At 35.9% G+C, this 72,089-nt stretch overlaps 4 protein-coding genes and 1 non-coding gene across 7 annotated transcripts; 2 read left to right on the forward strand and 3 right to left on the reverse strand.

Moving 5' to 3' along the window:
* Positions 1-2,687: 2,687 nt before the first annotated feature.
* On the forward strand, positions 2,688-7,493 carry LOC143613787 (uncharacterized). 2 transcript variants are annotated; one of them, XM_077087405.1, is made up of 5 exons: positions 2,688-2,863; positions 2,960-3,278; positions 3,366-3,424; positions 3,746-3,773; positions 7,438-7,493. In XM_077087405.1, the coding sequence occupies exons 1-5, from the start codon at positions 2,758-2,760 to the stop codon at positions 7,451-7,453; spliced, it is 528 nt and encodes a 175-aa protein (XP_076943520.1). In that variant the 5' UTR covers positions 2,688-2,757; the 3' UTR covers positions 7,454-7,493. The 2 variants fall into 2 exon arrangements, with proteins under 2 accessions (XP_076943520.1, XP_076943521.1); XM_077087406.1 differs by having other exon boundaries at positions 3,746-3,776; positions 7,431-7,465.
* On the reverse strand, positions 4,042-6,001 carry LOC143613789 (putative inactive receptor kinase At4g23740). Its single transcript, XM_077087407.1, has 2 exons — positions 4,774-6,001; positions 4,042-4,614 (listed from the first exon to the last, which is right to left on the reverse strand). Exons 1-2 carry the CDS (start codon positions 5,944-5,946, stop codon positions 4,042-4,044), a joined length of 1,746 nt encoding a protein of 581 aa, XP_076943522.1. The 5' UTR covers positions 5,947-6,001.
* Positions 7,494-7,636: 143 nt separating the features above from the next.
* Positions 7,637-11,286, reverse strand: LOC143613786 (putative inactive receptor kinase At4g23740). 2 transcript variants are annotated; one of them, XM_077087404.1, is made up of 3 exons: positions 11,214-11,286; positions 9,415-10,670; positions 7,637-8,409 (listed from the first exon to the last, which is right to left on the reverse strand). In XM_077087404.1, the coding sequence occupies exons 2-3, from the start codon at positions 10,631-10,633 to the stop codon at positions 7,838-7,840; spliced, it is 1,791 nt and encodes a 596-aa protein (XP_076943519.1). In that variant the 5' UTR covers positions 10,634-10,670; positions 11,214-11,286; the 3' UTR covers positions 7,637-7,837. The 2 variants fall into 2 exon arrangements, with proteins under 2 accessions (XP_076943519.1, XP_076943518.1); XM_077087403.1 differs by lacking the exon at positions 11,214-11,286 and having other exon boundaries at positions 9,415-10,809.
* Positions 11,287-26,307: 15,021 nt separating this feature from the next.
* TRNAM-CAU (transfer RNA methionine (anticodon CAU)) lies at positions 26,308-26,379 on the forward strand. Its single transcript has one exon. It is a non-coding gene; the product is annotated as a tRNA-Met (tRNA).
* A 768-nt stretch (positions 26,380-27,147) lies between these two features.
* On the reverse strand, positions 27,148-32,633 carry LOC143613785 (plastidial pyruvate kinase 2-like). The gene is made up of 13 exons (XM_077087402.1): positions 32,563-32,633; positions 32,210-32,445; positions 31,505-31,798; positions 31,272-31,437; positions 31,033-31,167; positions 30,832-30,942; positions 30,656-30,744; positions 29,600-29,662; positions 29,310-29,485; positions 28,212-28,314; positions 27,967-28,115; positions 27,769-27,877; positions 27,148-27,434 (listed from the first exon to the last, which is right to left on the reverse strand). Exons 2-13 carry the CDS (start codon positions 32,411-32,413, stop codon positions 27,327-27,329), a joined length of 1,707 nt encoding a protein of 568 aa, XP_076943517.1. The 5' UTR covers positions 32,414-32,445; positions 32,563-32,633; the 3' UTR covers positions 27,148-27,326.
* Positions 32,634-72,089: the final 39,456 nt, after the last annotated feature.

Below are 72,089 nucleotides of genomic sequence, written 5' to 3' on the forward strand. Positions count from 1 at the left end.
TCATTCCCAAGATATATATTTACATTCAAATTTTTGTTGGTTGTTTTCGTTGACGGGAAATTCTTTTAGGATTTCCTAAGTTTTGTTTTTACCTTTTAAGCGTTTAACATAATCAGTTAACGGTTACATCTTTCCATTTCGTTTTATTGTTATTATTTTATTACTTTTTAAATGTCTAGTCGGGTGAAAAATCTGTGGGACGCCATGGACACGCCAACTATTCATTTTTACAATTAGTTATATTTACGATATTTGGTTGGAGCATTATCACGCGTGGTGATACACGAGATACTTCAACTACTCATACATACATTTGTCATTCGTTATTTAGTTTGGTCGGTTAAAACGGAACGCAACACTCATGGGCCAACAAAATACCAAGGACAAGCTCATGGGAAACCCAATACATCGAGAAACTTACGTTATTTATTATTTTTTTATGTATTTTATTTTATTTGAAACAAGTTACGATTTGACTCAATTACTTAATTATTCATTTACATGGAAAGAAGACTTATTGATTCAATTCATTCACATGCTCACAAATATTTTCATTATCGTGTGATGTGATGTTCAAACACGTTTTGAAGAGAACTTAGGATTGCAAGATAGAGAAAAATAAACAAGACTCTTAATCTTTGATATTTATGTTTGTTGACTTATTTGATTATGAGATGTTGTATTGAATATTTTGGTTTTATTTGAATTTAAATTAATAGATGTTGTCACATTTAATATTGCATGATAGTACCTTGAGAGCTGTGAGCAATCAGCTCACGCCCAGGCATTTCCGCCGTAGGTTGGGGTGTGACATAAATAATATATATTTATATCATATTATGGAAGGATTTTTACTCCTTAAGTATTGTTCATCCATAAGAATTAGTTATTTAATATATTTAGCTTAACCAAGAAGCAATGAATCTCATCGCGGCATGTGGTGATAACTCATCAACGGAATTCACATTGCAATAACTTAGCCCATGCAAACGACATGTGGCGACACATGTCAACACATGGCGAAATATGGTGGTTCCAGATTTTGGCTATAAAAAGGGGACTCCATATACGTTTTCAAATCATTCCAAACTCAAATCCCACACACTTTATATAAACTTGGTATGCATTCCCTTATCTTATAAAGCGTTCCCGAACACTACAGCGACCCGACAATCCCTGTGCCTCGATGTTCATGCCATCCCAAGCCGATGAATCCCAAGACAAGTTCTTAAAGTGTGTGCCATATTCCCGAACGACGTCCCGACGCCTGATCGGAAGTTGTAGACAAGTTTCAGAACCTAAGCAGAAGTATTGTACAATTAACTTCCGATACCCGACATGCCATAGGTCGAGGTTTTGTCAAAATCACTAAGCAATGTAGCTCCTTTACGGTCCAACATCAGAATAAAAAAAAGAGGTCATCGAAATCACTGAAACAGAACCGAGAGGTGCATACGTAAACTTTTATTAAACGGATTTACTCCTATGGGACAAACCAGTTATTTGTCTCAGAAAGAAAACATTGACAAACGTGAATACGTTTAACTGTTAAACAAATTTATTTTACTTAGAAAAGTTAGACATGTTATTTGTCCTAGAGTTGAAAAGACAAAAATATTGTTTATCTTAAAGAGTTTGAAAACATTTATAAAACGTTATAACACATAATAGAAAATAAAGCACTCAGACTAGATACACATGTGTTTGGATCAATTCGTAACTAACAAGTAACAGTCATTCCATACGTCAGTCTCAAACGATATCTCTAATGGGCACATCTCCTGGGTATTTAAATCCTGTGGTTTTATAAGAGAATATTTTATTTTAAAAAACTTCCGCTAAAAACGCAACTATGATATATTTACAAAACCGGTACCAACTATTGGTCGTACGTCTAGGCCCCCGAGGCCGGGTGTGACATGAAGAGTTTGATGATACCAAGAGACGAGTATCCGGTGTTAGTGTATTTATAGGCGTAGGGTTTGGATTGAGGGCCTAAATTGAGAAGGCAGATGCGGACTCCTTGATGCAGATTTTCATTTTGGAAATCGTGTTTGATGATTGTGTCTGTTGAAGAGTGTGAAATTGAGATTTGATTTCTTATTTAATTTTGTGTTTTGAGACGTAAACTGAGTGGGAGTGGGTCGGGGAGCTGTGTTCCCGAGTCTCATTTAATGAGGGGAGGGGAAGGAAATGAGGAAAAAATGTTAAAATATCATGTTCCAAAGATTTTTTAAGGAGAGAATGAGAGGGGAAAGAGGGAAAATACTATAAAATTTAAACATATATTCATCCTTTCAAATTGGAGATATTATGAGAGAAAATCTTATCAATTCATAAATTACCCTCAAAACTAATTTTATTTTAGTTTTACTTAAAAGGTATAATAGTAAAACTATAACTTTCTTTTCTTTTCCTCTCAACTCGGGAACACATGAAATATATAAATTCCTTTATTTTCGTTTCCTTCTCATTTAACTCGGGAACACAAAAAAAAAAGTTTTTCGTCTCATTTCTTTTCTCTCCTAATTTCCTTCCCCTCCCCTCGCCTCGTTAAATGAGACTCTGGAACACAGTGTAGCGATCAGTAAAAAAACTAGCAGTGTTATGGTATGTTAAAGTTGAGAGCCACAAAAGAAAATTAGGTGAAAATCGGGGGAGTGAAAGAAACAAGTAGTGAATGTAGGAAGTATTCAAATCCACAAAGAAAGCTGCAAGTTTGAGTGTGTCTCCGTCGGGTGGAATACGTGAGCGAGCATGTCTGCAGTAGATCTGGTGACAGAAGAAGATAAGGATCCGTTCAAAGGCGATTATCTTGATGTTCCTTCCAAACCCTACCTCCTCAAACTTCTCCACAGACAAGGTAAATTGGTTAATTGAAACTGATAGGTTCATTTACAGCCCTAATTATTCAGAACAACATCATATCTTTGAATCATATAATAATCAATCCTAACAGGTGACAGGGGAGTCCTCTTTGCAGACAATGTTTACAAGTTTACAGCTTCAGGAAAGATGAAGAAGCAAAGTCTGCTCATTACTCATTTTGCTATTTACATTATCGATCCCGAGATATACGCGCTTAAAAGGCGGATTCCTCTTGCTGCAATAGAGAAGCTTTCTTTGAGTCACCTAACTGATCATTTTCTTGCGGTTATTGTTCCCACCGAATATGATCTTTTGCTGGCTAGTACTAGGAAGACTCAGATTGTAACTGTTTTGGTGGACTCTATCAAGACTACTTCCAACTATGAATTGGAGTTTAACTTATCTAACAGGTCGTCTAAACCTTTACTTTTATTTTATTCATTCATATACGGCCGTGTAACTAGTATTTGCATATTCAACTGTTGATGTTTTTGCAGTTTTGAGTACCATGCTGCCGCTGATGTAGTAAAAGAAATTCATTTTGAGCAAGTTGAAGGTAAACAAACCTATGTTATGTGACACTCTTATAGGGGAAAATTGGCAATTTGGGTTCCGGGTTCATAATAGTCACTTAATTCTTTTGCGAATAATTAATGGATAACTAATTCGTGAAGTATGCTTAAAAACAAGTTTTGACCTGGTTGACTCGCTATTAAAATCGTCACCTCCGATTCGATGACTTTTGATGGTCGCATGTTTTGAAAATACAATTTGACGTGTGTGATCTGTTTCATTTTAGTCACGTGGACGACATGTTTGAATCGTTGTTAAATCCGTCACCTCTAATATGAGCGTATATCTTTTACACGCATTTCAGGTGGAACGAAAACAAGAATTGTAAACAAGTAAAGACTGCCCAGAGCTTTGTGATGCACATTTATTTGTTGTTATTTTTGCATCTTTATGTTTATTTAAATTTGCATACATTTATTATCATCTTCTCATCTTTATTATTTCCTGTAATTGCATTTAGACTTTGATCTTATGAATGAAATTATCTTAGGGGAATTGTTACCTTTTAAATCATTAGTAGTAAAAGTCAGACAGCCCCTAGATTTTAACTAAAAACTTTAACTGATTCTTTCTAGTTTTGCTACCACAGGATATATGTCGTTAGAGCCATTGTTCGACTGTCCTAATGCCCTCAACCAATTTGACCACCTCTGCCATTTTAGACCTCCACTCGGGCGACTTTACCACACATAGCATTGCTATCTGCAACATTTCCACCATCTCCCCTTCTATATTCGGGCACCTCAAAAGTTCAACATCAAAAACCTCAGTAGTCCACTCCTCTCGAACCACTAAGCTAACCCAACTAACCAAGTCGACAATCTCATTGCCACATGTTGCATGAATCGGTGACTTCCCGGTTAGAAGCTCAAGAAGTAGAACACCAAACGAGTACACATCTGATGCTTGGTAGACTTTTTTAGTCCTGGCTATTTCTGGTGCGTTGTATCCCCCAATCCTTGTTGGTTGTGACACCATCACTGCTGCCAGGCCTACATCACCAACACAACCGTACTGTTGGTGGTTTAGGAATGTGTTGGATGCTTTGATGTTTCCGTGGACTAGCTTTCCATCAGCTTGTGTGTGGATATGAGCTATACCTCTTGCGGCTCCAATGGCTATCCTCAACCGGCTATCCCAATCTAAGGGGCTCCTATTCACTCCTCTATTAGCTGCAAAATAACAACCATCAATTCGAAAAGGGTAGTTGGGTAACAGGTTCAGCTTGACATGGGTCATGTCAGGTTAGATTGGCCAAAATTCTTAAATTATTTTATTATTTTATAACTAATGAATGTGTTAAGTCATGACTACCAAAACAGCATACCATGCATGCAATAATGAAGCAGCACTTCCTTGACTGAGGTAATCATACGCCAACTTTTCATCTTTGGAGTAATAATACGCCCTTAACGGAACCACATTCTCATGTATCGTCCTCCCAACAATCTCCATTTGTTGCTCAAACTCGCGTCTAGCCACCTTAAACCTCTTCACCACAACTGCATGTGAATCATCCAACGTTGCTTTAAAACTTGTACCAAAAGTACCCTTATCAAGCACCTCTGCAGAAGCCTGAAGCAGATCCTCCAAATCAAATGCAAGATCACTTCCCTCAAAGAAAACAAGTCTTCGATCCCCATTAAAACTCTCACTTTGACCATCATTGACTTTCTTTTCCTCATTATCTTCTGTCTGCAAGTGCCAAATCACCATCAGCAGTGCAACTAATCCAAATGAAAACACGCAACCACCGATCACAACACCTAATCCAATTTTACTGAGTTTTCCCTTTTTTGATGCTCTTCGAATACGAGAAACAGACGGAACTGATATTGCAGTATCAAGAATATTTCCCAAAAAATCAGAGCTAGGAAACCTCCCTAAAGATTGAGGCACGCTTCCCGTGAGATTATTATTAGACAAGTCAAGAACTTGCAAACTCGCAACATTAAAATCCGGTATCTCGCCAGAAAATAAGTTGTTTGCAAGACTCAAAGCGGTTAAGTGAGTCAAATTTGAGATGGAAGGCGGTATGCTCCCATTAAAACCATTGTTCGACAGATTAAGAAGCGCTAGATTGTTCCAAACAGACAAGTTCAAAGGCAATGGACCCCAGAAGTTATTACACTGGAGATATAAAGCGGTTAAGTTTGATAGGCTAGTGAAATCAGAAGGAAAAGGGCCTGATAAACTGTTGGACCTCAAACTTAATAGTTTAAGATTCGATAATCGGCCAAGAGTGTTTGGAGGTATAGGGCCATCAAGGCTAGCAGCAGGCAAACGAAGAGCAATGATCGATGAGCGGTTTTGGTCACATGTTACACCTGTCCAGTTAGTACAAGCGGAAGTATTCATATCCCAGTTGATCATGCGAGAATGGGGAATGTTCCGGATGAAATCGAGTAAAACTTTCTTATCTTCTGTAGGTTCAGCTGTAACCAGAGAGAAAACAACCCCAACCAAGACCAGTATAATGAAAATTGACCTAGTCTTCATGTTCATCACCTCCAATATCTCCCAAAATCTACATGAAATAATATTGAGTAAATAAACATAAAGATAACATAATATGCATATCCGTTAAAACACATAAACCTAGTTAAATTTTCACTTTTATGAACATAAACTAACTTCAACTGAAAAACTCAAATATACATTGAACGTTAATGTGCTAAAATATTCAAGAACGAATTAGTATAACTCACCAAAACGAAAGCACGCACGGAACTATTATTGAATAACTCTCTCTCAATATTATGACCAACTCGGTTGAATCTAATTTGGTTTATATAGACCAACCCTAACTTGGTAGTTAAGACATTACCTTTTTTTTAATTACAATCTAATTAGGAAACATTGTAATTAAGAAACATAATTAACAATGGCATACTTATCAATATTAGTCCATGATTTGGAGTTCAATATTACCAAAATTAAAAATATAAAATAATAACCTAAAAAGTAAGTAGTCCTAATCAACAATCTAGATTTTAAATCAGTTGAATTAGATCTCTTCATCAATTAATAATAGAACATGTCGTATTATCTCAGTTTATTATAACTAGGATTTTTGCCGAATTTGCTTTTACCTATGCAATGTCGAATTGGACTCAAACTGAGAAATCAAACAATCGGGAGTAGGCTCTAAACGAACTGAACGTATGTTGTGAACTGTACGGAGGGAAGTTCGTTTAATAAGTGAATGAACATGACATGTTCGATCTAATGTGTTTGTAAATGTTCAATAATGTGTTCATTTACATCCGTTTATGTTCGTTAATGTTTGTTTATGTTTGTTAGCTAAATGTATTTAATACTTTTTAGTGACTTTTCTAATCTTATCATATAGATTTAAACAAAATTGGCAAACCGATGTGAAACTTTTATTCTACATATCTTTTTCTCTAATTTTCATGTATGTTCTTTAGAGAGGACGAAATTGGCAATTTGGGTACCGGGTCAAATCAGTTATGGGTCCTTACGGTGTCTTCTTTTTGTAAAAGGGACACCATTTTGGATCGGGTAGGCCCACGAACACTTTTTTGTTATTTTCTCAAAAGTTATGGTTAATTCGTTAAGTATTAAGGGGCTGTTTGGTTCATTCAGATCTGAATGAGTCTAGATCTGAATGAGCATCTGTCACATTCAGCAACAACAGTAAGTCTGAATGATTCAGACATAATTTTAGCCATTCAGATGTTTTTCTGTTTGAAACCAAACAGTCTGAATAAATTAGATGTAAACATCTGAATGGTTCCATTCAGATGTAAACAAGCAGCCCCTAAGTGTGCTTAAAAACAACTTTTGACCAGGTTAACTCGGTATTAAAACTCACCTCTAATATTCGGTGACTTTTGATGGTTACATGTTTTAAAAATACAATTTCGTTGACTTTTGACATGTGTAATGTGTTTCATATTTAGTCACGTATTTGACATGTTCTCTCATATTTCAGTTGGAACCAAAACAAGAATTGTAAAGCAAGTAAAGACTGCCCAAAGCTCTGTGATGCACATTTATTTGTTGTTATTTTTGCCTCTTTATGTTTATTGTTGTAGTTGCATACATTTATTATCGTCAGTCACTTGTAATATAAAAAATATAAGTTTCACATCTTTATTATCTCTTTCAATTGTTTGAAAATGAATTCATTACAATCATATATGACAATATTCACCTTTAATACTATTACAATTCTTATATAGCTGAGGCAGAACATGCAGTCAAATATGAAAAATAGTGAACAAGTCAAATAGTATATAAAAGTCAAACAGCAAACCAGTCAAAGTGAAAAGAACACTTGGAAAACAGCCCCTATATTTCTTATTAACTAAAAACTTTAGTGTAACAGTAACTGATTCTTTCTAATATTGCTACCACAAGATATATGTCACTAGAGCATGTGTTCACCGGTCCGAATATTCTCAACCGATTTGACCACCTCCACCATCTTGGGCCTCTGCTCTGGCGACTTACCCACACATTGCATTGCTATCTGCAACATTTCCACCATCTCCTCTTCTATATTCGGGTACCTCAAAAGCTCACTATCAAAAACCTCAGCAGTCCACTCCTCTTGAACCACCGAGCTAACCCATCTAACCAAGTGGACAATCTCATTGCCGCATGTAGCATGAGTCGGTGACTTCCCGGTTAGTAGCTCAAGAAGTAGAACCCCAAACGAGTACACATCTGATGCTTGGTAGACTTTTTTAGTGTCGGCTATTTCTGGTGCACTGTATCCGCCACTACTTGTTAGCGGTGACACCATCACTGCCGCCAGACCTACATCACCTACACAACCGTACTGTTGGTGGTTTAGAAATGCGTTGGATGCTTTGATGTTTCCGTGGACTAGCTTTCCATTAGCTTGTGTGTGGATATGAGCTATCCCTCTTGCAGCTCCTATGGCAATCCTCAACCGGCTATCCCAATCTAATGGGCTCCTATTTGCTCCTCTATTTGCTGCAAAATAACAACTCGTCAATTTAAAAAGGGTAGTGGGCAACAGGTTAAGCTTGAAACGGGACATGTCAGCTTAGATTGGCCTAAAATATTGGGTCCTGCAGCCTGCAGGGGCCTTAACAAGCCAAACCAGTTTGTGAGCTACTCGAGATCGGCTCATTAAAATCTCGAATCAAGCCGCGCTTAAACGAGCTTGAGCCTTAAAATAAGCCCGGGCCCGCACTTTACATATCGAGCCTGAGCTATCTCGCAAGCATAAATGAACCTCTTATATAATTTATATCTAATGTATTTAAATAATAATATTAATTATATACAAAATAATGATTAAAATAAATAGATAATATACATTATGTTTTATTAAAAATTATAATTTAAAAAAAAACACACTAGAAAACAGTAAAAAAGGCATATCAATTAAGTAATAAATAATAAAGGAGCTGAGCTCGGGATTGGAAAAACAACTCACGAGCCAAGCTCCAGCTTTAGAAAAAGAGCTCGAAACAAGCCAAACTCTCGTAAGTCAAAACGAGCTCAGCTTAAGCCTAGTCGAACTCGGGCTCGGCTCATTTACACCCCTAGGTCCTGCCATTGATAAACCACCCCAAAAGAGTATACCAGCTAGCCTGTTACATCATACGAGCTGTATGACCTTTTTCACCATATCATTCAGGCGGTATGATGTCATATACTCATATGGGCCGTATTACATGGCGAAAGAGGTCATACGACCCGTATGGCTTTGTCAGTGTCACATTGTTTATTTCCTTGCCAGTCAAAAACATCATACGGGGGCCACATATGTTTTGACCTTCAAACGACCAGTGGGCCTTTTCCAGCCTATCATACGGGCATACGACTGGCTTGTATTCTTTTTGGCCTATCGTGCGGCCCGGATGACCATACAAGCCATATGAAACGCGTGTCTGGAGAGTCTGTGATGGCCTGTTTCTTAAATTATTATATAACTAATAAATGATAATCGTGACTACAAAAACAACATACCATGCAACAATGAAGCAACACTTCCTTGACTAAAGTAATCACACACCAGCAACTTTTCATCTTTGGAGTAATAAAACGCCCTTAACGGAACCACATTCTCGTGTATCGTCCTCCCAACAATCTCCATTTGCTGCTCAAACTCGCGTCTAGCCACATTTACCACACCCTGTAACCTCTTCACCGCAACCGCATGTGAATCCTCCAATGCTGCTTTATAAGTTGTACCAAAAGTACCCTTATCAAGCACCTCTGCAGAAGCCCTATACAGATCCTCCAAATCAAATGCAAGATCACTTCCCTCAAAGAAAACAAGCCTTCCATCCCCATTAACATTCCTACTTTGACCACCATTGACTTTCTTTTCCTTATTGCCTGTCTGCAAATCCTTTTTCTTACCTTCCTTCTTCAAGTGCCAAATCATCATTACCAATGCAATTAATCCCAACAAAAACACACAACCACCGATCACAATGCCAAATCCAGTTTTACTGAGTTTTGGCTCCTTTGATGCCGCTCGAATAGGAGAAACAGATGGAAGTGATAAATTTGCAGTGTCAAGAGCATTTCCCAAAAAAGCAGAGCTAGGAAACCTCACTAAAGATCGAGGCACGCTTCCTGTGAGATTATTATTAGACAAATCAAGAACCTGCAAACTCGCAGTATTAAAATCCGGTATTTCACCAGAAAGTGAATTGTTTGCAAGGCTAAAAGCGGTTAAGTGAGTCAAATTTGAGATGGAAGGTGATATGCTCCCGTTAAAACCATTATTCGATAGATTAAGAACGGCTAGATTGTTCCAAACATATAAGTTCAAAGGTAATGGACCAAAGAAGCTATTAGATTGGAGATGTAAAGCGGTTAAGTTTGTTAGACTGGTGAAATCAGAAGGAAAAAGGCCTGATAAATTGTTGGATCTCAAACTTAATATCTGAAGATTCGATAATCGGCTAAGGGTGTTTGGAGGTATAGGGCCATCAAGGCTTAAAGCAGGCAAACGAAGAGCAATGATCGACGAACGGTTATGATCACATGTTACACCTGTCCAGTTAGTACAAGCTGAAGTATTCATATCCCAGTTGATCGCATGCGAATGTGGAATCTTCCGGATGAAATCGAACAAAACTTTCTTATCTTCTGTAGGTTCAGTTGTAACCAGAGAGAAAACAACCCCAAACAAGACGAGTATGGTGAAAATCGACGTATTCGTCATGCTCATCATCTCAATTTTCTCACAAATTCTACAAAACCTTCCACATCTACATGAAATATAGCAAAAGTAATAAGTAAGTAAACATAAGACCACAGGATCGATCAATGTATGATAGAATGATGTTTTATTTGACACTAATTAGCATAAAGTTAAAATTCAAGAACGAATTGATATAACTCACCAAAACGATAACACACACGGAATGAATACTGAACAATTCTCAATGTACGTTATACAATAATGTCTTAACCATAACTCGGTTTTACATAGAGTAACCCTAACTTGGTAGACAAGACATTACCAATTATACCTATATTAAAATTAGGAAACATAACAAACTATAACAGACTTGTCAATACCGGTCCATCAAGTTCACCAACATAAATGCATATCCGTTAAACCTAATTAAATATGAGTTTAACGAACTTAAACCTAATGAAAGCTAGCTTCAATTGCAAAATCAAACACACAGACTGAACGTTATCGTGTAAATATAATAATAATAATAATAATAATAATAATAATAATAATAAAAGGCTAATTTGGCATGAAACTGAAAAAGGAAAAGAATAAAAAGTAATGATCTCACCAGATTAGGAAAAGATTTGAAGTCGTTAACTCTGTATTATTATTATGTTCATCAAAACCTGCAATTGAAGAACCAACAATGCACTAGCAACTGTATGTAACAGAGTGTGTGTGTGTGTGTGTGTGTGAAAGAGAGAAAGAGAGAGAGGTTACTTAGAGAATAATAATAATAATAATAATAATAATAATAATAATAATAATAATAATTTGTTTGTGTTGCAGAGATGGCGGGATGATGCAGCACATGGAGATGGAGTGTGAACCAAGGGAAGGATTCAATTCACTCCCTCTTTAATCAAAGTTAACTTCAAAATAGTTTTGCCTTGTATAAATAAATGCATAATAATTCATTTATAACATAAAAGGTAACCGAAGATTATTTGTTTATTTATTATTTGTTTCTTTTACTAAAATACTAATTTACTTTTCGGTGTCCCATTAAAGTATATACAATATTTATTTCTTTATTTATTTATGTTACTAGAATAGCATTTTACTTTTGATTATGTAGATTTGTTTTGTGTCCTTTTCTAAGAAATATTGTGGAATATATATAGTTAGGGATTTCTTTACTTATTAAAGCATTCTCAACCCATTCTCTAAAGTTGTTAAACCCATATAATTTAGGGTAAATTTTAAAAAAACCACCAAAATCACCTCTTCAATCAATTCCCTATTATATGGATAAGTTATATGGCAACTAAAGTAAAAATCTAAATATAGGGACTCACTTTTGATCCATACCACATAATATATCACCTATCTCCCAATCACCATTTACTATATAACAAGACAAAAGAGAAAAAATAATAAAGAATTAATTTATGGATATGAATAAGGAATAGAATGAGGAAGAATTTTAAAGAATGATAGATAAATATATGGAATATTGTTTTCTAGCTAAATTATAAGAAAAAATATATAGAATGGGCTATGAATGCTCTTACATGCTTGATGTTGAAGGATGACATCATTAATTTGTTTATGTGGAAAATATAGACATTGTTGAATTTCTTCATTAAAATTAAAAGTGTAATTGGATTTGGTTTTCTAGCCCAATGCCATGAGGGTAACATTGGGATTCTTAAAGTCTCATGTTTGAAATCAGACTCAAACTGGTTTTGAAACAGTGATGAGTTTTCTTTTTGATGGTGTTTCTGAGTGAATTAGGTTTGAAGCGTTAAAATCATTATGAACAATTGACATCTCGTCTCATGAAAAATTACTTGGATATTATGGGTAATTTCAAATACTGTTAAAAAAATAAAATAGCCTGAGAGTATAATATTTTATAAACATACCATATAGGGATTTGCTAAACATAATCTTAAATTAAAGGTTACGTGTATCAGTCATATTTTACTTTGTAGGTTTTATTATTGCGCTACTTTTCTTTTACATCATTTATTATATAAATGTTGGCTCGTTTTACTCAAAATATTTTTTTTTTGAACATTGAATTTCATTCACAAGGACGGAACCTCAAAACAAGGACTGCTCTAAAATCCAACCGATTAAAACATGTACAAAGGAAACAAAAACCAATCCTTCCATCTAAGATATTTATATCTAACCTTATGTTTAAACCACAAAAAAAGAAACGGACTTTATACAAGCCACCACGTCGACAACTTTAGCCTCCTTGCCTCTAAACATCATGTTATTCCTTTCTTTCCAAGAAAACCAACATGTAACGAAAATGATGCCGAGCACCACTGTTTTACCTTTCTTACCTCGCGACGCCTTTTTGTGCATCTCCAAAACATCACGAAACTCCGAGGCAGCAAGCGGCTCAAGCTTAAGCCAATTAACCACATGGGACCAAACACCATTAGAGAAACCACACTCCATGAAAATGTGTTTCGTCGATTCCAGTTTCAAGTCACAAAGCCTGCACCTATCATTCTCTAACCGAATACTTCTCCTCGCAAGCGCCTTGAATTCTGTCCATCTCAGCACGCCAAGCCAAAACATTACATTTTAGCGGAACCCACGAAACCCATTTAAAGGCAAAACAGTTCTCATAACCTCTTGATTCTCGCATTAACTGTTTCACGTTTTTGACACTAAAAGACCCATCACTGCTGGCTGACCAAAACCACCTGTCCGGTCCAGGCCCAAATACAACCTGTTCCAAACTAGAAGACAATATACACCACTCCTCCATTTCTTGCATAGAATAAGTTTGATCTAGAGGAATGGGATTCCACCCAATGTCGCTCCCAACATCTGATACTGTGCTCCACTTATTAATAGCTCTTTTAAAAAGAAGAGGACATCTATCTTTGATGGACACCTCATAAAGCCAAACATCAGTCCAAACCGATAGAGGCACATTCCCAAGCTTCCCTTTGATAACATCATGAAAGCGTTGTTCTCCAAATTTTAACTTCTCCACATTTTTAACAATATTTGCCTAGCAACCTCCAAATCTAGACAAAGAAGGGAGAAAATTCCATCTGGCACGGGCTGCGTGACAAGCCAAATTACCTCTTTCCATAAACCAGTAATATCATTTCTAAATCGCCACGCCTATTTCGCCAATAAGGCCTCATTAGCATCTTTCAAACGAGAAATTCCCAAGCCCCCTTTGGTCTTGGGATTAGATACCATATCCCAAGAAACCCAATGAACTTTCCGGACCGAATCCGAACCTGACCAAAGGACCCTTTTCATAATCCCTTCCAATTTCTCAATGACACCAACCGGCGCTTTATACATGGAGAAATAATAAACAGGCAAGCTCTCAAAAACTGCCTTGATCAAAGTTACTCCCCCGCCTATAGAAAGGACATTTGCCTTCCAAAGAGCCAAACGAGCCTCAAAGACATCAACAATCTTACGCCAACTGCTTATTTTATTCATATTCGCTCCCACTAAAATACTCAAATATTCAAACGGAGACGACCCCGACTTGAATCCCGTCATAGAAGCCATCTCTGCCAATTCATTTCCACTCGTACCGAGCCCAAAAAGGTTGGACTTATGAATATTATCCTTAAGGCCAGAACACGCATGAAAAAACCTCAAAATCCTCGCCATATTAGCCACAATGAGACGAGACCATTCACCCAAAATTAGGGCGTCATCAGCATAAAATAAGTGTGAAACGACTAGACCATCCTTTGCCAAAGATAACCCTTTGAATTCTCCTTCTTCAATGGACTTAAAGATCATGCACGAAAGCGCCTCCATAACAATCAAAAATAAAAAAGGAGATAGAGGATCCCCTTGGCGCAGCCCCTTTTCACTTTGGAATTCAAAAGTAGGCGAACCATTAACAAGAATGGTCGATCTTGCCGAATGTAAGACACCCAATATCCAGTTACACCACCTCTCAGGAAAGCCTATCTACTGCATAATAGAGATCAAAAAACCCCAATTTACATTGTCGTATGCTTTCTCAAAATCTACCTTCAACAAAAAAGCGTTTTTATCCTTCCTCTTGACCCAAGACATAATCTCATTAATTAATAAGGGTTCGTCTAAGATAAAGCGCCCGCTCAAAAAGCCCGACTGAGTATCAGAAATAATTGAATCCATAACCTTCTTCAAACGAGCCGCTAAGACCTTTGAGATCACTTTACTAATAATGCCAACCAAAGTGATAGGTCTGCAATCTTTTAGGCTGACCAGATTCTTACATTTTGGGATGAGAGTAATAAAGGCAGAACTACAACCTCTATTAATCACACCTGTATCAAAAAATTCTGTGAAAATACTAGAGAAATCCTCTTCAAAAAAACTCCAAAACCTGCGAATAAAATTAAAATTAAACCCATCGGGACCATGAGCTTTATCTGCACCACAAGCGAACACCACCTCCTTTATTTCCTCCTTAGAGAAAGGTTGAATAAGGTCGTCTACAAGGTCCAAAGAAATCCTTTTAATGTTATCACAACGAAGAGTATGTCTAACACGAAGAGCCTCCAAAAAATGCTCCTTGAAGAACTTGAGAATCTCCCGTTTGACAAAACTAGGATTAGAAACCCAAACACCATCCACCAAAATCCCCTTAATAACGTTAACATCCTTCCTACCATTAATCACACCATGAAAATAAGTTGTGTTGTCATCCCCCTGCATAGCCCAACGAATACGAGACCGATATTTCAAATCTTTCAATCTATGTAGTTCCAACTCTTCCAACTTTTTTTTACACTCAGCCCAGACCCAATCCTCTTCCTCAACCAGATCACTATGTTCCATAGTAGCTTCAAGACTCTCTAACTCCACCTTCAAAGTGCAAAACTCTTCTCCTTCAGCGACATCCTGTCTAACCTCCAATTCCGAACTAAATTCCTGAGAAACCGAAACTTGTTAGATAAAGCAACATCACGAGGACCCACTGACTGATAACGATCTAAATCATGCACCAACATCTCTTCACATCTGTCCCTATCCAGCCAAGAATTGAACCACCGAAAAGGTCTCGCACCTGTAACACCACGTCTCAAACCCTATAAGTTTTAGCCTAAAAATACTAACTTTTATAAGTATAGGGACCAAAATTGTAAATTCTAAAAATCTTCTCCCATCGCGATACGCGACGGGGTAAAACTTAGCCCATCGCATAGCGCGATGGCCTTGCACACAAACCCATAAATGGGCGGTGTAGCGATACGCTACGGCTCAATAAGTAAGGTCATCGCGTATCGCGATGACCCTACTGAGTCAGCTGGACACGTGTCCAACAACGTGGCACAATATGACAGGCCACGTGTCACCACCAGATAAGGCGGCGTTAAATTACGGCGCCGCGGTACGCGACGTGGTTGAGGAACCCATCGCGTACCGCGAGGAGGTCCAGAATCAGCCTATAAAAGAGGGTGACGGGTATGAGGCTTTCTCATCCGAAACACACCTCCATTTACACACACTTAACCTCAAAAGGCCTGCCCCATTTTTGTGTCAAGTCTACGTGAAGTTTTCTCGTAGTTTTTGCAAGGAACGAAGTTATAAGTAAGCTAGCAATCATACAATCGAGTAGATCAAGATCCTACCTTTTTCTTATTATCAATCTAAGTATTCGCATTAAGGTAGGGGTTATGTTTAAGTTACTTGAATTATAGCTTAGACTATCAATCGAGGCTATAACCTTTAACCTTGATCGTATTTTACAAACATTCACAATCAAGTTTTCATAAACATTATTTCATGATGAAGTAATGTTAAACAAAAGATATATTTTGACGGGCATGTAGTAATTGTAAGGGGGATATCACTAGTAGTAAGTTTCTTGCATAAGGAAAAGTAATTCGTACAAATCCCAATCAACCGAGGGACCCATTTACTTACCTGGAGAAACTTACCAACGTGTTAGAACCTATTAAGCCAATGCATGCTATATCAAACGTCACATAAAACTAAGTGTTTCCATTCACAATCAAAGATAAACGATTTCAAGGTTAAGCTTAGCAATCATAGCTTAATCAAGAAACACCATTCAAAACATTCATATAAACCTATTTATGTATAGGTTAAATATCATTCACAATCAATCAGTCAAGGTTGTCAACACCGACAGAACAGGTGAATACGTTAACCTTTTAAATCAGTCAAAACATATTTATACTCAATGAGACGAACGGGTGTTTGTCTTAACGAGTCAATCAATGTTTACATGAGATCAAACGATCTCTAAAACGTTATAATACAAAGTAGAGAATAAAATCAACTCAGACCGAATACGCATGTGTATGGATCCAAACATAACTGTTAAAGCTCAATCAATAAATCAAAGGCGAGGTAGCCGCGAGCTTAAATGGTCATGACCAGTTCTCTGTTCAGGGCCGTGTGGCTCGGAGAATTCCGTTGTGTGTGTAGGGCAGTGGTACATATACCGGAAGTAGAAATGCTTCCGCTGAGTTTGTCGAGAAAACTATATTTGTATTATAAATGTCATTCAAAATGTTTTATTGAGTCATATGTGTTCACCAGCATATAGCTGACGTATTTTTCCAACCCATTGCAGGTAATTAAGCTTTAGTATCAATAACAAGGATTGGAGTCTTATGAAGATGGAAACAAATGACGATATGGCTCCGTTTTTGATATAAAATCCTTGTAATATTGAACTTATGTTTTTGTAAACTGATACTTGGGTATTTAATTCCCAAGTAAATTTTCATTGTAAATTAATATTATATTCAAACCTAAAGTCTTCCGATAAAATTAACCCATAAACTCTTATACATTTACAAAACAGGTACCAACTTGTGGTCACACGCCTAGGCCCTAAGTTGGGGTGTGACAGCACCAAAATTTTTATTAACCAAATACAAAATAATCGGGCAGTGATCCGAAAGGTTCCTAGGAAGTGCTCGACAACACGCCTCAGGCCATCTGTTAAAAAAATCTCCACACAAGAAATCTATCCAGTTTGCTCATTTTACATTTATTCCCCAAGCATGTCAAAAAAGTGAATCTTTTACCCTTCATCCCATACTCCCTGATACAAGCTTCATCAATAAAAGAATTAAAATTCGAAACACTCGACTGATTGAATTTCAGATGTCTTCTTTCATCTTCATTTCAACAGCATTAAAGTCACCACAAAGGCACCAAAGTCTTCCCTACCCCTCATAACAGAAAGTAAAGCACTCCGAATACGTTTATCCACCGTTTTTTGAGGCGCATAAATATTAAGAAAATTTAACTTAGTGCATCTTTAAGGTGGCCAAACACAAGCAAGTAGTTCTGATCTTTAACAGAGCCATTTTTCAAAAAAACACTAGGGTCCCACACCATCAACAAACCCCCAGATCTGCCTAATGAGTCCACACCTTCCCATTCAAATTTCTTTATACCCCATAATCGATCAGGTTTAAAATTATTAACATCACTACACAAAGTCTCCTGCAACGCAATAACAGACACACCATTTTCCTCCTTTAGGCTGAACAGTTATGTTTGGATCCAGACATATGTGTAATCGGTCTGAGTTGATTTCATTTTCTACTTTGTATTATAACATTTTATAGATCACGTAATCTAATGTAAACATTGACTGACTCGTTAAGACAAACACCCGTTCATCTTATTGAGTATAAATATGTTTTGACTGATTGTAAAGGTTAACGTATTCACCTGTACCGTCGGTGTGCGTTTGAAACCTTGACTGTGAATGATTGATTGATTCATGATTAACCTATAATAAAATAGGTTTATATAAATACCCGGATCGTCTCTTGATCCGGCTATAGACCTTTAATCTGGTTTTGATAGATTTAAACCTTGATTGATCATTTGTTTGATAAAATATTGAGGCCTATAGTCTTTCTGTTGATCTACCAAATCATATGTTGAGTTTCTTCTTTATGAAGAAACATCTATAATATGTTTCTTCTTTAAGAAGAAACATTCATTATGTAAAATCTTATGTTTCTTAATCATGAAAAAACTATATTTTGACTATATCCTCATGAATGTAAATTTGGTGTTTCTTAATTGTAAAGAAACATTACTATAATCCTTTGTATGCTTAAAGCTTATGTAAACATAATTATGATCAAGGTTTGGGCTATACCCCTGACCATGGTCTAAGCCATATAATATAATAGCATAATGACTTAGGTAGAACCCCTACCTTACATGGTTATTTCGAAGCTTATGTACCTAAGCTTGTACGAGCAGCACTTCTACTCTATGTCGCGTACTAGTGTTTAAATCGTCAGAACTTTGAGGCTTAGCCCGAACTTCGAGGTTGGCACATAAAACGAGGCGACACATGTTGGTCGTCATGTCGTGCACGTACTTCGAGATAGAATGTCGGGCTATTTACGGGTGGCATGCACTTCAAGGTATCATCGGTATATGGCACGAAAATCGAGGTAGAGTGAGAAAATAATTCTAGAGAGAGAAAGTTTGGTGTGAGAAATGAATGAGCCGTGACCCCTATATTTATAGGCAGAACTTGCAACCCATCGCGATACGTGATGGGTCTTGGTAATCCAGTCGCGTATCGCGGCACCGTATATTATCCGCCGCCATACTACATGCTGACACATGTCCTGCTGAGTCATCAAGGTCCATCGCGATACGCGATAACCTTTGTTCCGGGCTCATCAAAGTGCGCTATCAAAGCACCACATTGCGCCCATCGCGCAACGCCCTGCGCCCGAGCTCTCGCGCGTGTGCGTCGGGTGCTTCGCACCCTCTGCTAGGACCACTGGGTGCATGCTAGGCATAAAAGAATATTACTACGGAATTTTATCTCTTTATAAAGAGCTTCTAAATGTTTCTCACTTTCTATGTGGGATGAGTTTTAACTTTCGTATATACCCATGTGGAATGCTTCCACTTTCTTCCATCTTTTCATGTGGGATGAAATTTCCTTATTCCATATCCTTAACATAAGATGACTTTATTTAAGGAATATTTTTATTTCCTTATCAAATGATTTTATTTTCTTTATTTAAATTTTCTCATTACTTACTTTTTAGAATAATTTTGATCCTTCAACTTTACTAAGTTGTCAAATTTTGACCGAAATTTTGGGGATGTTACAAAGAGAATCACACTTAAAACCTCAAACCCAAATTCAACAAACCATGCACCACTTCAAGCCGGTAACATCCCGTCAAACCTAATGCACAAACCAAAGCCAACACTAGTACCTTTCCCAACCTATCGCATGGATAATGCCGGTGAACTCTGAATCATCGTTCGAAGGTGAAGCGGGGAGAAGAGAGTGCCCCCCACAATGACAGCCCATTCTAACATCTCCGAATGCCATTGGATGAGTTGAATGACGACCACCATGGAGAACCAATTTCGTCCTTGATGACAAGGACGATTTGAAAGGGTGAGGAATTGATATGTACTTGAGGAATCAAATCGTAATATATTAATTAAAGTTTAGGGTGTGTTGGGATAGCTTGTTTAAACGAAAAATGACTTCCTGTTAAAAGGACTTATAAACTTATGATTTTTTTTTAAATAAGTTTTTAAAAAAATGTTTGGATTAACTTATGTATTGGGGAAAACTAAAATGACTAAAAGTGACACTCTTTTTTAAATGGAGTGTAACGAGTTTTGAGGGTTAGATGGGTGTAATAGGTAAATCAAACCCATTAAGTTAATAAGTTACAGATTCCTAACTTTTAAAAACCCCTTTATTTTGCCTACTCCATAATTTAAAATCCATAAGGCTTTATGGTTTGTTAAACACCTTATACACCATATTAACTTTTCAAAAAACTTATAAGTTATAAGTTGATGAAAATTAGGAATCCTAAACACCCCCTTTAATATATTATTTAAGTTTATCTATTATTTAGTTTCCTTATTATATTCTAACTTTGTTTTCTTATTGTTTATCTTTTTCTATTTTTATGTTTTGGTTTTTCTATATATTGTACTCTTTATTTAAGAAAAAGAATAAGAAAATTGTTTCAACTTTGGTTTCTCTTATATCTATTGTTCTTGGGCCCTAACCACTCTACGAGTCTTTTGGAGATTGATCATCTCGAATCAGTCTCTAACAATTTGGTGCTTTCATTCATCGTCCTCATGCCTCCTTCATCGCCTAAAGACTCGTTCATGACACTGGTTAACAAATCGATCGGCTATTGAGCCAGCAAGAATCAAGCGCCGCCCTTGCCAAGTTTCACTTAAATTCCCTCGCCGCCACTATGAACCAAATCACCACTAACCTTATTGTCGCTCTCACCAAAAATTTCTACACCTCCTCAATGACCGACCCAAAACCAATTCTTACAACCCTAATCCTGGGACCACCAACATCACCTGTAACAGCTTTTGAGTCCGCACCAACCCCGAAACCCACACCAATGCCCAAACCCTTTGTTTCCATCCCAACAGTTGGGCCGAAAATGACAGGAAATGCGCTACTAAAGACTGAATTCGATCACCATAGCAACGAAAAGCACATCACCACCATCACCTCCAATTTTTGTCCCATGTGCAAAACACTCACTTCCCTACATGGGTTCTAAACCTTACTGTGGGATTATGAACTAAACCATTTTTGTCAAAGTTTCTTACAAGCCTTTAATAGTAAGAAATTCAACACCTAGTTTCTCTGCAAAGCAAAATCAAGCTATTAAGATGAAGACCACATATCTCGCGAAGAGACGAGAATGGCAGCCACCGTGGTGATCGGTTGTCACGTCCCATTCTTGAGGACAAGAACATTGGCGGAGAATTAATATGATTCTAATTATTATTCAAGTTTAAAATATTAATTAAATTTATCTGTTATTTAGTTTTCTTATTATAGAATAACTATGTTTTCATATTGTTTATCTTTTCATATTTTTATGTCTTTGTTATTCCTATGAATTGTAATTTTCATTTGAGAAAAATAATCAGAAATTGTATCAAGTTTGGTTTCTCTTCTTCTTTCTTGTTCTTAGAGCCTAACCCACTCTACGGGTGTATTGAGAGATTGACCATCTTGAATTGATCTCTATCAATACATGATTCGGATGCACATGTGTATGTAATAAGTTCAAGTTATGAAATTTCCAAGAATCAAGATCAATACAAAATTCGGCTTCACATGCGTGGTTGTAAGTTTCTAGCCATAAAATATCGGAGGTTCATCTAGCATGCATGAAACTTGGGGAACAAACTAATAGCAAGTTTTTAAGCTTCATATGGTATGATTTGGATGAGTATGGAGCAAGAAAATGTATTTTAAACATGTGAGAAAACGATTTGATTTGATTTGATTTAATTTCCATATTTTGTTTTCTTATGTTATGTTTCCTAGTTCTAGTATTATGAGGTTCCATTAGTATTTATATCTTTTTATTACATGCATGTTTAAAGAAAAGATATTATATTTCAGAATTTCGAAGTTGTACTCCGTCGTGTGTTCGTCCTTACGCTTTTTGTAGTTAAGAGCTTTAACAACATTTCTGATGTTATTCTTTATAACTTGTTGCGGTTCCTATTATCTAATTTTCAAGAACCCACTTTGATTTACGCAATGTTGTTTGTTGTGTTTGTTCAAATTTGTGGGTTGATTGATGATAAAACAGTGAGTGATACTCGGGATATTATTTAATTAGTTATTTCACTGCAAACTAGTTAAAATCCATCTAAGGCCATAGGGTATACTCTAACCCATCTTAATTCCACGTAAGCTCCACATCATCATTTTTTTCTCTTTCACTCTATGTCATCCAAAGGAAATGGTTTAACCCATTTAACATATAATTAATATAACAAATCAATTAGTAATTAATACATAATTAATACATATTGTTCCTTTTAACCCGTTAAAAGCATAACCCATAGACCTTTCTAACACATTTAACACTAGTGGGGAGTGGTTTAATCCATTTTTAAAGTGCCTTGTCACTTTAACCTATGTAGAAGTTAGAGTATACCCCATGGCCTAAGGTATTAGCTTGATCACACCATTGCCAATCATGTCGAGTTGTCATGTTAAACCGATGTAACTGAACCGTGTTTTAGTTTGGTCAAAACATCTACCTAACCAAAAAACTGTTTTAAACTGTACAAGACCATCGGGGGCCGGCCTTCTTACCATATGTACTGTGAATTTCTGATTTCTCATCCCTTCTCTAATATTATCCTACTAGCTTTAGAGCCCGTGTACAGTGGCGGATCTAGGAAATATTTCCAGTGGGTTCATTGTTTTTAGATGCGTCAATTTCATTGGACCAGACATACAAAAATTCGGTTCGGTTTGTCGGTTTGGGTCTGGTAAGGTTCGCTACATAGTAAATATACTATACAATAATAAAAATATCGTCGTTAGAAGTTAAAAAACACATAATACATATACGATGATCTTTACGAAAAAAAACTATATGTAGTTAGTCACTACGAATTTTCATCTTTTGAAGATGTTGCATTAGATATTAGACCAAAACTTTTAGGGTTTACTTGAAGATAATGATTTAAGGTTTGACGGTTCACTTTGAAAATATCTCTTAATATTCATAATCAGGGCCGGCCCAACGTGCCCTCAAGCGAACTAAAAAAATCTTTTTTTTATATACCCTTCTCATCTATCTGAGTTTGGACCAACAATAATAAACTAAAAAAGTTTATAAATGACAGAGTTTGGTTTGACATTGAATAACTAGTAAAATTATAACAAGATTTGTACATTCGGTTTTGGTTAGAAATATATTGAACTTTCTTTAGTATTTTTTTTGCCTTTTAGAGTAACCAAATATGTAAGTTCGGTTTTGGGTTAACATTGAACTTTTTTTATGTTTTTTTATGCCTTTTTGCGTAACCAAATATGTAAGTTCGGTTTCGGTTTGACATTGAACTATCAGTAAAAACATAACAAATAATTTAGCAATTATTCAAATAGCAATAGAGTTGTAATTTACTGAAACTTGCAATGTTCTAAAGCAATATTGATGTTCTAGTGTTATTCAATAGCAACGGTGTTGTAATTTACTGAAATTTGCAGTGTTCTAAAACAATTTACTGAAATATGTAATTAATCGAAGTCACAAAACTAGTCAAAATAAGTAATCAACGTTGAAGAGAAAAGACTTGAAACCCAAATAAGAAAATATAAGATTGCTCAATGCCTCGGTCACATAAAGGGAAACAACTGAAGCCTTTTCAACCTCAAAATTGGCCATGAGCTGTATAATGTATGGCAAATGTAGACAACAGAAGTTACAGAGCCAAGTAATCAGTTTAAAAAAAACCACTAAGGGGGAATAGCAAAATAATCAAATAAAAAAAAAGCATAAAGGGGGAATCAAGCCCAGGTTTCTGCAGTTTAAAGGGTAAGTGTTTACCACAAGAACTATCTTTCATTTTGTGTATGGGTTCATTCACAATTTATATATGGGTTCACTCTCATATTTTATAAAGGCGATACATATAAAATCCGAAACTCAATGGGTTCCCGTGAACCCGCACCCATACATGTAGATCCGCCCCTGCGCGTGTAACACACGGGATAATCTAAATAATTAAGTTACAAATAAAACAATACATAATGTATATGCTTGTATATACATAAATTGATTTTATTTATATCACAAAATAATTTTTTCCAAAAAAAAAAATTAACTTAATAAAAAAAATAATGCACGTGCAAAAACATACACAACACTCCGTCTATTGAAAATTTATTCGCAGTATCATGTATGTATAATTGAAAGAAATTTGGTTATGAACCAATTTCAAAGAATACTTCTCTTATAATAATAGTTTTGAGCTACACCATGAAAATATTTTGATAAGTTTGAGAGACTTCACGACTTTGCCAACTGACAAAAAAAAATAACAGTTCTAATCACTATTCAAGAAAAAATCAATGCTGACACAAATGTTTCTAATTTAATAAAAGTTAAAAGTATTGATAGGCCTGTAGGTGGCATGTCAGAAGTGGTTGTCATTTTTTCTTAAATTTTAATAGTCATGTGAAAAATACTCAATGTGCAAAATCCCGAATTTTTTGACTATTTCCAAAAATATAATTAAAAATAATTTCAAAACTTAATCACATTTGAAATTCTAACTTTCATTTGTTTTACATTTTCAAGTCCAAACTTTGAACCCATAAAAATTCTGACGATATATCAAATTGCATTCTCAAAATTTTAAAAATATTAAGATTACCCATTTTTACGCATAACAAATTTGAGCCAAATAAAATCCCGAATTTTTTGACAATTTCCAAAAATATAATTAAAAATAAATTCGAAACTTAATCACATTTGAAATTCTAACTTTCATTTGTTTTACATTTTCAAGTCCAAACTTTGAACCCGTAAAAAGTCTGACGATAAATCAAATTGCATTCTCAAAATTTTAAAAATATTAAGATTACCCATTTTTACGCGTAACAAATTTGAGCCAAATGTTAATTTGTACCAAACGATCTATTTATCAACATTTAACCCGTAACAATCAAATTTAAGTTTCACCGAAAACTCGAAGCAATCCTTGATAAAAAAATCCAAGAAACTAAATATGATATGTATTATATTTTAAAGTGATTGGTATATACTATACTTACAATTTAACACATATATGTATAGTTTACTAAATTAACCGAAAATTAAATAGATAGATTTATGTCATATATTTATAATTTATAAATTTATATGACAATATAATAAAAACAATAAATAAATGGTTTTATTTTTAAAAAATGGATCAACTTTTAAGCATATATTTATAATTTAATGATTAAAAAATTACTTTGTAAATTGAAAGCATATTAGTGTTTTTTTATTTACAATCTTCAACATAATACATAGTATAATATGTTAATGATAACATTTAAAATTACATTTTTTTCAATATTTAATAAATATGGTTTGTTGTAAATTTTTGGATTTCACCAAGTATGTTGTGAAATATATTCTAACAATATACATTAATATAATATATAAATATTTATTTATATAAAAATGTATAGATATAATATAAATATTGTTTAAAGAAAAGTGAATAATTTAATTAGATATAATATAAATGGATTCTAAAAAGAAAGTGAATAATTATTGATTTATGTCATATATTAGTTTTGGAAGGAAAAAAATTGTGAGGATTAACCACAAACTGACACATGTCACATTTATTTTACTTTATTAGAATAGGTAGATTACTTTCAATTCCTTATGTGTAATCATTCACAAAATCAATAGAAACCAATCACATTATATTCTTATTGGTTGTGAAATATCTATTCACAACAAAACACTTAACATGGGGTAACTCGTATACAGCCAGTTTATGAGGAAACGAACTATCTTGTAAAATCTACTGATGATCAAAAACTAGTCCACAACATCCAATACTAAAACCACTCAGACTGATAATATTTGGCCCACTGAAATAGTCAACTTCTAGGTTTGAACATCTAAGTGACAAAGGTTTAAGATGGTTCAAATGGTGAGTACACATTTTTATCAAGGTTGATGTCACAAACAAAACGAGTACTAACACAATCTAATCGATGAAATTAAGCTCATATCTCCTTTCCAACTTCCAAGATACAACTAGTTTAAACATTGTTTAGACATGGCACAAAAAATATAATCTAACAACCTTAGAAAACTGAGTTGCATACCGTATCGGAATATTAAACACGTCTTTGCAATTTAAATCATCGAATCAAAGTGGCGCAGTGGAAGCGTGGTGGGCCCATAACCCACAGGTCCCAGGATCGAAACCTGGCTTTGATAAAAAAGTGGCTTTCGTAAATTATTTTCTTTCCTTCAAAAAAAATCCAATGGGCAAGATTTGATCAACCAGTAAAGCAGAACCCAAAGTCCAAAACATTAAAATAACTATTGATTATCATATAGTTGCGTGCAAGACTACCCGTTCAACACATTAAAATCACTGGCATGTACCTTTTCTTGTGATTATATGACAGTTTTATGTTGGCGTGAACTTTCAACATATGAAGAGCCCTATCCCATCAGTGTCTCCTGTTAAATTGTTTGCTTGACCAGCCATTGTCGATACATTCGCATATATATATTTCTTGAAGGCAGTACAACATTCAACTCGTTTACACAACTTTTAGTAGAGTGATTTCCTAGGAGTCTTTATGATCCGGTTCCACGGGGATAGAGAATAAATTAATCCAAACCAGTGACCATTTAATGATAAAAAATGGTAGAAAAGAACCAGTCAAGTTAGTTAACTTGGTTAGTAACCGTCCTTACAATTAACAAAGGTACCTTAAAAAATCCCAGCAATAATAGTTATTGGTAGTCTTTGTAGGACGGTTTGGGACCCAAATTTATACTTGTTTTTCAAGTTAAACCAACTTGGTTTGATTTGATGTTAACTGTGAACACAGACTTACCATAAAATCAGACTTGCCCATTCTACTCTTAATCGCATTTTATCATTAACCTGTACTAATTGCACGATCTTAAAACCGTGCAGTCTCTTTTATCTGGTGAACACTTATTTTGGGACAGAGGTAATACAAGTCTTGGAACACGCCCTATTCAAACATCAGAATTTGTTATTTGGTACATATTGCCTACATAATCAATCATTCAACATAACTCGGATTCTTGGCATAATACAGGACAAAAAAATAAATATAAAAATTGAAATGGCTGAAAAACCATATCATGTTCAACCATAAGTCTTGTTCACTCAGTTTTCGGCTTTACACCTTCCTGACCTGAATATTATGTGTTGACTGGAACCGCCAGATCGGCTGCCTGCCGCTTTGAACAAGAGCTACCTCATCACCTTCTTTCACCATCCCTTGTATCTGCAGATGCCAAAAAAAAGTATACAATAAACTTAAAAAGGAATATATTGTATGATGGTTACTGTGCTGTTCTTTTCTAATTATTATCAATATAAAAAGGGAGTATTTCACCCGATAATAACCAAGTTGCTTGCGTGTTCCATTAAATTTACTCACTTTTTTTAAGAATCTGATGCAATTTTAAACTTTAATATCAACGATTCAACGGGTCAATTTCGTTTGTGTTTTTTATCTCTAATGAGTAGAAAGTCACCAAGTGTATCTTTTATGCCTACAACAAACTAATTATATAATAATAATGCAAATAAATAGTATACAATATTAAAGATCTCACCTTCAAGGTACCAAGAGCCTTTTCAAAGGTTTCATCAGCATCATCAGAGAACTCCATATAAATGGGACAAACTCCTTGATACAAAGCTAACTTCTGTTGCACACGTTTCCTGCATCGTAAGTATGATCAAATGTTATTGAAATAACACTTTATCCAAGAAAAATAATACATTTAGTTCAAACAGATTCACGGGCTTACGAATTTGTGAAGGCAAATATGGTGCCAGTGGGTCGATAATGACTCAATAAAATAGCCATGAAACCGGTTCTAGTAAACACCACAAGTGAGGTTCCAAGAGTGTTGGACATTGATGTGGCATGATATGCAAACATTTCACTCATATGGTTCTGCAGAAAACATGATTATAAGCATATGTTCGAAAGTTAAAAATTTAATAAAGATTAAATAATATCTGAAAATAGGATACACAGCTATACACTCACCTTAAAGGCCTGACCAAGATTAGCGGGTGTGACACTACCCGTTATGCTTGCTTCGGTTCGCAATGACACCGTGTGCATTACTTTAACAGCTTTTAAAGGAAACCTGCATCCGTAAGAGATTAAGTCAGGACCTTTTTGTAACCGTTCAAAACGGGTACTTTTGCATATTAGTGTGTCAAACTAGGATAAGTATATTAAATTTTTGTAAACAGTAGTTTACTTTTTTGAATAAAGTGATTTGAGAAGTTTTATTACTAAAAACACACTTTCCGCGCGTCTTTAAGCCTGCAAACGAGCATGTCGTTCATTTAACTTAACCGAACAAACGAGCAAACACGAACAATTAGACAACAAGGGTTTCTTGTTCGTTAAAAAATGAGTATGTTTGTGTTTGTTTATGTCCGCTCGTTAATAATATAAACAAACGGCTCACAAACGTAAATGAACATAGCTGAATATGGAGAAACGAACATAACTAACAAAAAAAAAATAAAAATAAAACATGAACATAAATATGTTGAGCCTAAATAAAACCAGACCAAATTGTAATGGACCAAAAAAAAATATAGATTACTATGTAAATAAATGGCGTAAACGACTAAATGAGCGAAGATAAACAAACATAAATGAATGAATGTACACGAGCATTCTCGAATATAATGAACGAACGAGACATCTGTTCCTGTTCGTTCGTTTAACTACATGAACAAAAAAAATGTTTATGCATGTTCACTTATTAAATAAATGAAAATAAACAAACATTCCCGAACATAAATGTAACGAACGAGACATGTGTTCACGTTTGCTCGTTTTAACTAAATGAAGAAAAAAACATCAGGTTCATGTCTGTTCGTTAATTAAATAAACGAACTTCTTGTCGAACGCTTCAAAAACTGTTCACACTAAACATTCGGTTCGTGCTTACAGACCTACACGTATTTAGATGTATTGGACTCATTTCCCTAATTATTTTGTGTATCACCCATTTGACCCATTATAGATTAATAATTAAATATAACCCAACCAAAACTAACTTGTGTACATTTTATCTTGATAAATTAAGGCGATAAAAAATGTTGAGAAAAGTCAAAGTCTTACTTTCCATGAGCTGTTTCTCCAGAGAGCATGACTGCATCAGCGCCCTCTCTAACAGCAATAGCAATGTCAGATACTTCAGCTCGGGTTGGTGTTGGATGAACTATCATGCTTTCAAGCATGTTTGTTGCAACTATAACTGCTTTTCCCATACTTCTGCATGTTCTAATTATCTCTTCCTGGTCACACCAATTACAGTCAGAATAGTTGACCAATATTAGTTAATGAAAGACTTGATAATTAATAATACTCTTCTTTGACAAATATATCAATCAAAAAGAAAAAAAAATTACCTGCAACAGTGGAACCTCTTCAATAGGCAGCTCTGCACCAAGATCTCCTCTTGCAACCATTGCCTGATATAAGTAAAGTGAGGTAGCAACATTAGTGGGGCCCATTCGTGTGCACTCGTTTAGTTAACTAAATTGATCAACAGTCTTGAATGCAGTAATAACCAAGGTTGACCAAAGACTTGATTGCAGCTAAGTATGTAAATGAACTGAACGAACACAAACAGGGCTTATTCGTGTTCGTTCGTTTAATTTTAACCGAACAAACAAACGGACACTTAAACGGATGGACTTTCTTGTTCATGTTCATTCATTAAGGAAACGAATGTGTTCATGTCTGTTTGTTAATATTCTAAATGGACGCTTCACGAACACAAATGAGCACAAATGAACATGTACAAACACAAACGATAAATGAACGGATTCCTACTAAAAGTAAATGTATTTCCAAATTAAAGTATAAAATACCATGATCATTAAATCCTACATTTAAGTGTAAACAAAGATATATAATAAAGGTCTTAAATATGAAATTCAAATTGATTTTAAATTAAGTTTAGTGATAAATAAACTTGAATGAATATTTAAACGAACGAACATAAGTAAACGGGTATGAATGAAAGTAATGAATGAATAAAAATGAACATACATAAACGAATGAACTTAAAGAACGTTCACGAACGTAAATGAACAAGCAGGACATGGGTTCAAGTTTGTTTGTTCGTTAAATTAGATGAATAAAAATTGTTTCCCGCAGAATGGTTCACTGAATGTTGGGTTTGTTTACACGTCTAATTGCAGAAACTTTAGCTCAAAAATCACTTCCACAATAGAATACAAAATAAATAGAATATAATTGAAGGATTTGAATTGTCTTGCAATTTTGAAATACAAAACGTCACACATTATCCATGTCATAGTCTTCAAAAACCAAAAACTTCAGGCATTGATATCAAATTGTAACCAAATATATAAACTTTTCATTATCAGCACAAACCTAAGGTGATATGAGTCAGCAAAACATGAAATGTAGTAAAAATGGTACAGAAACAAACTTACCCCATCAGATGCTGTGATAATTGAATGTAAGTTCGGTATAGAGTCTGCACTTTCGATTTTTGGAATTACTTGGATATTTGCACCACAGCCTGCAAAAAGAGTAACAAGATTGCAATGAAGTTCAAATTGATAGACATATATACGTGATTCCTAAATCTTGGAATTAATATTCTTACTTTTAAGGTAATTCTTTAACTCATGGATGACTTCTGCATCTTTAACAAAGGAGACAGCATAAAAATCAACTTCATTGTCTACTCCAAATTTGATATCATCCCAATCCTTTTCTGTTGCAGAATAATATTCATGATTAATCATTATGCCCATTTAAAATCCAAAATTTAGTGATAATAAAGATTATGATTGTTGAGTCGAACCAGTGATAGATGGCAAAGTTGCACTTTTTCCTCTGACATTCAAGTGGCGTCTCGATTTGAGCTCACCACCATCTACAACTTCACATTTAACTGAATCTTCAGTCTTGGATTTCACCAACAATGACATCATACCACCTAAAGGGGCACAATAGTTTGCAAGACATTACAATTTCTGTTATTAAGAGTATTACTAGTATGAACTATAAAAGGTTATTGTAAGTTATTAAGTTATAACATACCATCAACTAGAAGCATGTCACCGGCTTCCACATCATTCACAAAATCATCATAGTTAACACTTACACAGTCTGATGTACCAACCCCTCTATTAATGGTGAAAGTGAATTCTTGGCCACTTTCTAAGTTAACCGGCTGAGGCAAGTCCCCACTCCTGACTTCAGGCCCCTGTCAAACAACACAAATTACAAACATTAACAATTTCTTTTGAAACATTACAAAACCATGAACGTACCTTTGTGTCCAGCATAATTGCAATAACATTATCTTTAGATTGAGCATTGTACTCCTTAACAAGGTCAATCACTTTCTGATGAGACGCGTGATCTCCATGTGACATGTTTAACCTTGCTACATTCATCCCAGTCTCAGCCAGTTTCCATATCATTTCCTTGGTGTTTGTGGATGGACCTATAGTGCAAACAATTTTCGTCTTACGCTTCACCAACGGCCTCGACCACATGCCTACCAATCTGTCACTATGCTGCAACACTTCGGGTGATTCATAATTCGGTACAGCAATCTGAATCTGATCAATCAACCAAAATCAGCAATCGGTTAACAATTAGTACAACCAACCGAATCGTATCTGTAGCCAGAAAAACCAAACCGAATAAAAACCGGTTTAACTGGATAACCAAAGCGAATAAATCGGTTAAATTTGGGTCAGTTAGACCCATTTCCTATTTGGATTGGTTCAGTTTTGAGTTAAAGAGGCAAAAAAGAATTCAAAACTGAATAACCGATATCTGAACGGAATAAATCAGGTGAATTTGATTCGGTTACACACATTTCTAATTCATATTTGTTTGGTTTTCAGTTAGGGCAAAAAACAATTAGAAACCGAATAAACCTAACCGATTAAGACGCCTATCATAAACCAGTAACTACAACAAATACAGAACAAACAAACAAATTAAAAAAAAAAAAAGAAGAAAACCTTTGGTAGGTCTTCGGGTGTAACCGGAACGACTTCAAGCTCCTGTCTCCGTGCGGTTACACGAAAAGCGTTGCGTCTAACACGTTCATTATCACCAGTCACAAGTTTAGAATTAGAAGCGAAGCCGCTGGGTTTGATCTTCTCAATTTGCTTTTTCAGCGAAAACGAGCTGTGCGTCAACCTTGAAGCAGCCACTTGCGCCATTGATATGATACTTTTCAAAATACAAAATCAACCTGAAATTAAAAACAATAACAATAACAATAACAAGGTGAGGTGATGCTTATTATTATTATTATTATTATTATGTAATTGGAGGTTGAGATAATAAATAATAATAATAATAATAATACAGTTATTATTATATATAGTTTGAAGGCGATGATGATGATATTGGAGGAGGCTGCAACTTCGGTTGTATCGAAAAGGAAACTTCACTCACAGAGTCGATGGAGGAGGGTTCCATTTAATATTTTATGATTTCAAATTATTATTTTTATTTAATATTTATTTTGTTGTGATACAAATAAATAATCAATTATTTAAAGAAAATTAGATATTAATAATCCTAACTATCAACTATTGGCTAATAATAATCCAAACTAACAATGTGACCGATGATAATCCCAGCTATCAGTTTTGTTACCAATAACAATCCCAGTTAAATAAAACAATTAACTCCGTTAATTATTGATGACATGGCTCGTGACGTGGCATGTGACTGTTAAACAGGGTGGTTATTATTCAAACTAGGGATGAGCTCGATACCGAAAATACCGATTATAAAAATGGTGTGGTAAGTAAGAATGATTATAAAAATGGTTATAGCTGTAACCTAACACTATGAAAAAGATATTTATCATTTTTTATTTATTTTTAAAAAGTCACGTGTTTTGATCGAGTGTGTTTTGGTGGAAATATAATCTAAAACTAGGTTATTGATCTATGTTCGACACTAACAAAAACATAAGCGTTTCTCTACTCTTCACGCTTGATAAAGCTACATAAACTTGGCCATGTTTAAAAACCATGTCTTTCAATTATATGCCAACTTGACTTTTGTTTATGGTAGTTGCAAAACAAACTACAACAGGAAACTGTCTTCTCATCAACTTAATCAGAAGTTTCTTATCTAAAGGCATTAGACTACGTAGTAGATTATTAATGTATGCACATCATTGACTTGCTTTACTAAATAGAGGTGATTATGTAAGGACCCGAGGGTTGCAAATCACTTGTTTTGGCCCCGAGCTTGTTGTTTGTAGTCCCAGAGTCCTGCTTGTATAAACTAATGAATGGGTAAAACTTTAATATGAAGCATAAAAGCATACAAACCACTTAGGCAATGGTTCAAAATTGAAAGCATAATGAAAGTGAACCATTCGTTAGGGATTAAAGAAATTCAGTTGTGTTGGGTTTTAATAAGATTATCAAAGTTATAAAACCTTATTTATATGAAAAACGCAGCAGATAAAATAGTTTTAAATCTTGTTATTTAGGTGAATATAAAAACCGATTTTACATGCAAAACCCAAAACGCGGATCCATATACGAAACTATATGCTATCAAAACAACCATAGGGTGTTTTAGCATATTACATTCAAGTTGCTAAGAAAGATGAAAATGATAAAGATATGAATAACTAGTCTTTAAGATAGAAGATCCTCAAGCTTGTATACCCTCAAACCACCAACAAACACCCTTGTAATGCTAGGATTTACACTTAAAAACTCCTTTTGCTTCTCCTTTCCTTGGCCGAAATATTAGAGAGAATAATAGAGTGTTTTGTTTACTTGTGTGTGAGAAAGAAGCTTCAAGGGTTGCAACCAATGCACCACCTATTCAACCAATGAAACCTTGTGCTTGCTCTTGATATAAATAAAACATTTAAGAAATGGGAGAGAGGGGGGAAAGGGGGGCCGACCACTTTGGCTCCCTCTCAAACATTTCAAACTCAATCTTTTATTTTTTACTTATATTATGTATTATAACATAACATGGTTCAAGTAGCATGCAAAATGCAATAAGCCTTACATATTGTTATTTAACCAACTTAAATAACATTATAAAATATCTTCTCTCAAAGTATAAATTATCCATATAATTTATTTACTTCACAAGTACAAATATTTAAAACCCCAATTTCCAAATATTCTAAGTGTTAATATTTGTTTGTTAGATCATATCTTAAAATAAATATCGTGATGTTTGTCCAGCTTGTTATTGGGTATGACCCAACTTGTATCATAACGTACTAGCCACATCAACTGTAATATGTGTCTTGGGCAGACCGAGTCCAACAATCTCCCACTTGCACAAGATATATAGAAGATTGATGCAAGTAGAAAATGCCGCCTAACAACGGTTTACTACCCCTAATACGTATGGCAAAATGTCATTCAATAACATAATCCCCTTCAAGTCCCTTACATGTAAATGATTTAGGTGAATCAATCATTTATCCTTTTGTCACAGATGTCACGTCACATCCAGATACACGGAGTGATCATTCTTTGTTGACTTAACTTAGCAGGCCTTAGACATTTTACTCTCAACGAATAAGAGAGAAAAATCCCCTCTTGACTACATACGTCTCTCACAATCACCTTGTACCACACCTGAAATTAGCCTTATGTACTGTGATGTTTCAAAGCAACGAAGAACTAAGTCAAAGCATAATATTTGGTGAATATCAAGACCCAATATGTATCTCAGGTTGGAGGATACTATGATATTCGCCTTTGTTCAAATTTACTTATGATCAATCACAAAGATTCCATGTAGTAACATTTGAGAACGGGTCAGTCCAATACTTATATCCTATAAATATCTATGAACCTTGGTAGCAACTCCTTGCTCTATATTCATTCCTCATGAATATCCACCAATACAAGTGCATAATGGTCTTACCTTCATATTTGTTCCCACAAATATGACCGACCACAGATATTTAAAATAATTAACTTATTTATGGATTTAAACATGCTAAAATGGAACATAACTCTAAATGTCATATTGATAAATCATAATCATATGAATGAGTCAAAATAACAATTGTTCTGATATCCAAATACAAAAACAGATCAAATCCAAGCATTAGAATATCTAAGTCCTAATGCGCAAGTATGAGCTTCATGCTTTGGCCTTTCTAGGAGCTTCGTGAGTGGATCCGCAATGTTTTGATCGGTGTGAACTTTGCGAATACATATATTTCCCTTTTCAACTTCATCCCTTATATAGTTGAATCTCCGCTTAATGTGCCTTGTCTTTTGATATGCACGAGGTTCCTTGATTTGAGGAATCGCACCCTCGTTGTCACAAAAGATCTCTAGAGGGTCCTGAATGGTACGAACCACCCCTAGGTTGGCAATGAACTTCTTTATTCACGGAGCTTCTTGAGCTTCCAATGAGGTGGTGATGTATTTCGATTTTGTGGTGGATAATGCTACCACATCTTGTTTTGAGCTCTTCCAAGAGACTGCCCCACCATTTATAACGAAAACATATCTCGATTGTGATAAAGAATCGATTGGTTTCGAAACTTGCATCCGTGTAACCTTTTACAACGAGTTCCTCTTCACCAGAATCGTATATTAGAAACATATCCTTAGTCCTTCTAAGGTATTTCAATATACTCTTAACCGCCATCCAATGGCTACTTCCCGGATTTTATTGGTATTTACTTGTCATGCTTAAAGCGCATGACACATCCGATCTAGTGCATATCATTGCATACATGATGGATCCTATAGTCGATGCGTATGGGATTCCTTTCGTTTTCTCTTGCTCATCCTTTGAGCTTGGACATTGAGATGCACTCTTTATCGTTCCTCTTTGAATAGGTACCAAACCTGTCTTAGAGTCTCCAACTTGAACTTTTTCAAGATTTGGTCAATGTATGCACTTTGATTTAAACCTATCAACCGCCTTGATCTATCCATATAGATCTTTATTTCCAAAATATAGGCGGCTTCACCAAGATCTTTGACGGAAAAACAACTCTCAAACCAGGCTTTTGCACCTTCCATGGTTAGAATGTCATTTCCAAATAGTAGTATGCCATCAACATACAATACTAAGAAAGTAATATGCTCCCACTAGCTTTCTTATACACACAAGCCTCATCAGCTTTCTTGATGAATCCAAATTTCTTAACCTCTTCATCAAAATGGTGATTCCAACTTCTAGATGTTTGTTTCAATCCATAGATTGATTTCTTTAACTTGCATACTTTATTAGGATGTTGTGGATCAACAAAACATTCGGACTGAATCATATAGAAATCTTCTTCAATATGTCCATTTAGAAAAGCGGTTTTGACATCCATTTGCCAAATCTCATAATCATGTTAGTGCACGGTTTTGTTATCTCGAGTCTTTGTAATTATAGTTTGTAATTTATTAATATTTTAATGTTAAGGGCATTTATGTAACTTATGTTAGTTCGTTAAAGTATAGGCTAATTCGTTAAGGATGTTTAACGAATTAGCCAGTTCGTTACACGTAAAGCCCATTCGTTAAGGATGTTTAACGAATGGACTGTTAGTTCGTTATGTATGTTCCCATTCATCATGGAATGTTGACGAATAGGGGCATAACAAATCAGAGATTCGTTATGCTTCTTTTTGAGTCATGTAAGTTAACGAACTGGATCCAATTAGTTACGGGATGTGTAACGAATTGGTATCCATCGTATATATATAGGGTGTTTCATACCCTGTTAATTTAAGTTTTGAATTATCATATCGAACCTCTGCCCAAATCTTCTCTCACTCAATTCTTCATTTAATATATTACTAATATACATAATATAATCACTAATATATATACATATATATATATATATAATGAATTAATAGCATATCATAAACTAGATCCGTTTAAGGTATTAGATCTATTCTGGTAATCAATATCTTTTAGATCTGAGGTAATTACAAGTGACACATATTAACGGATTACTCATTTGTTTGCCACGTGTTACGAATGAGATAACGAATTGGCTAATTCGTTAATTCAAGTTAACGAATCAGCTGATTCGTTGTCTTGGGAAATGTGCCAATTCGTCGTATATTAAGAACAGTAATGAATGATTCAATTCATTCGTTCACTATTTTCCCTTCGTCTTTAAGCAAACTTTTGCAAAAATTTTCCAGAAACCTAGAACATCACTAAACTCTCTTTTGATCATCATTCAAGCTTCACAAGGTATTAAGGATCAAAACGCAATGAGTTTCGTCGATTAAGATGACCATTTCAGGGGTCTATTAATCGATTTTACTTCAGGTTTAACTTATAAAACGAAAACCTTTAAAACCTAAGTTATACTCAGATTTAATCACATTAGATAGATTGGGTTAAATATCGATGTGTTTCCGATTTGTTTTGTGCTTATTACAGATCATTGTATCGTCTTACATGGTTCAATTGAATATGAATTTCATGTTTGACTTTCAAGTTCATCTCAATTTTGACCTTGACTTCTAATTAGTCAAGATTATAACTTATTGGTGACGATTCGTTTTTTAGTAACGAATTGAAACTTATTCATGTTCAATTCGTCACTGATGACATCACGAATCAATTCCTTAGTGATATTAATAACGAATTACTTCACATTCGTTCTTTAATTCGTCATTCCTTCAAAGGTAATTCTTTATGTCTAGTTCGTGTCTCTCATTGATAACGAATTTGGAAACTTGTTATAACGAAGTATCTAATTCGTTATAACGAATCTGTAAGATTAACGAATCATGCATAGAATTATTTTGAAATTTCAAAATTAAATTATATTAATTGTTTTTCGTTTTACTAAATCTCGGGTTTATGTATTTTCAGTTATAGCTGACGAGATTGTCCGGGATCCTCCTGTAGCTGATCAACAACCAATACAGCAACAACAAATACCTGAACCTCCGCTATTATCTTTTGATAAGAAGCATAACGTATGTCCTTTCGTGGGGAAAACTTTACGGATGCAGATATATTTGGTGATATGTTTGCCTTCATACGACGTTCTCGTATTCATTATGCTATGACTGCTAATCCGAGTGTTCACTTTAGTATTATTCGTCCATTCTGGAACTCGGCACGTTATGTTAAGTTCGAGAACCACATAGTTGCTGAAGTCAATAGGCAGTTTATTATTATTACTTCTGGGTAATTAAGCGGTTGTTGAAATTTGTTGGCAATATGGACAACCCTAGTGAGTTTGATAAGGAGTTGATCCGTGGTCTGTTCGGTCGAGTGTTCTATGCTGGCGAACTTGACAAGTCCATGTATAACAAGGCAAACTTGTGCCCCACGTACAAGTATTTATTGCACGTCCTCATTCATTGCCTTGATTGACGAAAAAGTGGATACGATGAGTGTTGGATTATGCTTCAATCAGCATTCGTCGCATTGATTTTGAACAAACCATTCAACTTCTCTGAGATGATCTTATATCATCTCAAAGAAAATTGCCTTGTCAAGAATCAACGAGGTAAATTTCTGATGTATCCACGGTTTATCCAGTTGATCGTTCAGGATCTTATTCCTAATCTGGAAATTAATTGACAACTGGTGAATGATGTACTGAAGTTGGAGCACATGACTGCTGATACTGTTAAGAGAATGAAGTCATATCGGTAAGATCCTCACCCAAGGACCAAACGCTTAATTGGTCACTTATCTAATCCTGATTATGTATGTCCCCCTAATGATTGTTGGATCCATTACGACTCAGATTCCGAACGTGAAGAGGGTCCAGGTGGGAACGACAGTGGTAATGATGATGGTGATGATGGGGATGAAGGTGGAGATGGAAATCAACGACGTGTTGAAGTTGAGGCAGTGATTGACCAAGCTGCTCAACGGAAGCGTAAAGGGAAAGAGGTGGCTAGTGATGCACCATCTAAACGTCGTGTATCACAACGTGTTGGTGTGTCGTTTGGACCTCAGGCTCCAAGATCGCCTGCTCCTCAACGTCCGGCGGTGCCGCTTACTACTAGCACCCCGGTCCTTACTTTGACGACTACTATTGCTGCCGATCCAAGGCTTGGTATGATTCCTCATTCTGTCTTATCTGAGATACCAAGGCCTGATGCTACTGCTTCGGTGGTTCCTCCAACACCAACAATGAGACCAAATCAACCTCTGGACGTCACGTTCATGATGATTACACGTCCCCAGGGTCCGATCCAGCCGGTTCATCCATCAATTCATACTATGCCGTCAACCCATCAGACTGATATGCTCTTGAGTTTGATTCATCTCTATGAGAATCAGATGGCGACCGATCGTCAAGCTCAAGAGCACTTACTTCAAAATCAACGTCGTCTGATGGGATATGTTTCTTTCTGTCAAAAGGAAACTAAAGCCCTCCGTGAGATTGTTACTGCTCAGGGGGTGAAGATTAAAGAACAAGAGGATCTTATTCTACAACTTACATGCAAAGAAGAGGAGTTAAAGAAGCTAAATAATGATGATGAAGATCCTGATGCGTCGGGTGCTGGAGGAAGTGAGCCGAAACAAGCTCACAATTCATCCTCTGGTGCTGGAATGAGCGATGTTAGTAATTTGGATAACAGTTGGTCGTTTATCAAGACTCGACGAATGCACAACCAATCGAGTCGATAAAGGCTAATACTGTGCTATTTATGGATAATACGGGGGTGGTGAGGAGTATGGTGAATGCAGTTGAGATTGAGGAGGGTCAATTTGTTGACGGGTCCCTAACATGTGAGCAGATTTCAATACTGCTGGGACTGAAAGATGAAGAATTCAATGCTTTGGAAGCCGAGGATGATGTGGAGGTGTTGAATGATGAGGAAGTCTTACAAGATACGACGATTCCTATGAATACGTTGTTTATTTATGAAGATGAGGAGATTGAGGTCGAGGATGTGACAACAGACTAATACCCCGATCTGTTTCAACGATCAAATGTTGATCAGGGTGTTCCTGCTTTTACCGAAGAAAATGTCAAGCAACTGAAGACCATTTGGAAAAGATTTCAAAGAGTAAAGGCAAGACGTTTGAGTGGAATCCAGATCCATTAGTAGTTGATATTCAAGGTTGCTTTGCGTGCACAAGCAAGAAAGTACGTAAGATTATTGAGGCGTACAAGTATGTGGATGAAGAACAGAAGGAGGATGCTATCGCACGTGCTAAAGCTAATCAGAAGACAACTTTTAAAGCCGTGTCGACTGTGAAAGGTGATATCGTTTTCTGGATTTATGATTTTGATTTAGAGGTCTGCATCATCAAGTGGGAGAACGGCGTTCAGTACTATGAAAATATCTTCCTTCCAAAGGTACTGCATCAGGTTGCAGTCTCACTATCAAACATCCAGAATCTCATACCTTCCAAAGTCCCATCAGGTATTGCACTTGGCACAGGTATATGAGTAGCCTTTTTCGTTGCAGTCCACATCACATTTATCATGGTTTTTCCTGTCTTTGGATCCCTGATGCCTTTAGCTTTCTCCAGAAATGATTCAGTAGTCGTCATTCATGGAAAGCCTCGATCAACCTGATTTCTCAAAAATTCCAGAAGTCAATACCTCTCTTGTCATTGGTTGGATTGTGGAATGGAGCATTGATCAGGTCACTGAGATCCACCTTTGTCCAAGATCTAAAATATTTCATCTTCTTGTAGTACTCGGTGTTCCCAGACCTTCGTTTAACCCACCACATATTATTTTCAGCATCAAAACCCCACGACATGACTCCAGAACGATCACCGTACCTGTTAGAAAACCCTTTTTGAAATGTGACAATGAACTTATCTGGATGATCAGAAGATTCGACATTCTGATTGGAGTTCTTCATGACCATGATCTTCTTCTGAAGTCGGTCCTATTTCTCACTTGTCATTGGAGGTGCAGACATATATTGTTCCAGCGTCTCAGATTCATCTATGTTGGTGGTTGGACGACCACTGGAACTGCCACCTTGATCAAATGGAAGTGTCCTAGACGTTACATCATTACTGCTCTTGAATTCATCTCCAAACTTGTGAATAAGTTTTTGTTGGAGGTCAAGGTACATAGCAGTTAATCCTCCCATACCAGACTAAAGCTCTTTGATATTGGAATCTTTATTGGTGTTACTAGCTTCAAGTTCTTGAATACGTATATATTTGACAAATGAATCTTGTTCAAGTTCAAAAACTCGACGTTGTAGAGCTTGTACGTCAACGGGAGCAGCTTCAAGTATAACCCCTTTTTCCTTTATTTTGCAAATAAGTCTCTTGCATGGCGAGAATCTGAGCAAGCTTCTGGAGGCATCAGTACTTGACTGACCTTGATTGGTTGGGGGCAGATGATCCAGATGGTGCATCAGTATGTGGAATATCGGCCTCAAAGGCAAACTCACGAGCCATATCATCAAAAATCTGTTCTTGAGGTTGAGGCTCAGCAGTGGATGGACTAGGATCAACATGAGTCTCAGGAACATTTAGCTCACGTTGATGCGGTTGTGGTAGTTGGGTTGTTATTGATGGTGCAGTTATAGGTGTTGTTGTTGGTGTTTCAGAGACCAGCACGCCAGGTCTCGGATCTTTCTTCCTTCGTTTATGTGGAATGAGATCGGCGGCTGGTTCTTCAGGGGTATCATCATCTTCATTTATAGTGACTGCTTGAGGAGGCTTCAAGGCAGTCGACTGTAGTAGTTCTTTAAAGGTCTCAAAATCTTTTAGCTGCTCAGTAGTCGGAGCACTATCTATTTCATGGTGTTCTATCTCTTCATCTTCATCATCAGAACTGATCTCAAGTGTAGCAGCACGCCTTTGAACTGGCGCCACATGCTCTTCAGCATGAGCTATAACAGGTATATCTCTGTTTCAGCAAACCGGCCAAATTTAACTAATCATGAAGGCCCTGATAAACGACCTTTGACCCTTCCCTAGACTGCTTCATCAACCCAAAGGTACTTGGTCCCATCTACTTCATATCTAATATCTCAACAGATTTAACAAAGTCAGTGTAACGTGAATCAAAAATCTTCTGTAAGAATCAAGGATACATTAGAAACATCTCTTCTTCTTCCCCTTCAGGTTGCTCAACATTTCATCAAAAACGAACTTGGAATAATTGAAATTCCAATCCATTATCAGAGCAACCACAGCCGGCATCTGGATGTGGCTAATCTCATCGGATCCTCCTTTTCGTCCCGACACACACGTAAAGAATGTGTGTATCAAGAATCTCCCGTGGGGATGGAAAAGGTTCTTGATAGCTGGAGGATAAGATCCCCCGTACCCCATTCTTGTTAAAACCTCAGAAACAACAGCAGTCGTGTATTCCATTGGGTAATCAGGTTGATCCCCAAATAAAAGAACCTCGCGTATGATGGCCTCAGTGATGACGACCGGCTTCTTTTGCACCTTGGAGTCTATAGTAACAACTCCACCTGCTCCTCGCTGGTTGATCGAATCATTGTTCCAGAAGTCTGTGATCATTTTCTTGCAAATGACAGGATTTTCTCGTAAAGCGTGAGAAATCCTGCAAGTGTTGAGGCCAACGATCATAGACTTAAACTCCTTGTGAGATGGAGGAGGATCAAACAAGTATCCAACAATATTGTGATTGTCAACGAACTTAAGTGGAGCCTGATCAGCCATTACTACAACAAACGAGTCAAGTTAGCAAGGGTTTACACAATTTGAATGACAAACACAAGTTCAGGGGCACAATTATCAATTTCTTAAACATTTAGGACCAATTTTGATTAAAACACATTTGATGGACCATAAATGAACAACAATAACAATATTATAATGGATCTCGGTCCAGGAGACTGTTTTATGTCCGTGTAAAGAGATTTCGATCAATGTATGGAGTTTTCGGTCAAAGGAGACATGTTCTCAGTTCAGACCCACCGAGAACAGGGGTTCTCGGTCAGGGATAAGAGATTTAGGTCAACTGAAGTCAACCAAGAACTCTTGGTTTAACCAAGAGTTTTTGGTGAACAGATCAGGGAAGAAACCCTATGAATTCGTCCTCAGGAGATGTGTCGTCTTCTTTAGCAAGACCGGAAATGCCATGGAACCTGCAATAAACTCTTGAACTCCTAATATTCAACCCTAACATGTTCCCAACACTGTCACAATCAAAGATCTAATACAACCACATAATCAGTGTATAAATTGTCAACAAAGTCCATCTATCTATAAGGACACATCTCAATTGGTCTCGTAAAGATCAATCAAATCGTTCTTGTGTTCATTACCTGTGAGTGAATCAAAGAACACCAAGCAAAACATAATGTAATTAGTATATCAAAGCAAGAGTTTTCGGTCAGAGGTTTAATCAGAAATAGGATATTGAAGGTAATGCCAATAATTGAGGCACAAGAATCCTTTTATATTCCAAGCATTATGGGCCGAGAACCCTTAGGGACCAAGAAAAACCCAACCAGACGAGCCCAGATTGCAAACTTTGGCCCAAAACCAAGTTATAAGATGACCAGATGCAAACCCAAGGCCCAAAGAAGTTTACCCACATCAAGGAAAACCCAATTTGAACGCATATTTCGAAGAGAGTAGTTTCGAGATAAAAACCAAATGAACAAAATAAAATAAACAAAAATTAAAACAAACACCAGTCATTTTGAAATATAACATAATTTTGGGATCAAATTTCAGTTATGATAGTAACGCCGCCTTTTATGAAAAGATCCGAACATGGAATCTTATAGATTTAGGTACTTTCACAAGGATTCATGTTCAGCGTTATTATGGCATGAAGAAACAGGTTGATGGCAGGTATAACGGACTTAGGATGATTTTCATTGCGTCATTGATATGGATTAGGTTTAATTAGGCATAAATCTTAGATGGACATCACTTATGGACCTGTGATGCCTCCTATCTCTTCTCAAAGCGTATTTGGCTTTCCCCAAATCACCCCAATTTGACTTCAACCCCCTAGTGCTTGATCAAAAATTTATAAAAAGCACAAAGTCAATACATACTCATTTTTTTATGTAAATAATAAGCATATGTAAGTCTAGAATCTGGATCACTACAGTAAGATAGCACAATATTTTTGGTGATCAAGACACTAACGGGCTCGTGTATAATTGGGTAGTTGCTTTTCTGCCTATCATTCGGAGAGATGTATATGGAGACATGCACATTTTTTCAACATGACTCTCCACAGTAAGTTTAGCATATTTAGTTTATATCACTTGTACTCTTACGCATTATGTAAAGCTACCATACAAATCAATGACTGTTCTAGAGCCTTTTAAGCTTAATAACTTCACCCGTTAGGCACACAAAAACAATTTATCTATCATTTTCCAAAGGTTGGATCAGTTTTCATTTAAAAATGTTTTGAAGCTTCAGAAAGTTGTTAACTGAATAATCATATCATTTCCCAGAAGACGGTTTAAAAGTCAGTCACCCCGGTCACTCTTATTTTCAGGTAAATGGCTATCCCGTATGTACACAAGTGATTAACAAGACCAAACACATATGAAAATACATCTCCTTCCATCTTAGATAGAGTTACCGACATAATTTTAAGTGAAAGAATTTTAAACACAAAAACACATCACAATCGCTCTGGATGTTTTCAGTCTTTAGGTAAATGGATATCCTGTGAATCTACAAGTAGATGACTGGAACAAACATATACAGGTATATGTCCCTCAAACTTGAGCAGCCGACATGATTTTAAGCGAAAGTGACACACATTTTTTTTTAAGAAATAAGAAAAACGCACACACACTATTTTTGACTTTTCGATTTTTCTCCCCTAAATATGTGCAAATTTAGAAAATATGTACACATTTATACCCAAAAAGACTCAATCCTCGAAACGAAGCATTTTCAGAAAACTCACAATCACATTAAATCTGGCTGTTCTGACCAGGTTTTTAAATAAGTCCACCACATTATTATTAGTGTGAACTTGTTCAAGATGAATCAATTTTCGGCTGAAACAGTCATGAATAAAATGTATTTTGATATAAATGTGCTTGGTTTTTGAATGTTAAACAAGATTTTTAACGATTGCAATGGCAACATCATTAATACAGAAAATAGGGGTGTCAAGAAATTCCAAACCGTAATCCAGCAATTGATTTTGCATCAAGATAACCTGTGAGCAGCACGCAGACGCAACAACATATTCAGCCTCGGCAGTTGATGTAGATACCGTTTGTTGCTTCTTGCATTGCCATGAGATAAGACGACTGCCCAAAAACTGACAACCAGCATATGTGGATTTCCTGTCAATGTTATCTCCACCATAATTGTTATCAGCAAAAGCATAAAGATCAAAATCTGAGTTTTTGTGTTAGTACACGGTTTTGCGTCTCAAGTCTTTGTATTTATCGTTAATGTATTTGTTGTCTTATTAATGTATTAATTATTAAAGACATTAATGTAGTTCATTAAGTTTATCATCTAGTTCGTTAAGGATGTTTAACGAACTATACTTAAGTTATGTTCCCTCCTGATTCGTTAAGGATGTTTAACGAATCAGGGGGTGATTCGTTATGTTTGTTTCATTTATTGTAATGTAACGAAGTGGAAGCTAGTTTGTTACGGAATGTGTAACGAACTAGATCCATCTTCTATATATAGTGGTGTATTCCACTGTTAATTATAAGTTTGGAGTTAAGATTAATGAACCTCTGCTGAATTGTTCTCTCAAGCTTCAACCTAATATTATACATACACATACATACAATTAATATATACATATAACATATAACATATAATCAAGTGCGACAATGAACTAGATCCGTAATCGTTATTATAATCTATCAGATCTGGTTAGATCTGTTTAAGGTATTCACATGTGGTATCAGAGCTTTCGGTGTTCTATTGCTCTTGATTCGAGTGTTAATTTGTTATTAGAGGACATGTAATTGGTATTTTGGTATAAGTTTGGATACGGTTTGAGTTTGGATCAATTTGAGTTTGATTTGGACTTGTTATGGATTGATTGGATTAGATTAGTGATTGTTAAGGTATTGGTAAGGTTCGGTTAGAAGGAATTGGAAATTGGAATTGGAATTGATTGGTAAGATATTGGATTTGTGTGGATTGAGGTTTGGTTTGGTTTTGGTCCGAAAACAGGGTATTAGAATTGGTCTAATTGGTTTGGATACACGGTAATCTGAGTTACGTGAAGGTGTGATTTGGATTCGCATGGTTTTTACGAGTAAATTGATAGGTAATTTGGACGATTTGGTTGTGTATTGATTAAGTATTACAAATTTTAGAATGGTTTTGGTGTTCTTCATATTCCATAAATTTGGAAATTCCATATGAAGATTTGAAGTTATTCATTGACATTTAAAGAGTCGTTAAAACTTTGGTAGTTCGTTACACACTGTTCATCAATTCGCTACCTGATTCGTTAATCATTTTAGCTAATTAGTGAACCAATTCGTTACAGTTCCTGATTCGTGCTACTCAATTCGTGTTACACGTGTCCATTTCGTTAACCGTCATTCTAACAACTTTTTGCCACGTGGTAACCATTGTCAGAGTTTGTTACAACCGTTGTAACAACCTGATTCACTATAAGTTGTTTCGTTATCAACTGTAGCTGATTCGTCACTTAATTCGCTAAGTCTACGCTTAGTGATTCGTTATAGAAAATCACCTGATTCGTTAACCCATTGAGTCAAACTAATTCGTTACTTGACTTAATTCGCAGAACAGTTCGTTATAACTTACTTCGTGTGATACTGTTCCTAGTTCGTTACCTTGACAATTTTCTATTCGTTAAGTTGTGAATCGTTAATTCTACTGTTCACAGTTCGTTAATATAATTTTTAACTTTTAATCCTTGGAGTTTCAAAATATTGTCATGGCTAGTATGTATGCACTAGCTTCCCAAAATATGTTAATGCAACAAATGTTGCAACTGGATACCGAGATCGGTTCACATTCAAAATGTCCACGTTCAATGAAATTTAGCGATTTTGCAAAATGGGAACCCCGTTTCCGTGCTCATTTAGGGCCAGTTCATCCTGATTGTTCATATTGTTTGGATGAGGTTTACACCGTTCCAATGATTGGGGATGAAACTATCGGGTTTACACCTAAGGCTATCTTTCAATATTCTCAAGAAGAAAATAAACCATTAGAGATTGAAACAAAAGCTTACTCTACTCTTACCATGGCTTTACCCGAAAATATATTTCATCAAGTTGGTAGTATAAAGATTTTTTGCTTCATTATTCCAACAAATTCATATGAGGAGTATGGGGAATACTGCTGAAAGTAAGAAGGTTATGCTTAAGTTTCAGTTCAGAAACTTTAATTTACTTAAAGGTGAGACTGTTGAAGAGATGACTACAAGGTTTAATCATTTGATAGCAGGTATGGACAAAATGAAGTTGGAGACTTCTGAGTTGATAAGATTGATAATATTAAAAGTGCTTTACCGAGTTCTTACTCAACTTTCTTGATGGTTTTGAAAGAAAATAACTATTTTAGCAATGAATATTTGACGGCATCTGAATTCATGAAAAAGATCGAAGCTCGGGAATACGATCTTAAATGTCAAAAGTCTTCAAAGGATAATCAAGATCCTGCTTTTTATGGTGGAAGTATGCCGTTGAGTTCAACCATTTCTCCTATCACTGCATTTCTTACTCAAAATGCAAGTGATAATGCTACAACTATTTACAGTGATCCACGTGCTTGTTTCTACACGGTTGGAAATTCTGGTTCATCTGGTGGTTCTGCTTTATCTGGAGGGTCTGGAAATTCATCACCTACAAATCAATTCTTATCACAACCAAATGTGAACATGAGGGAGGCTGAACAAAACTTTGCTTTCTTGTCTGCCTTCATGACTTCATACGAGAATCCGGTTAGCAGTAAGATTGCAACGAGCGATTTGACTGATGAAGACTATGATCAAATTAATCCCGATGATTTGGAACTGATGGACTTGAAGTGGAATATGGCTATGATAGTCAGGAAAGTGAAAAAGTTTATGCAGAGAACGGGTAAAGATCTTCCATCTTTGAACAAGAAGTTGGGATTTGATAAACTAAAGGTCAAATGCTATAACTGTCAAGAGTTTGGGCATTTTTCTAAAGAATGTGATAAGCCGAAGAAGGAGTACACTGGTCCCAGAAAGCAAGATCAGAATTCATCTGGTAAAAGTGAAAATGATGCGGGAAAGTCTTCTGGAACTAAACCGTCGTCTTCTGGACCACAAGCAATGTTGTCCAACTTGGATGGAGATGACCGGTCACAAAGATTGCTGTACAATAACAATCAAGCAAATCTGGCAATGTTTGGATCAACTGAGAATTTCCAATATGCAAGTGGGAGCGACTATCTTCTGATAATGATACTGAGTCTGATTCTGATACTTCATGTGAAAAGCTTCCAATTACGTTTGATTGCATGGCCAAAATCAATGAGGTTAGTTCTTCTGTTCTTTGTGTTGAATGTGAGAAAAATAAACCTAAGCTAGATTCCTTGAAAAATCACAATGACAGTTTAGTGAAAGAAATTGCTTCACTAAAGGATACTTATCGACAAGCTTTGGAATCTCAAATGAGATCTCAAGAGAAGATTGATGCTTTGTCGACAAGTAACCATGATCTGAAAGCTGAGTTATCTGTTAAAATGACTATCAATGACCAAAAGTTTCAAGAAATTTTGAAACATAGATCAAAGATAACCGAGCTTGAGAATGAGGTTCTTGAGTTAAAAAACAAACTGGGCAAATTCAGAAACTCTTCCTTTTTACTAAACGAAATAATAGAAGTATCTAGTAAGCAAAATATTCAAAGAAAGGTATGGGTTTTGTTGAAATTCCACCACCTTTTCAGAATGATTACAAACCAAATCCTTTTGCTAGAAAAGAAGAGGATGTGATTGTGAAAGAACCTGTAATTTCAGAAAAAGCTAAACCAATTAAACCTAAAAATGTTAAAGCCAACCTACAACTCAAAAACCTCATGTTTAAAGCAAGAAAGTCTTTATTGAAAATGTTGAAAAAGTTACCATTGAGATTGTGTTTGAACCTGAGATAATATACAAGAACAAGAACATTCCAAGTTCTAATTACATTCTTTGTGAACCTCATGAATTTGAAGAGGCTATGTATGGTTCATACACAACTCAAGTGAAACAAGAAAATCATGTTAAGGTTAAACCAGTGAAGGTTAAGAAACCAGAAAAGCCTAAAATTTCTGATGAGGATTTGTTGCGTTTCATCAATCCAAATGTTTCCAAGCCATCAACTGGTCGTGTGTTTAAATTAAAAGGAATAGACACGATGTTCGTTGAGAAATACATTCCAATTAGCATCATTAAACCGGAACTGATTGAAAGTGTTTTTCAAAATGAAACCTCCAAGATTCAAGATCTTGAACGGCAGTATGCTCAAGCTAAAACATCAGTTACATCTGATCCCTTGACTAAAGCTAAGCAAGTCTTAAAACATGCTAAGAGAGTTCAATTTGTAAAATCAACTGGAACCGATACTTTGCAAAATTTTTCAAATTGTTCTAATTTAGGTTTTTATCTAAAAAAAATTGATGTCATCTGATGATTTGGCTAAGAGTTTTACCAAGAACGTGAGTCATCATCCTTCTGTGTCATATGTTACTGCTAAATCTCAAAACAACCATGTGGACAAGCAAACCTGCTTTCTTTGCGGTCAACAAGGTCTTGTTGTGAAAAACTGTGGACAGAAGAGTTCTCAGAATCTTCATCCATTTGTCAAGGATCAATTAAAACCAGTTCCTTTGATAAAAGAGATTCTGAAACGACCTGTGTCGTATGATGATGATACACATCATGTTTTCGAACATGAATCCTCAAAAGGTGGTTCATGTGAATGAAACTTATGGTTAAGTTAAACCAAAGTTTGTTCCAGCTGAACCGTTATGCAAAAATGTGAACTCAAATGTGGTTCAAGCTGCTTATTTAAGACGTAAGTCTCAAGTTGTAACTTATTCTCAAGTTGCTGAACAACAGTTGAATTCAACCAAGTTTAATGTTACTCATGGAAACCAAAAGGTGCTCAAGACTGAGGAATGGGCTGTCTTTTTGAACTAATCATTTTCTTTTGTGTGTAGGGTACATCCAAGACCATTTCTGGTGAAAACTGGATAATGGATAACGGATGTTCTCATCATATTACTGGAAATCTCGACCTATTAACCAATGTGAGAAATATTCAAGGAGGTTATGTGGCATTTGCTGGGAATTCTAGGAGTATGATTACACAAGAAGGCGATGTTTCAAATGGTCACATTACGTTTGAAAAAGTTAATTATTGTGACAAGGTAGATCATAACTTATTGAGTGTGTCGCAAATCTTTGACAAGAAATACACTACAATATTTACCGATCAAGAATGTCTGATTCTGAAACTAGGATATGTGATTCCCGAGGACATGGTTGTTATGATATCTCCTCGATCAAATGATATTTATGTCTTAAATATGAGTTCTAAAGTATAAACATCTATCGAAACATGTTTTGTCTCAAAAGCAACTGCGAAAGACTCTATTCTAAGGCATCGTAGAATGGATCACATTCATGCTCGTAAGATGAATTATTTAATGGCAAATGACCTAGTTGAAGGTGTGTCTTTGAAGAATTTTAAATTATCCGATCATTATGTTGCTTGCAAAAAGGGCAAACAGAAGAAAAAGTCGCATCCTTCTAAGTTATTGAATTCAATTGATACTCCTCTTGAGCGACTTCATATGGATCTTTTTGGTCCAGTTAATCTTGCAAGTATCTCTGGAGATTGGTATTGCTTGGTAGTTACTGATGATTATTCAAGATACTCATGTGTCTTATTTATGAGTTCGAAAGATCAAACACCTGTTCTTGTTCAGAATTTAATCACTAAGATCGAACCACTATACAAGCAGAAAGTGAGGAGAATTCGAAGTGACAATGGTACTGAATTTAAAAATACTGTATTGGATTTCTTTTGTTTACAAAAGGGAATTCATCGAGAATACAGTGCTCCGTATGTACCACAACAAAACGGTGTTGCTGAGCGAAAGAACAGAACGTTGATTGAAGATGCTAGAAATATGCTTGCTGATTCTAAGCTTCCTGTCCAATTTTGGATTGAGGCAGTGAATACTGCGTGTTATACTCTCAATCGAGTTCTAACCGTTAAAAGACTCAAGAAGACAAGTTATGAGTTGTTGAATAATTGAAAGCCTAATTTAAAGTACTTGGAACCATTCGGTTGTCCATGTACGGTATTGAAAAGGATGCTGGTAAATTTGAAGAGAAAGCCATTGAAGGGTATTTTTTGGGTTATGCTTCTCCTAAGAAATGTGTATTTAACTTCAAGTCTGGTTGTGTTGAGCAATGGTACCATGTGGACTGTCAAAAGTACACCACACCTCCTCAAGGGAAAGGTCCCGACTAGATGTTTGACTATGATGGCTTATTTAATTCATTTACTCCAACAATTGATCAACCTGATGAAGACTTGGTTCGTGCTTACTTTGAAGAACAACTGGTAATTCCAAGATTTTCAAGTTCTAATGATGTTGAAGCTCCAAGTGACTCTCCATTTGAAGATCCTGATAATGATTCTCCAGTTCTTTTTGATAATCCATATTCGTCTTCTGATGATACTCCAGTTATTTATCAAGTTATTGAACTTGATAGTGATGGTTCGTCTCATGAGTTGGGAGAACATTATACTAATTTATTTGAAACCGTTGCTGTTCTTGAGAATCCCACTCTTAGGATTCATAATTATCATCCGAAAGAAAACATTATTGGAGAATTTGCGTTCAAACACGTCATCAAGTTGCTTCATCAAGTGAGAATAATGTATTGTGTGCTTATGCAGATCTACACTCGTCTGGAATTGTAAATCTTGCTAAATTCACTTGCTTTCTATCCCAAGTTGAGCCAACGACCCCTCGTATGGCACTTCAAGATCCTTCTTGGTTAGAAGCCATGCAAGAAGAATTACAGCAATTTGCACGTTTGGGTGTTTGGGATCTTATTGATAAACCGGCTAGAGTTAAAAAGGCGATTCCGACTAAGTGGGTATTTAAATGTAAGAAAGACGATCATCGGGTGATCGTGAGGAACAAGGCACGGTTAGTGGTGCAAGGTTTGCATCAGCATGAGGGTATTGACTACACTGAAGTATATGCTCCGGTTGCAAGATTGGAGTCCATACGAATCTTTCTGTCCTATGCAGCTTATAAGAACATAAAAGTCTATCAAATGGATGTTAAAAGTGCTTTTATCAATGGTGAACTACATGAGGAAGTGTTTAACCTCCGGGTTTCGAAGACCCCGATTATCCTGAACGAGTTTATCTTTTAAACAAGGCATTATATGGTCTACATTAAGCCCCGAGAGCTTGGTATGGAACGCTCACCGACCATCTGAAGGATAGTGGTATCAAATGTGGAACTGTTGACTTCATTTTATTTTACAAAAACATTGGTGATGGTCTTCTCCTCGTTCAGATTTTTGTCGACACGTTATGTAAGGAATTCGAGAATTCAATGCAAACCAAGTTCGAGATGAGTTCGATGGGAGAGATGAACTTCCTTTTAGGGTTGTAGGTTCATCAGTCTGCGAAAGGAATCTTCATTCACCAGACTAAATACGTGAACGACGCCTTGAGCCGATTCAAGATTACTGCCGGAAAAACCCCTTCTACTCCTCTCCCTGTGGGTCACAATTTATCATCGGATGAATTGGAGGACACCGTCAATCCTACCCTATATCGAGCTATGATTGGTTCTTTGATGTATCTTACTGCTTCTCGACCTGATATAATGTTTGTTGTTTGTTTATGTGCTAGGTACCAAGCTAGTCCCCGAGTGACTCACCTTGCAGCGGTCAAGCGTATTCTTCAATATCTAAGGGGCAATCCAGACACCGGGTTATGGTACCCCAAGGACAATACATTTGATCTTACCGCTTATTCTGACTCAGACTATGGAGGATGCAAGATTAACTTTAAATCTACTACAGCAGGATGTCAATTCTTAGGAAGCTGGCTTGTTTTCTGGCAGTGTAAGAAGCAGACAACGGTCTCCACTTCAACCGCCGAAGCTGAGTATGTTGCAGCCTCGAGTTGCTGTTCCCAGGTTTTGTGGATACAACAACATCTTCGCGACTATGGTTTGAATTTTCTTACTACTCCCATTTTGATTGATAATTCTGCTGCCATTAGCATCACCAAAAATCTCGTCCAACACTCTAAAACGAAACATATCGAAATTCGATATCATTTCATACGGGATTGTTTTGAAAAAAAATTAATTGACCTTGAGAAAGTACATACCGATTTTCAAAAAGCTGATTTATTTACCAAAGCATTTGACAAAACGCGTTTTCAGTTCTTGTTTGGTTTAAATGGCTTAAAGACCCTTGCTGATATCCTGAAACTAGGATAACTATCTTTATTTTCCATTTATTTTTACTTTAAATTTTATTTTGGTTTTGGCTTTTAGGGGTTGAAATAGAAAATACAAAAAGATTGTGCTTTTCGTTTGTATAGATAAAAACCCAAAAACATTGAAAAATTTAAAAACTTCAAAAATAGTGTGTTTTCATGCTTTTAGTATTTTTAGTTTGCACAGAAAAATTTTCAAAATCCAAAAACATCTTAAAATTTGAAAAATCAAAAAGATTGTGAAATTTTTTTAGTTTTATTTATAAATTTGAAAAATCAAAAAGATTGTGAATTTCTCGTTTGTATAGAAAAATCCCGAAAACTACAAAAAGATTGTGTTTTTTTATGTATGTAAAGAGAAAAACCAAAAATATTTTTGTTTACGTTCGCTGAAAAATATGTCAATTACTCTTGTTTGAAGAATATACTTGTATATGTTTGGTCCTAATAATTTCTTGTAAATATTCAGGATAGCCATTTACATGACATTGGAAAGTAGTTGGGGCGTTCGTTATGCTTTTTACTTTATTTTCTCGCTGAAAACTATGTCGGTTATTTAAGTATGTGGAGCATGCTTGCAAGTATTGGTCCTGTTATCTACTTGTAGATTGATAGGATAGCCATTAATCTATAGACTGAAAGTAACTGGGGCGATTAAATTCATTTTTGTTTTATGCTCCTCAAAATTTTAAGTTTTTTGAAGCAAAAAGAGAAAATGATAGTACATTGATTGTTTGACCCCAAATCCAGTAAGAAATAAGCTTAAAAGACTGAGTGCTTAATTATTGGTGCATTGATAGGTCTTAAACAAGATGTTAGAGTAAAGTAAGTGATATAAACATAAAGAAAAGCCAAATTGAAAGAGGTGTTAGTCTCTAGCAAAACTCTCGGTGAGGATGGCAGAAATGTAATAACCTGTCATACTCAAGCCTTATGGTTGTTTGATCATCCAAAAATATAATAAAGCAAATAACAAGCGTTAGGATTCTAGACAGTGTGAGTCTTTATGCGGCTTAATCATCTGGGTATTCATAAACATGAATATTTCACTCGCTTTTAGAGCAAACCCAAAGTCATTAAACTTGATCACTGCTGTAATCCGTACAATCTAAATTACTGACTTGATCAAAATTCGCTGTTAGTCATACAATTGTTCCTCCCTTGCGCACGTTTCATTACCAATAAGAAACGGACCCCAGGGGATACAATGAATGTAAGTCGACAGATGGATTCGTGCATACTCACTCATAGTAAAGGAAACCTGATGCATTGCTCAGAATTCAAAAACTCAAAATTTTTGATCAACACTATAATGGTTTAAGTCAAGTTGGGGTCATTTGGTAAAAATCAAATTAAGCTTGAACCGGGATTAGAGGCTGATAGTTTTTGATATTTTGTGCGCTAATTGAATCATTAATCATATCACAAAAATACTTGAAGGCTTGTCATAAGATTTAAGTGGACAACAATATCAATGACCGACTTAACGCCAGTCATAATATCGCTGAGATATAAAACTGAGATGGAAGGGCAATTCGGTCAATATGATTCTCTGTTCAAACTTAACAAAAATCCAAAAATGTGTATTGCTTTTGATAAACCATATAAAAACACAAAAATATTTTCTATTCTATGTTTTTCATGTTCGGATATTTCTTTTGTAAATATTTTACATTTTAATAAACAAGTTAGATTTAACTTATTCGATCGCTACGGACACCAAATCCATGCACTAACATTTAATATTATTTAATTCTTTTAAGTTATGTGTTTCAAAACGTGAAACTCATTAAGGTATTCGATTATCGAGATATGGGATCTCGGTAATTCATTTAAGTTAAAATTGTTATATATATATATATTTAATTCATTAATTTAATTATTTTATTTATTTAAAATTAAATAAAAGGCAATTCGTTAATTTATGAATAACGAATTAGGTCATTCTTTAACGAATTACACCCTAATTCGTTACCCTAATTCACTTCCGCCACTCTGTAACGAATGACACTCAATTCGTTATGCATATTTAACGAACTAGACACGAATTGATTCTAATTCGCTATGACACGTGTTAAGTTCAGATAACGAGTCATCTGATTCATGATTTCAAAATTCAAATGAATCAAATGATTCGTTACCTTGAAATTCGTACAATGTCAGACTATATAGGACGGCGTGCATACGAATCGATTCACTATTCACTGTCTTCTTCTTCCTTTATTGTACTGTTACTCTGGCCAAATTTTCCAGAAAACCCGACCTTCATTAAACCTCTGTCTGATCATATATTTGTGATCCTAAGGTATAGATGATCGAACCGCAATCCATTTCGTCAAATTTAATACTGGTTTGACAGGTTAATTTTGTGTTTTTATTACCGGGTTTGAGAGGTTTTTGTAAACCTTAATTTAACCTCTTTATATCATGTTTCGGAACACTAAATTGGTGTCATTGCAATCGCAATACGATTCCGAGATCCTTTGTGGACATTGGTTTAGCTTTGTATTGCTTATTATATGGGTTTTGAGTTCCGATTGTAATGTTGACTTTTCTGGTTCTTGGTAATTTTAACCTTGACCAATTGAGTCAAAGATTAAGCTTATTTGGCCATTCGTTATGCTTAACGAATTGGAACTAATTCGTGTCCAATTCGTTATGCAATTCAAACGAATTAGGATAGCAAATCAATATTTATAATGAATCAAATTTGTACTCGTTATTTATAACGAACTAGATGTTAGTTCGTTAACTTTTCATTGTAATTCGCTACTTCTAATTCGTTATTTATTTACTTGATAGCGAAACAGATGATTCGTTATAACAATTTAACAAATCAGCCTGTTTTAACGAATGACATCTTATTTAAATAATTTTTAAGTTTCAAATTTATTTAAAATTTACAAATTTATATATTTGTATATATATTGATTATCACTGATTCTCGTCATTGTTTTACTTAGAACTATGGCCGACAACATGGAACAAGATCCCCCGATTGCTGATCAACACCAACAGCAACAACAACAACAACAACAAGAAGAACAACAGTTACCTATGCTTCCGTATGACAAGAACATAATATTTATGCCTTTGTTGGTACAAACTTTGTTGATGAAGCTGTATTTGGGGACTTACTAACATTTATTAGACGTTCGGTTATAAACTTTGTTGTGACTGCTCGACCTACTGTTTATCTAAGCATTATATGTCAATTCTGGAATACGGCGAGATACGTTGAAGTTGAGAACCATCTTGAAGCTACAATCAATCAAACGCCTATCATTGTTGATATTGATGTGATCCGACGAGTACTTTGTTTTGGTGATACTATTGATCATCCATGTGAATTTCACAAACAGTTGACCAAGGGTCTGTTTCGTCGGGTATTTTATGGTCTGTGAAGGATCGTCTAAGCGATGAGTGTCGGCTGGTGCTGGCATCTCAATTGGAGTTCAACCTCCAAGGTCGTCCGCTTCTCAAAGACCGGTGGTGCCGCTTACTACTAGCACCCCGGAATTGACTTTGACGACCACGCTTACCTCAGATCCTAGGATTGGTATGATTCCTCAATCTGTTTTATCTACAATAACAAGGCCTACAACTGCTACATCGGTGGTTTCTCCTACACTGACTATGCTGCCCTCACAACCAATGGACTTCTCATTTGTGAGGCTTAACCGAACTCAAGGTCCTGTTCAACCTATCCCAGCTTCGTTTCTTGCCATGACACATGATTAACAGATGAATATGGTCTTGAGTGTACTTCATTTATATGAAAACCAAATGTTTGCTGACCGTATGACTCAAAAGCGTATGATGGACAATTAAAGAAGGCTGATGGGATATATCTCTTTTTGTTAGAAGGAAAAAAAATATCTTCGTGAGATGTTAAGTCTCAGGGGGTGAAGATCAAAGAGAAGGAGGATCTTATCTTGCAATTAACCTACAAGGATGATGCACTTAAGAAGCTCAAGAATGATGAAGAAGATCCCGACGAGTCTGGTGCAGGTGGTGAGCCTAAACAAACTCACGGTTCATCCTCTGGTGCTGGTACAAGTGCTGCTGATGATTCTGGCAAGCAGATTATTGTTTATCATGACTATACAGCCGCCAAACCAATTGAAATGATTGAAGCTAACACATTCATATTTGTTGATGGATCGGGGTTGGTGAGAAGTGCTGTGAATAGAGATGAGATTGAGGAGGGACAGTTTGTTGAGAGGTCTCTAACACGAGAGCATATTTCGTTACTGCTTGGATTAAATGATGATGAATTGACCGTGTTAGAAGCTGAGCCAGATGTGGAAGTCAAGAACGATGAAGATATCTTAAATGATTCGATTATTGAGATGAATACGGATTTTATTTATGAAGATGAGGAGGTTGAGGTTGAAGATGTGACAGCTGAGGATAATTTGGAAAAGGTATCAAAGAGTAAACGTGTAGTTGATACAAGATTTAATTCACTCGAAAACCATACCGATGCTGACATTCAGAGATGGTTTGGTTATCTAAGCAAGAAGTCTCGTAAAATTATTGAGGCTTATCGGTATGTGGATCTGGTGCAGAAGGATGAAGCTGTTGTTTGTGCCAAAGCTAATCAGATGACTTCATTCAAGGCCGTGTCAAAGGTTCAAGGTGATATTATTTCATGGTTATTTGATCCTGATTTGAAAGTATGTATTGTTAAACGGGAGAAATGGATCCAATACTATGAGAAGATGATCGATGTTCTCTCTACCGCGATGGGATGTTCGTACCTTTGCATGTAGACCATTCATGAGTCGTGGGGGAAATCGACATGCAGACTGGTTTCATCAACATCTGCTATTCGAGGTCAACCATGGTTTTAAGTTTTTCAAACCACAGGTCCCTACTTGTAAGCGTATTAATGAGATTGATCCAAGGACGGGCTGGAGAAAATTGGTCCTTAAGGTAAAACCGCCAAAGACCATGAAGCGTGTGCCAGTGAAGACGTTGAATCAACACATGTCTTTATCATTCAACCACTGGTACTACGACAACCGAACTGGCGAAGCTGTCATTGTCTTGGGTAAAGGGTTAAAGACCGAGCTAATCAAGATCATTGATCCGATGTGGCTCGTGAACTTGACAAAGACTGACAACGACGTGCTTTTCAAGAACAAGAGTTTATTTGAGCGCAGTGAAGACTATGACCGGGCAATGCAGTTTCAGCGTGTTGTTCGTGTTTGTCATGAGCATGGTATTCACAGTCGCAGGGATTGCAAAGAAAGCACTTCAAATAAGTTAAAAGACAAAGAGCTCAAGACAATGGGGTTGTCTGTTATTACACGGTTTTGCGTCTCGAGTCTTTGTATTTATCGTTAATGTTTTTTTCGTCTTATTAATGTATTAACTATTAAAGACATTAACGTAGTTCGTTAAGTTTATCATCTAGTTCGTTAAGGATGTTTAACAAACTAGACTTAAGTTATGTTTCCTCCTGATTCGCTAAGGATGTTTAACGAATCAGGGGGTGATTCGTTATGTTTGTTTCATTTATTGTAATGTAACAAAGTGGAGGCTAGTTCGTTACGGAATGTGTAACGAACTAGATCCATCTTCTATGTATAGTGGTGTATTCCACTGTTAATTATAAGTTTGGAGTTAAGATTAACGAACCTCTGCTAAATTGTTCTCTCAAGCTTCAACCTAATATTATACATACAAATACATACAATTAATATATACATATAACATATAACATATAATCAAGTGCGATAATGAACTAGATCCGTAATCGTTATTATAATCTATCAGATCTGGTTAGAACTGTTTAAGGTATTCACATTTTGGGATACCAAAGACCTAACTTCGGTTGTCCCTTTAGATATCTAAAAATACGTTAACAACAATTAAATGAGAAAGTTTAGGATTAGCCTGGAAGCGGGCACACTGGCAGACATCAAACATGATGTCAGGATGACTGGCTGTAAGATACATCAGAGATCGATAGTATGTTTGATCTACGGGACCCCTTCAGGATCAGACGACAGGAGAGACCTTTCTGCCATAGGAGTAGTGGCACTCTTGGAATCTTGAAATTCAAATTTTGCAAGTATATCTTCAACATACTTTCCTTGATTCAACAAGATCCTGATGCATCGAGTGCTGGAGTAAGTGAGCCAAAACAAGCTCACGGTTCATCCTCTTGTGCTGGAACGAGCGGTGTTGAATGATGAGGAAGTTGGTCGTTTATCAAGACTCGACGAATGCACAACCAATCGAGTCGATAAAGGCTAATATTGAGCTATTTATGGATAATGCAAGGGTGGTGAGGAGTATGGTGAATGCAGATGAGATTGAAGAGGGTCAATTTGTTGAAAAGTCCCTAACATGTGAGCAGATTTCAATACTGCTGGGACTGAATGATGAAGAACTGGATTCTTTGGAAGCCGAGGATGATGTGGAGGTGTTGAATGATGAGGAAGTCTTACAAGATACGACGATTCCTATGAATAAGTTGTTTATTTATGAAGATGAGGAGATCGAGGTCGAGGATGTGACAGCAGACGAATACCCTAATATGTTTCAACGATCAAATGTTGATCAGGGTGTTCCTGCTTTTACTGAAGAAAATGTCAAAGCTACTAAAGACCATTTGGAAAAGATTTCAAATAATAAAGGCAAGATGTTTGAGTGGAATCCAGATCCATCAGTAGCTGATATTCAAGGTTGGTTTGCGTGCACAAGCAAGAAAGTACGTAAGATTATTGAGGCGTACAGGTATGTGGATGAAGAACAGAAGCAGGATGCTATCGCACGTGCTAAAGCTAATCAGAAGACAACTTTTAAAGCCGTGTCGACTGTGAAAGGTGATACCGTTTCCTGGATTTATGATTCTGATTTAAAGGTCTGCATCATCAAGTGGGAGAATAACATTCAGTACTATAAAAATATCACTGACGTTCTCTCATTACCACGTTCGGATGCTCGTAACCTTGCGAATCGACCTTTCATTAATCGCGGTGGAAATCATCGAGCAGAATGGTTTCATCAACATCTGGTATTCGAAGTAAACCGTGATTTTATTTTCCTTAAGCCTCAGATTCCAATCCGTAAACGTATTGACGAGATTAATCCACGAACGGGTTGGAGGAAGCTCGTGCTTAAGGTTAAACCACCGAAGACAATGAAGTATGTATCGGTGAAGACATTCCCACAGGGTCTTCACCTAACGTTTAATCGTTGGTACTATAAAAATCGTACCGGTGAGGCCGTCATTGTCTTGGGAAAGGGCTTAAAGACTAATCTTATTAAAGTTATCGATCCGATGTGTCTCGTTAACTTATCCGAGACGGAGAATGATGTGTTGTCCGTGAACAAGATTTTCATTGAGCCCCGTGAAGACTATGACCGAGCTATGCAGTTCCAGCGTGTTGTACGCGTATGCCATGAGTAAGGAATTCATAGTTGTCGGGATTGGAAAACAAAGCGCTTCAAGTATATTAAAGACAAAGAGCTTAAGACGAGGGGGTGTTTGTTAGTGCACGGTTTTGTCATCTCGAGTCTTTGTAATTATCGTTTGTAATTTATTAATATTTTAATGTTAAGGGCATTTATGTAATTTATGTTAGTTCGTTAAAGTATAGGCTAATTCATTAAGGATGCTTAACGAATTAGCCAGTTCGTTACATGTAAAGCCCATTCGTTAAGGATGGTTAACGAATGGACTGTTAGTTCGTTATGTATGTTCCCATTCGTCATGGAATGTTGACGAATGGGGGCATAACGAATCAGAGATTTGTTATGCTTTCCTTTTGAGTCATGTAAGTTAACGAACTGGATCCAATTCGTTACAGGATGTGCAACGAATTGGTATCCATCGTCTATATATAGGGTGTATCATACACTGTTAATTTAAGTTTTGAGTTAACATATCGAACCTCTGCCCAAATCTTCTCTCACTCAATTCTTCACTTAATCTATTACTAATATATATAATATAATCACTAATACATATATATATATATATATAATGAATTAATAGCATATCATAAACTAGATCCGTTTAAGGTATTAGATCTATTCCGGTAATAAATATCGTTTAGATATGAGGTAATTACAAATCATAATACGCGGCTATGACAAATAATATCATAATTGACTTTAGCATTGCCACGGGCGAGAAGGACTCATCATAGAAAACTCCTTGAGTTTGAGTAAAACCTTTTGCTACAAGTCTTGCTTTATAAGTATCCAAGTTTCCATGCATATCGGTCTTTGTAACACCCCGGCTAAAGCGGAATACGCCCGGGTGTGATGTACAGATTGTTTAAAACACATGTGACACTAGTAAGCGACAATAACATCATTAATTCATTCAAATCCCAAGTACACAAGTTGATCAAATGAACAAATACAAAGAAAAAGAAATAAAATAAACGTCTTCTTGTTTATTATTTAAATAACCTAACTTGTAGTATATTCGTCATTTCATCCTCTAATGAAGGTACCTGTAGCATATATATAAATTAAAGTCAACTAATTGAATAGTTGGTGAGTTCACACAAGTTTGATACAAGTACATAAAAATCATACAATTCAATGAAACTTAGTGTAGTAATAGCACAAGAAATGTCTTTTCCATTTGGTAACAACTAAATGTACTCGGATCGGGGTCCCTATTCCACTCATAACATCAAGGTCCTGAGTGAATAGGGGGGGGGGTATGGTCATACTTGATGAGGAAACCATGAGCACGTAATCTTTGACCAAGTAGGCAAATAAACACACAAGTCCATGTAATTGTAAGTCCCGTAGAAGGATCTTTCAGTATATTATCAAGTATCTTGATGTTAACGGGGAAATCTAACCCAAGATGATTCAATACAATAAGCAAGATTCAGTAGAGTACACGGGTAACCAAATGTTCTGAAGTATGCAACAATAGGCTTATGGCCATATACGATCTCATATGGAGTTTTCATTTGTGATTTGTTGATTATCACCCGATTATGAACATAACAAGTCGTATTGGTGGCTTCTGCCCAGAAGAATAATGGCAGTTTAGAATCACACAACATAGTCCTTGCCGCCTCGATAAGAGTCTTGTTTCTTCTTTCAGCCACACCATTTTGTTATGGTGTCCGAGCTGAACTGTACTGACGAAGCACCCCCTCTTTCTGAGCAAAATAATTCAATGAGGCATTCTTGAATTCCGTACCATTATCACAACGAATTCCTTCAACTTTAGATTCAACTGATTCTCTATAAGCACCACAAATCTCTTGATCAGTTCTACAGTTTCACTCTTATTTGACAAGAAAAACACCCAAGTAAAACGTGAGTAGTCATCAGTAATAACGAGACAATAAGAGCTGCGAGAAAAACTCAAAACATGAACCGGACTGAAAAAATCCATATGAAGCAATTGAAAGACTGATGAAATGGTAATGATCAATTTTGGCTTATGAGATTTTCGATGATGTTTACCCAAGGCACAAGCCACACATTTTTCAATAGTAACAAAATCTTTAACAGGTAGACCACGTACCAAATCATTTTTAGCAAGACGGTTCAATTTTTTCATATTGGCATGACCAAGAAGACGATGCCAAAGCATGGCATTATGTTCTGACACTTTTGAAAACAAGCAGGTTATTTTATCAGGAACATTTTTGTTCATGTCGATCACATAAGCATTATCTTTTCGTTGTGATCGACAAGAATCCAGTCTTCTGGTATAATGATACCAGGTTTCAAAATCAAACACTCTTTCTTAGTAAAATGAGTTGAAAACCCTTTATCACAGATTTTTGACACACTCATCAAACTGTGCTTCAGCTCTGGAACAAAATTAACATTTTTGAATTTCAGAACACCGTTACTTACAGTACCCTTCTGTGTAATCTTACCCTTTTCTCCTCCTGCAAAGGACACATACCCACCATTAAAAATTTGAATGTCATGTAGCTGGGAAATGTCTACTGTCATGAGCCTGGAACAACCACTATCAACATACCAAGGTCTGATGATATTCCTCCATAGTTGTTCCTGCACGATGTGCGAGATTAGTTAGACTTTGGTACCAGCCCATAGTTACACTGGGTGACACTGACTCATCTTAGATTGTCATAGGTTGCCATGACATGTCTTTTGATCATCTAACATTGAGTTTAAAGACTCTTTTACCGGAGATTTAGGCAACCATTTATGTCTACCATTGTAAGATTTGGCATCATGTGTACGAATGATGACGTGGTCTCCGGTTCTTAAGGGTTAGAAACAGACTATTTTGTCTTTTCCACTTGTTTTGGTTTAGAATTCGTGTTCGTTTTTGAGACCGAAGCACCTTTTCTACCCTCTTTACGAAACATGTTAGGCTTGGTCTGATGAGGACTAAACCTGCCATATTTGTTTCTGTTCCAATCACCATCAGAGGGATTAGCCCGATTATGCATGAATTTTTGTCTATAGGTATTATGAGATATATAAGGCGTATTCCTCTGATAAAATCCAAAATAGGGAACATATGGACGATGTGGACAATTTTTGGCAATATGACCAGGAGTGCCACAGTCAAAACTAGTTTGACGTTTTAAATAAAAGTTATTTTGGGCAACTCCTTGTCTGGACCGATTGTGTGGACCGGTTTGCTTTACTTGACGCTTACCACTTGTCACGTTTTTTTAACTTATCGCTTTGTTTGTCAATAGAGCATCCCTCTTTAACAAACTTAGGCGATGCGTATTTATTGGAATCTTTTGATATTTTAAACTTATTAGAAATCACATTATCAGAATTCAAAGTTTTAACGGAATCAATTACACAAGAATCCTTGCTCTTAAAAATAGAGCCCACACAAACAGTCGGAATAACATAATTCAAAACAGGTAGTTTTAAAGAAATATCAGAATTAAAGTCTTTATTAAATGAAACACTGGAGTCATCATCCTCATCAGTCCATTCCTCAACGATTACTTTCTCTGCACATGAAGTAAACACATTAGAGTCGTTCACTTTTGAAGTGGATGCAATAGTTTCCACCGAATCGTTCTTTTCACTGTTAGCTGGTTTACCATACTCATATATTTAACCTTTTCTTCATGCTCTTTAGTTAGAGGAAGACCTGAGTAGTTGTCATTATATGGTGTGGGTACCTGACTATATCTAATACCCTCACCCTCATTCTCTTTCCACCATAATTGATTTTCAATTATGGAATTAACTACCTTACTGGAACACTTATTTTACAACATGGCTAGTCAGTTGCAAGACCCTTGGTTGGATCCTCAACCGTTGCTCCGGCTAGATCTGGCAGATCCAAGGCTGATGAAGTTCCAATGTTGTTAAAAATATTGCCATCCGGTCCGATCGCCGATCTCCGGTTTCCGGCCAGACCGCCACCCGCCTGAACCGACAGAGATTTTAGAAAACAGGCTGTGAGTGAGAACCGGACCGCTGTCATCACCGGTTCTTTTCTCGGCTTCGTCAAACAGAATAACTAATAAACTTGTCAGATCTGTAAGATATGATTAAAATGGATTAGGATAAATACATATATGATGATGGATCGGACACAGATTAGGGTAGCAATAGATCGATACCTTGTTTTATTCTTGAGGATAGGTCAAGATGTTTGTAAATGTTTTTTTTTTTGTGTGAAACATAGAATAAGAAGATGAAGATTAGATGAAAGAGAGATATAGAGAGAGAGAGAAGCAATGAGAAGAATATGAAGATTAGATCTGATGTATTTGAAAAAAGTGCAGGAGGAGAGAGAGAGAGAGAGAAGCAATGGGAAAAGACCATCATGCGCTTTTTTGATTATTGAATTAAAATAATCAAATTAAATATGTGGCCTCATTTAAACCACTCATTTTGAGTTTCTAGGGTTTTCTCAACTAGAATGGGGTTTTATTCTATACTTTCCATATATATATATATATATATGGGGATGGATCTTGTGAGAAGTGATATGACAGCGAAAAGTGCGAGAAGTGAAGGTATAACTCCATTAATCCCTGATTTTACTCCCTTTCGTATGATGTTATATACAAATATGTAGGTTGATTGTATTTATGTCTTAATTACACATTCAAACCTATGTACCTACACACATAGAAACATACATACACATATACAAATATACGTACCTACACACATACATATGCACCTACACAACGCACCTACACATAAGAAAATGAGTGAAATTAGGGATTAATGGAGTTAAACCTTCACTTCTCGCACTTCTCGCTGTAAAAAAAACTTCTGAAATGATCCAATTTCTATATATATATATATATATATGAGAAGGATTTTTTAAGAACTTAATGAGTTGTAAGAACTTTAAGAACTCAATATGGACCACACAATCAATTAAATGGGTAATGAATATGTGGCTGAAAATTAATTTGATTAAAAAATTAATCAGGAGAGAGAATAAAGATTTTTGATGATTACACAAGTTTAAATTTTAGTTACACATATGTAATAAGTCGATTCGGTGTGTACAATATACTGTAATTTTTTTACGTTACTTACACTTACATATTACATGTGTAAAAAAAATTCAAAAAAATAATTGTTACGTTGAGTTCTTTCTACTTCTTAAAACTCAAAGTGGTTCTCAAAAGAGATCAGTCCTATATATATATATATATATATATATATATATATAGATCATGAGAGAACTTTTTTGAAATTGAGAACTATGAGAACCATTTTGGACCACAAAAAACCCAAAAATAAAAAAAAATCATAAGATAAAAAGAAACACAAAAATAAAATAAGTAAAAAAACCAAAATTCTTATTTTATCATCTCGGTTTAGCTAAATTATATACACATATGTATAATATATACATATATGTATATTTACATGTTTTTTATACACATGTTTATAATTTAAGATAAATGATACTGTATATATGTATATATTACATAACTAAAGATTATATAAAATTATACATATGTGTATAATACGACGTTTTTTTTGTGTTTTATTTATTTATTTTTTAATGAAACCGGAATAAAATATAAGAATTTTGATTTTTTACTTGTTTAAAATTTTTGTTATTTTTTGTTTTATGATTTTTTTAAATATTTTTTTAAAGGTGTTTTTTGTGGTCCAAAATGGTTCTCAAAGTTCTCAATTTGCAAAGGCTCTTAGGATCCTTACCATATATATATATATATATATATATATATATATATATATATATATATATATATATATAGGTATTGGATCATTTCAGAAGTTTTTTTACAGCGAGAAGTGCGAGAAGTGAAGGTGTAAGTCCATTAATCCCTAATTTTACTCCATTTCTTATATGTAGGTGCGTTGTGTAGGTGCATATGTATGTGTGTAGGTACGTATATTTGTATATGTGTACGTATGTTTGTATATGAGTAGGTACATAGGTTTGAATGTGGCTCGGTACATTTATATGTTTGTAGGTAGGTTTGAATGTGTAATTAAGACATAAATACACCCAACCTACATATATGTATGTAACATCTTATGAAAGAAAGAGAGTGAAATTAGGGATTTATGGAGTTATACATTCACTTCTCGCACTTATCGCTGTAATATCACTTCTCGCAAGATCCATCCCCTATGTATATATATATGTAAGTCCTTTAGACGGATCTTTCAATGTGATATCACACAATCTCGTTGTTATGCGGAAACTGACAAGAGACGTTTCAATGTTATGCAAGCAAACACACGAAGAACACAAATAATCTGCTTCAAAACACAATGGTTACACCAACTACACTGATATCTCGTTCTCTATATTATGAATGGCCAACCCCATAATAACCTAGATACATTGTATATATAGGCACTACATTCAAGCCCAAAACAACCCAAAAGCCCATCAAGATCCAAGAGATCTCGGGTTACAATATAGTCCAATAACAAGTACAAACCATACTAATAGCTAACCCAACAATCTCCCCTTGGTTTGTATCTTGAACGTTAATCATGCTTAAAAATATTAGCGTACGCTTCTTTGTAAGCACTAACCCATTGACCTATTCTGATAATCGATCCCACCATCCCCGTATACTCCTTAGAAGCAGGCACATATAGTGGTTCAGCCATAATTTGAAAATTGCTAAGAGTTTTAATATCCTTTTCGCCAAACTTCAGTAAATCACATGGGTAGACAAAACGGAATTGCCGTTGCCGTCTCACCGTCATACGTCCAAAACTTCATCTCATCTAAGGCGCCATATGGAATTTTGGTAGACAGAGGAATATGATCCGCCTTCTTAGTCACTGGCCACATTACATTTACCATAGTCTTTCCTGTCTTCGAATCTCTTACCCCTTTAGCTTTCTTCTAAAATGATTATGCAGTAGACATATATGGGAACCCCCGATCCACTTGACTTCTTAAAAAGTTCCAGAAATCAATAGCTCTTTCGTCGTTGTTGGGGTTGTGGAAAGGAGCATTTATTAAGTCACTAAGAAATACCTTCGTCCACAAACCAAAATCTTTCATTTTCCTGTAATATTCGGTACTCCCAGAACTTCTTTTCACCCAAGACACGAAGCCTGATCGATCACCGTATTTTTCAAAAAAACCCTTTTGAAGTTCAAGAATAAACTTTTCAGGGTGATCAGAAGACTCCACATTTTGGTTTGAATTCGTCATAATCATAATCTTCTTTTGAAATCTTTCACTTTGCTCGACTGTCTTTTGAGGGGCAACAAGGTATTGTTCCAGTGTTTCATAAGCGTCAATGTTTGAAGCAGGACGCGCACTTGAACTACCACCTTGACTCTCAGCAGGAGCCTTTGCAGCAGCGTCTTCACCACTCCTGAACTCATCTCCAAATTTCTGAATAAGTTTTTGTTGGAGATCCAGGTATAAGGCAGTGAGGCCACCCATATTAACTAGAAGTTCATTGATCTTCAAATCCTTATCAGAGTTTCTTGCTTCAAGCTCTTGAATCCGTACATCTTTCACAACCGAGTCTTGTTCAAGTTCAAAGACTCATTGTTGTAAAGACTGTACATAAATAGGTTCGGCATCAAGAGTGATCCCCTTGCCTTTGTCTTGCAAAAATTTATCTTGCATCGCCAGAATGTGAGCAAGCTTCTCAGTGGTACTTGAACTTGATTGACCAATCGGGTTAGACAATCCCGATGGCTCGTCTGTGGGCTAAAAATTGGCTTCAAAATCGAACTCGTGAGCAATGTCATCAAATATTTGATCTTGAGTTTAAGGCTCAGCAGTAGACGAACTATTATCACCTTGAACTTCAGTGGTTTTAGGCTCAGGTTCTTTGTGTTGACTAGTTGGTGTAGTTTCTGTAGCCAGCACACCTGGTCTCGGACATTTCTTTCTCATTTTTCTTGGAATAAGATCGGTGGCTGGTTCTTCAGGAATATCTTTATCTTGTGTCACAGTGACTGATTGAGGAGGTTTCAATGCAGTCGACTGGAACTGTTCTTTAAGCATCTCGAAGTCTTTCAACTGATCAGCAGTAGGTACAGTAGGTACAGTCTGTTCTTCTTGGTGTTCAGTCTCCATGTGTTGTGATGGAGAACTATCTGGCTCATCATCATCAGAAATAGTCTCATATGAAGTAGTGAACCTCTGAGCAGGTGTCACATGCTCATCAGCAATCGAGGCACTAGCACTGGCAGGAGTGGCCTCAGTTTCAGCTAACCTTCCAAACATGACAAGTTTGTGAAGTCCTTTGTATACTACTTTCGCCCCCTTTCGTGATTGCTTCATCAACCCAACCGATTGGGACCCATAGCCTTTAAATCAAGCGTTTCTATAGACTTGACAAGGTCGGGGTAGTGTGAGTTAAATATCATCTGCAGAAACCTCGGGTATATCATAAACATCTCTTTCTTCTTCCCCTTGAGGTTGCTTATCACCTCATCGAACACAAACTTGGAGTAGTTATAATTCCAGTCCATGATCAGAGCAACCACATTTAACATCTGAATGTGGCTGATCTTGTCTGAACCCCCTTTTCATCCTAAGACACGCGTGAAGAACGTGTGAATCAATAACCTCCTGTAAGGATGGAAAAGTTTCTTGATGGCTGGAGGGTAAGATCCTTCATATCCCATTCTTAAAGCAACTTCAGCAACAACATCAGTGGGGTATTCAGTTGGGTAGTCGGGTTGATAACCAAACAGTAGAACTTCACGAATAATAGCCTCTGAGATGACAACAGGCTTCTTCTGAATCTTTAAATCAATGGTCACAGTTCCAACCCTCTGATTAATAGAAGCGTTGTTCCAAAACTTCATCACCATCTTCTTACAAATGATAGGAGTTTCTCGTATAGCATGAGAAATCCTAAACGTGTTGAGCCTCACTATCATGGACTTGAATTCTTTGTGTACAAGAGATGGATCATATAAGCATCCGGAAATATTGTGAGTATCTACAAACTTCAATGGTGCTTGATCAGCCATGACTGCAACAAACGAGTCAAGTTAATAAAGCATTCACTTAACTGAACAATCACTCAATATTATAAGGACAAATGACAAATTGGCTAAAGAACAGGGACAAAGAATGTAAATTTAGATAATATTGGTCATTAATTGTATTTTAGTATAAAATAATATGTTTTCGGTCCAAAATTTAGTTTTCTGTCCATAGACTTGGTTTTCGGTCCTTGAGCTGAGTTCTCTGTCCAACAAAGTCCAAATTCACCGAGAACATGAGTTGTCGGTCACTCATGTTGGTTCTCGGTCACTTGGTCAACCGAGAACCCTTGATATTTCTGGTAAACCAAGGAGATCTCTGTATGACCAAAGGTTTTTGGTCAAACATCCCGAGAATCCTGGAACCCTAGATCAATGGAGATCTCGGCCAGGAAAACCCTTGGGTTCCTTATCAAAATACGAGTCATTTTCTCCATGTCACCAAGGATCACCATTGATAAATAAACCTACAACTTCAAGAAACTCTCAATATATCAAAACACAACCCATAAACATTATAATCTTTATCCTAAACAATATCCACAACATGATTAACAATAATCGGTAGTTCCATCCAGATAACATCCACAGTGAACCGAAAAGCCCATTTTCAAGCTTTCATTTACCTATTTATCAATGTAGATCACGTTAGTTCTGCAGAAAGCAAGAATGGATAACTTAGAGGCTAAGAAACTTGAATGTTTTTCGGTTTAGAGAGAAGATTATATATTTGAGATTCAAAATAAGAAGAACAATAATGTAGATGAAAGTCTTTTATACTTCAAAAGTTTTAGATCATGCCAAAAACCCCGATGGGCCGAAAACGAGTGCAATATATGGGCCAGGCCAATTAAAACAAATTCTATTCATCCAAATTTTTATTGGGCCACAAAGACATGAGCTGAGAACAATTTTATACCCAAACATGGGCTTGACCCATGGTTTTAAAGGCGATCTCTTATAGCATCCATTTCGATAAGAGTAATTAAGAGGTAAAAATAAGATAAAAATAAATAAAGATTAAAAAACAAACAAAAATAGAAATAATGATACAAGAAAAATTTAATCACTCGGTCTTCTTGTAATTTAACAAACTTTTGAGATCAGATTTCATTTTCGATAAACACGCAACCTCTTAAGAAAAGATCCGAACATGGAATCATATTGATTAAGATGCTTTCACAATGATTCATGTTCAGCATTATTATAACATAAAGAGACAGGTTGATAGAAAGTATAATAAACTTAGCATGACTTTTGTTGCATCATTGATACAAGTTATGTTAATTTAGGCATAAATCTTAGATGGACATCACTTATGGACCTGTGATGTCTCCTATCTCTTCTCAAAGCGTATGTGGCTTTCCCCAGATCACCCCAATATGACTCCAACCCCCTAGTGCTTTATCAAAAGTCTTTCTTTATAAAAAAAAAATTTAAGCTTTAAGGTTGAACGTTGGACTTACAAGCCATCCGGACTTACAGGCCTTTCATTCATGGTGTTTAGAACTTATTTGAATGCCTCACCCTTGTAGTTCTAGTTTGACCCTTTAAGCCTTTTGAAAAACGAATTTAATAACACAATAGTATATATTAACAAATATATATATATATATATATATTTAACTTAGAAACATAATATTTTTGATGATCAAGACACTAATGGGCTCGTGTATGACCGGGTAATTACTTTCTGCCTATCATTCGAAGAGATATATCTTGAGACATGCACATTTCATCAAAATGACTCTCTACATTAAGTTTAGCAGATTTAGTTTATATCACTTCAAATTTTACGCATCATGGAAAGCTACCAGGAAAATCACTGACTATTCTAAATCCTTTTAAGCCTAGTAACTTCACACGTTAGGCACACATAATCAATTTTACTATCATTTTCCAAAGGTTGAATCGATTTTTATTTGAAAATATTTAAAGCTTCTAAAAAGCTCGTAACTGAATAAACATATCACTTCCCAGAAGAGTTACAGAATACAATTTTTAAATTCAGTCGCCGCAGTCACTTTCGTTTTAAGGTAAATGGTTATCCCGTATTTCTACAAGTAG

The sequence above is a fragment of the Bidens hawaiensis genome, unplaced genomic scaffold, assembly GCF_021521415.1.
Source record: "Bidens hawaiensis isolate Kalapana, Puna unplaced genomic scaffold, B.hawaiensis_p1.1 tig00038162_1, whole genome shotgun sequence".
NCBI classification, from domain to species: domain Eukaryota; kingdom Viridiplantae; phylum Streptophyta; class Magnoliopsida; order Asterales; family Asteraceae; genus Bidens; species Bidens hawaiensis.

Bases quoted from the DNA above. Each gene is read 5' to 3' on its own strand.
- LOC143613787 (XM_077087405.1), top strand. From the start codon at position 2,758: ATGTCTGCAGTAGATCTGGTGACAGAAGAAGATAAGGATCCGTTCAAA. The intron at 3,279-3,365 runs GTCGTCTAAACC...ATGTTTTTGCAG, and splicing joins GAGTTTAACTTATCTAACAG to TTTTGAGTACCATGCTGCCG. The intron at 3,425-3,745 runs GTAAACAAACCT...CACGCATTTCAG, and splicing joins TCATTTTGAGCAAGTTGAAG to GTGGAACGAAAACAAGAATT.
- LOC143613789 (XM_077087407.1), bottom strand. From the start codon at position 5,946: ATGAACATGAAGACTAGGTCAATTTTCATTATACTGGTCTTGGTTGGG. The intron at 4,615-4,773 runs GCATGGTATGCT...TGTTATTTTGCA, and splicing joins GTGCTGCTTCATTATTGCAT to GCTAATAGAGGAGTGAATAG.
- LOC143613786 (XM_077087404.1), bottom strand. From the start codon at position 10,633: ATGATGAGCATGACGAATACGTCGATTTTCACCATACTCGTCTTGTTT. The intron at 8,410-9,414 runs GTATGTTGTTTT...GTTATTTTGCAG, and splicing joins TGTTGCTTCATTGTTGCATG to CAAATAGAGGAGCAAATAGG.
- LOC143613785 (XM_077087402.1), bottom strand. From the start codon at position 32,413: ATGGCGCAAGTGGCTGCTTCAAGGTTGACGCACAGCTCGTTTTCGCTG. The intron at 30,943-31,032 runs GTTCGACTCAAC...ATTCTGCAACAG, and splicing joins AACTTTGCCATCTATCACTG to AAAAGGATTGGGATGATATC. The intron at 28,315-29,309 runs GTAAGACTTTGA...TTACGGATGCAG, and splicing joins GGAGAAACAGCTCATGGAAA to GTTTCCTTTAAAAGCTGTTA.